This window comes from Electrophorus electricus, chromosome 26 (genome assembly GCF_041902795.1).
Source record: "Electrophorus electricus isolate QZ-2024a chromosome 26, ASM4190279v1, whole genome shotgun sequence".
In the NCBI taxonomy this organism is placed as follows: Eukaryota; Metazoa; Chordata; class Actinopteri; order Gymnotiformes; family Gymnotidae; genus Electrophorus; species Electrophorus electricus.
The window spans coordinates 3,620,130-3,691,883 of record NC_137522.1 but is presented as its reverse complement, the minus strand read 5'-3'; the positions used below and the strand labels follow the sequence as shown (position 1 = coordinate 3,691,883).

Here is a 71,754-nt window from a genome sequence, read left to right as displayed (position 1 = left end):
TGCCCTCATTAAATGGGCCTACATATTATAGTCATATCTGCAACAGTTCAAACCACTGTTTGACACAGGAGGAAAGGGAATGTAATTTAAAATGACTAGTATAATATGACATTTTATCTTGGGAATCACAGGACTCTGCCATGGTATCTAGCAAAGGTTTAAGGGTAGATTCTGTTTATAATTCCCCTTAAATACTTCCCTAATATCCTTATTTCCCATTTAGTTTTGCACACATGCCCTCGATTCATCATTTGATATATACCTCAAATATTGTTGACCCATCAGCTCAATGCTAAAACCACAATTTGTCATTTCAACAGGATATTATCAAGCAGGCAGTGCTCATTGTAACCACTGGCAGGCCTTGGCTTTCAGCACTGAGGGCCAGATAAGGGCCCAGCCCTGCACACATCTTATCAGCACTCTTACTGAGATGGTGGGCAGGGACAGTAGGTAGCTGGTATCTGATAAACTAGTTGAACTGTTGAGAAAACCAAGCAAGGTGGGGGGAGGTCACCACCTAGGTCCGCACAGAGGAAGAACGTCTCGCCAAAAAACACTAGGAACACAAAGCCTTGATTGTGCCATGTCTCAAAAACATAAGCGTCGTGCGAAAGACCAGGGGTCAAATCCAAAGAAAGACACTGCCCCTTCTAATGTCAGGCCAGCTGAAAGACAAGCATGGAGCAAGCAATGGACAAACAAACTAATTCTATATTGATGTATTTTTTTTCATCATAAGCCAATTTTTAAAGCTACTGGGAAAGCATATGCTTTGGGGGCATGCTGGTGTTTATGTACAGTGGTGTTTGTTTATGAACACTGGTGTGCACTGACTTGACTTGTGGCTGTCAGAACAGCTGTGGTTGCTAAGGTCAGCTCACAGTGGGTGAGTGTGTTCATCCAGCTGACAAGAAGGATAGCCAAAAAAATTCAAGTACAGTTTGACTTGTGACACCCACAAGACACAAGACTGGGTGGGCATAAAGGCAGATAGAAGAGGAGTTAAGATTTGTGCCTCAGACCTTGCACAAAGAAGCATGCAGCTGGCCTTGTGCACAAAAGTACTCGATGTGACTTTAGACATCCGGAGTAGCACTGTGGTTTTTCAGGAAACCAGACCTCCACTAAAGTGCAGCGCACAGGCCCCACCCGCCGCCTTCTCTCATTGGCTTGCCTGTCTCCAGGCATGTGTCAGGAGAGAACAGAACAACTGCAAGCCAATCAGGTTGCAGTGTGAATTTCCTTTTTTTTTGTCCCAGACTTCTTTCAAGTCTGAAAGTAAACACTGCTGACATCATAGGCCTTTTAAACTGACAACCACAGTCATTTAAAAGCTATGTGGTTAACAGGTTGTCTGCATGCATTTCTGTTGTGCTTTAACACTGCTTATCAGTAAAACGTCTTGCAGAGCCTGCTTGGGGCACTAAAGCATTTTTATTCATATGCACTGGGATTATTGATGAAAGTAGGTCTAGCAAATATGCCATTTGTACACCACAAATTAAATTACTGTTGATACATAATGTTTGCACACTGTCAGCTACCATGAGCTACAGGAGCACCTCTAGGGGCTATTCTAAGAATAATAATGCTTATTATATCCTAAGACAAACGCTTTGTAAATGGAACAAGGCAACTTTAATTACGCAAACCAAATCTGTTCAAACCTCACTGTGACATGCTTCTCATTAAGATTATCTCTAGCTTCCATCAGATGGTTTTATCCTCAGCCTGCCTTTTTTCCTGTTTAGGATGGAGACAACCACATGATATCAGCTCTCAAGATCAGTTTGGGGTTTACCACTGCACATGCCATGTTCAGCAGAGCACAAGGAACAACACGTGTCTCCTTCTGCTGAAACGTCAATGAACATGACTGTGAAATGAACACAGTGTACAGGTGAACACGAGGACTGACCAGTTCCTCTGATTTAGTGCTGTTACACAGGGCTGTGGAGAGACAGGGAGAAGATATTCGCATTACATCACAGCTGCAGGGGCAGAAGCAGGTCAAATGTATGTCTCTCTGTTTGGGGGGAGGGGTTAGTGTTTGCCACCTCCTACTCCGAAGACAATTTGTAAGCCCCACCCCCCAGTCAAAGGGTTTGTCTAGGAGAAAAGAGAAGCAGACAATAACTAAGCTACTTATTCTGACCAACCAGAGAAAAACAAGGGTCCTTAGCAAGAGTGCTTATATCAGATTGAATATGTTTTTGGGAGGCAGGAAATGGAGTGAAATGCCTAATTTGTGCGTGCGAGAGAAAGTCAGACAAAGTCCTTTGTTGTCAAACTATTTTCCGCAGGAGAACACTCAATAATTGTTTCCTCTGCTCTAGTGCAGATTACACCGAGAGTACTGGAGTACTAGCAGCACCTCTCTAAGTTCTAAAATGACTCTTAGTTCCAGTGGTGTTTGCCCCAGTGATGTGCAGAATTGATGATAATCCAGACACAATGTCGCCCTTGTTTGCTGTCATGCTCTAGTGATGTCAGCCCAGTTGATAACAAACAATGCTGGTCGGCGCCGACATTAATTTCGGATTCATCGTATTACACCTAACCCACATTGGCTGGTTTAAAGTATAATTTATGCTGGTTTTCTAATGCCTCATACAACAGACTCACATTTACATTCTGAATAGGGCAATGTGAATGGCAGTGAGACCGCTGCATTCATATAGGGCAGTACATCAGGTACATCGATACTGTGCCAAACTGAACCTGGAAGGGGATAACACAATGAGCTGCAGACACAAGTTACTCCAGTCGCCAGTGACTGGAGCAGACGATATTTTAAGGTCCATTAGCTGTGGCATGACCTAACTGTGGAACATGAAGGGGGGGAGGCAAGCATCAATTACGAAAATAGCATCTCTGAAAGCATGTTTATACCATCTCTGATCTTGAATTTTAGTAAACAAGGTGACTAAGTTCCTGGACTGTGCTTGGTGATATGTGATAGATCAAATCTAAATACAGTCCACATGCTTGAGTATGTTTGCTGTTCTGTTCACAGCACTGATGGTGTTACACTGACCGCTAGAGCTCCTTTTGAGACAAACAACTTGTCTTGAGCTATGAGTCTTTTTAAAACGCATACGAAACAGTTGTTTTTGTGTTTGGAGCTTGGCCTTACCGTGAAGTGTTGCTCCATTATGTTTCTCAGAAATGGTTGATGAATGCTTTCGCATAGTGGAACTGCTTGGAAGCATGTGTTTGACTCTACGCTCCACTGTTCAACTCAAGCCCCCTGGCTTTAACAGTTCGGACATGGAGAAGTGGAAAAACAACAGAATGCATTAATACCAAATGCTTTCTGTCGGCTACTTGTGCTTGTGAACGTGCATACCTCTGTTCAAAGTGGAGCAGGCAGGGTATATATCGGCTCGAAAGCCAGAGTGGTGTTTTAGGGTAACGTTGAGAAAGCGTGCACTCGGAAGGCTTCCGTTTGTACATTACCATGGTGGGAAATTGAAACCGGAGTCGAGGTTTTCCATGCGTCATTTCCAGTGTCGCAGTAACGCTACACACTGCGCGCAAAAGTTTTCCCGTCCTTCAGATTTCACCATAAAAAAGGGTAGAAAAGTCGCACCAAAGCTGGAGCAGGCGTAGTGGAGAGAGTGAAGACCAGGGCGAGCGAGAAGGCCTAAGCTGTGAGATGCGAGGAGAAAAAAAATGAGAGTGGTTTAAGAGGGGGAGTGGGACCACATGTGGGTGAGTGTGTTGGGCTTGCGAGGGTGGGACTGGCTCACTCCGGTTTGCGCTGCTTCTCAACTGGCGCAATGCCAGGGCCGAGTGAGGAGGTGACGGCGGGGTGGTGGAGACCGCAAGACAATGAGATGGCAGGATGTTGGGACAGCTTACTTGCTCACCTATCATGCACCTATTCTCTAGGAACAAGATCGCCACACTAACAGTTTTTGCACATTTTGGAAGATACAGAGAGGCAATGTATTGTTCTTGAGGAGATCCGACACTGTTCATACTGTTTTCTCCTCTGCCAAAGGGCACAGACACACGATGACTTCCATAGATTGGTTAAATTTATCTGATGAAAACAAATACATATATAGTTGTTCAAGGCCCATGGCATGGGGTAGTATAGCAGACTGTCTATGGAAAAACAAACTAATCTAAATGAAAGATGAACATATTTGCCTTGCGTATGATACTGTTGAATTCAGCACAAAACATATGACCCAAAAAAGCATATGACCAAGTTACATAACAAAGTCATAAGATCTGTCAGTAGGTGGTGAAGGGTTTAGAGAACATAAGAAATGTAGAGAGACATGTCTAGAGAGCACTATTCTTTGTTATATACAAAGCCTAGGCTTTTGTTATTGTGTTAGGCTGCTGAAATGTTTTATATGCAAACTTGTTTGTGCTTCCTAGCTAAGTAATAAACTCCTTTTAAGCACTCTTTATTGGACCCCCCCCCCCCACACACACACACTCACACACACACACACACACACACACACACTCACACACACACACACACACACACACACACACACACACACTCACACACACACACACACACACACAGCTCTCAGAACCTCAGAGCCCCAGAGCAAGGGAAAGAAAATGAAGCTCTCAGCAAGGAAACATGACGCCCCTAATCAGGCAGGGGTCGTCAGGCAGGGGTCGTCAGGCAGGGGTCATCAGGCAGAGTTTATCTGTCCTCTGGAAGCACACAACCTCTGCTGGAATTGGTGTACCCTCTCTGTCTCACTGCCACTGTTGTCTTGCTGTGTTTGCGTTGGCTTTCCACCCTACACTACGTGTGTGCTGTGTGAATAGGGGGCTTGTGGAGGATTGTCTTGGCAAGAGCCCTCGCACAGCTGTTCTGCAGAAGTTCTTCCAAGAAAAATATGGACGGTCGTTCAGGGACTCCGGGGGTGTTCATCCTGAAAACAGCAAACGACGCAGGAAAAAGGGTGGGCCTGGAACGTGGGGAACGTGAGGAACTATCTGTTTTGGGCTGGAACTCTGTTTTGCACTGTGTAAAGGTACAAGTGGAAGAAGATACTGGCGTGAGAGACCCTTGAATGCAGCCTCCCATCAGTTGTTTAAACCTGCAGCTGTGAACAAATCTTCACCATTAACTTAATGAGTGAATTTCAAACTTTGGAGTTTTTAGGGAAAATTCATTGCTTCTTGAATCAGCTGTTTGGAGTGGAAAAAGAGGAATCACAAGCCAAAGCTTGCCTGCAGAGGGAACTAATTTTACTAGATAGACTAATAGTCTCTTTGCTTTTACAACATAAATGCTTCTGCCAGCATTTCAGCTTAGTTGTCGAACTTCCTAACCTTGGTCAGAGGTTATGGAACGCGTGAATCAGACTTGTCAGTCATGGAACATGTGTATCAGACATGTCAGTCATGGAATGTGTGAATCAGACTTGTCAGCCATTCGAACTTGAGCTGCTTATTGGATGAATGGTTGGGAAAGGGGGCAAGGAATGACCTCTGCACCTGGAAGTGCTTTCTTGACTTATGAAGAGAGGTCAGAGGTCATGACATTTGGCCCCTCTGCCAAAGCTCAAGCTCTAAGGGAGCAACAGTGTTGTTCACTTTATGCCCAAGTGAAAACAACAGATGAGGACAGGACAACATTGTAGTCCATTACTCAATGATTTTGAATTAGTCATAAATAAAATGAAATCTGAGACTTGTGTTTTATGAACTCTGGAGAAGCTTTTAAAAGTCAGTTAAAGTGAAGCATACAGTACATACAGACCCTGGAGGTCTAAATAAAAGCGTGCATAACATTGACTAACATCAACAACTTGAAATTTTGACAGACCTGGAGTAAGCCGTGTAGAATATAAAGCTTATAGTCATCAGTGTCCAATCCTGCTCCTGTAACCCTGCGACCCTGCCGAGCTTAAATCCCACCTCTGTCTAAGCCCTCGCCATGTGGGCACATACTTGACCAGGTGGGCAGACGGCAAGGCACAACATTGGGTATGCCTGCCATACAGCATAATGATTCGCCACAGTCTATTTCAGTTCATTTGAGAACTGTTGACAGGTTTTGTGTGGCATGCTGCACAGTCAGGAAAAGCTGGTAAGTGAAGTCTAAGTCATGGGGGAGGGGCCCGTTAAACCTACAGCCTGTGGGAACGGAGAACAATGCATCAGTAGGTTCATTAGAGCGTAGCCCTACTGCGTGATCAAACAGACACTCATTGAATCTAAGAAAAAAAACATTCTGCTGAAAGATGGCTAGATGTCAGTGATCGAAGATGGTCCACTCTTTGACAGGAATCTGTCTGAGGCATGTTCCAGCTTCACACCCTCCCTATCCCTAGGCTTGGCAGGAAAGTGTACAAGTTTGTTTTCCGTGTATGAGTAGGACCCCAGTCTGATATCCCGACACCGTATTGCTTTTTCCTCTTCAACATGTAGGCAGATGGGCAGCCCAGCCCCCTGTTGTGGACTTTAGAGGATTCGACTACAGGATGACATGGGGATCCCTTTCACTTCACAGGAACGTGTACCCAGAGCTACTGCCAGGAGACAGAAATGGTCAGGGTTCTTGAGGAAAGTTCATGTAGTTCCCCGGTCTGAGTCAGAGTACAGGCACAGAGAGAGAGAAAGAATCCGAGAGAGTGAGAGCAAGAGAGAGAGGGAGGGAGGGAGGGGGTGAAAGAGATAGCAAGCTTCTGGAATAGCCCCGCAAGTCAGTATCCGCCGGTCCAGACCGGTTCCTGTTCTCCCAGTGCAGACATGTAAATAGTGGGCTGGAAGGCAGCCAGCATTAGTCACCATTCTGTCTGCAGGGATGGAAGGAGAGCATGCGAGACAAGGCCAAAGCTTAAACTCACACACATAAACAGCATCTCCCAGTCTCAGATCTCTAGGCCAGCTCTCTCCGAGAAGGAAAGAAGAGAACAGCAATGTCCCACTGTTCAGCAAAGGCCTCCATGTTTGCTGAAGAGGAATACACACCCTCCCAGGAATACACATTCTCCCAGGAATACACACCATCCCATTTTTTTTTTTAATTTTTAAATAAAATATTTTAAAATTTATTTTATTTTATTTTATTTTATTTTTTTTTACTGTTTTTTCATCACTATGGCAAATGGCATGGAAACATATCCTGTAACTATAGTGATTTGTGGTAGATTTAGTACATGGTGAATGTTTATACTTGATTAAAAATGTATTATTAATTTGACTTTTTTCAAATTTTACAATACTACATAGGATCTATGAAGTTTTTTCCAGCTTTAATTGTAAGAAGGTGTGATAACATTCTTCAATATCTGCTGTCCTATAACTGTCCTTATATATGATCAGATTTTTTATTGTGAATGAACATGAAAACACTTGAAAATGAATTTCAGATAAAGCAATATTACCACATACTTTTGCAGCACTTATGTCTGTCATTTCTTGTATGTGGAGGAAACACATAGTAAGCATTAGTGTAATTATGTGACTTTCAAAAGAAGTTGCACACTTTATAATGTTTCATCAATTGTGCGAGTCTCGCCCCCAAATCCAACAGCGGCTAATGTCGTCAGGTTTGGTAGGTGGAAGAGGAGTTGACCTCAAAGTTCAAAGTTCAAAGAGATTTTATTGTCATTTCAGCTATATACAAGTACACAACAAAAACGAGACAATGTTCCTCCAGGACCATGGTGCAACACAAAACAACAGTGCAACAGACAACATGCTACACAAGTGCAAACAGTCCAAGGTAAACATAAGTAGGCTTAATAAAACTTAATAAGTGGCAATCGAAAAGCAGTGTCAAAAAGTCCAAAACAGGCAAGTTTCAAAAACAGGCATATCAGACATCTTATCAGAAACAGGCAGATTAAACAGGCTGAGCCCAGGAAAAAGAGGCAAACAGGAGTATCCAATCATAAAATGAAAATCAGTGCAACAGATAAAGCCAGCAAAGCCTGGCTTGGAAACACTATGATAACAACAGAGGGGTTTAAGTACAGAGATAACTAGATACATGTGAAATTGATAGACTGGGGATTGGGAACACACAGGAGAATTATGGGGACTGTAGTCTTCAGGAGGCAGGTGGGAGGCTGCAAATATCCATTTAACAAATACTGTATCCATTTAACAAATACTGTATCCATTTAAAAAATACTGTATTCTTAAATTAGTGTACTGGCAGTTATCCCAGTGACTGCTCTATGCTGTAAGCGTATCTGTAGAAATATCACAATATGGTACATCCTTTGCACATCCATCCACTCGGTGTTGTGCACTGTTGTCCTTTGTGGTGTTTGTATTTCATATTTATTGTTTACACTTATGTTCTTCCTAGAGGAACATTATTTTATTTCATTTATTTTATTATTTTATACCTGTTTATAGCTGAAATTCTGATAAAAAACCTCTTCTCTCCTCTCTGTCCTGCGGGTATGACAGGTATCTGTGCCTTGAACCAACTTCCATGTTTTCCACTATTAAAATGACCTTGTCAGATGTGAATATCATAAGGGAATTTGTATGGGTTAAATCTGTATTATTTACAGATGTTTGGGGATTCTTGTGATGAAAACACAGGTGATGATAGTCATCATTGTATAATGCATGCCAAGTGGCAGTATACCAAATGCCACTCTGTCCATCGTCTGCACTGATACGTGAAGACCTTGTTCATCCCTGTGTTGAGAAAGGCTTCTTGTCAAGGATGGAAACATGTTTAGAATCTGTCTGCCCTCAAGACAGGCCTAGTCTTTGATGAAAAGCAACCCAACTGCTTTTAATCTCCGAGGCATGTATGACGAGAAGGCCAGCACGTGTGAGCCGGTTGAAGAGGCACGCTTGTCCTGCCAGGCTATTCCCGTTCAGTCATCTCAGAGTTCCTTCCCCTTTGCCTGTCCTCTCACATGTTTTGGTCAAATTCGATACATTTTCTATTTTCCTTTGTGGTTTCTTTCATTTGACTGGCATAAAGCAAATGTTCAGGCTATGTATCAGAACATATAAAATTAACGGGTTTGATAGATAACTTTGTTCAATTTTGTTTTTTACATCTGTGGTGTTCAGATTTGACTGGCCATAGAAAATACTGGACTATAAGAAGATACACAATAAGAATTCTCATTCAGTTGCTTACTCTCTCTCTCTCTCTCACTCTCTCTCTCTCTCTCTCTCTCTCTCTCACACACACACACACACACACACGCACAAGTAAAACTTTAACCCTACATCACCATCTAGTTCAGCTAGTTTCATACAGGAACTACACCTTTCAGAGATTGGCTGTTTTTTGGAAAATGTATTTTCTCACACATAAACACAATTCAGTGTTACAAGACTCATTTTTTCATATCCGAACTATATATGGTTCAGATTAAATATAACTACATATAAATATGCTACACTGAACCTGAAGAAATCAAGGAGGAAACCAATGTTAGATTCTGCTAATGAAGATGATGGACTGCCTGAATTATTTTTTGTTTTAATAAAAGAACAGGAATTTAGTCTTTTAACCTGACTGAATTTGTAATGCTTGACATGCAAGTATCTTGGCTAAGCTTGGATATAGCAGTCCAGTTTACCAGTCTTTGATAATCATTCAACGATTTTCTATATTTTTTATGTGGTCTCTGGTCTACAGTACTCCAAATAAATCGAACAAATTTGATTTAAAATCCTATTGTGGTAAATGAGATGTATACTAGTATTTTTGTGATAATGACTTGAAATGTGATTTCTTGGATATGTTTAAAAAAAATTAATATTTAAAAAATGTTTTATGAACATTTTTTGCTAACAGTTTTTTCCCCCCCCACTAATCTTCCCCAACAACACCAAAGACCATTCGTTCAAACCCAACCCAAGGTTAACTCTTCCCAGCAGTTCAGCTCTTCCCAACCCTAGCAGACTGAAGCACAGAACTATTGTCCTTCTTATGTACACATGTAACACAAATGCTTTGGTGTACACGTTAACCTCTGCCTCAGTTTGTTCAAGAGCAATGTTATGCATGCTCTTACTAGTGTTGACTTTTGTAAAGGAACATGCTGTTACAGCCAAGAAGCAGTGATGGAGCTGGGAACTTGCTGATTATACACGAGTTATGCAATCAACATGGCTCATAATTAGACATAGGCTTACATACTATATTCAGTCTCTTTTTAGTCATAGCATTTTGAGAAATGTCCAGATATGGCTGCTGCCTAGTTAGTGGGTTAAATACGCTGTTATCCGTGCAGCTCTCAGTTTATGTTCAGATGTGGGACCAGTCTACAGTCTACAAAAGTCTACATTCCAGTTTAAATTCCTAGAACAGCATGGACTGATTTATTGTAAATAATTTTTATTCTTTACTTCCAATCCAAAGACCTTTATGATTTTAAATTTCAAGAAGTTTCAGGAAGACTTTTTTGTGTATTTACCTTAAATTCTGTGTGTAACACACTCTAATCAGAAAGATGTCATCACCAGCTGAACCTTTGTCAACTCTGTGTTTGTGTGTGTGTGTATGTGTGTGTGTGTGTGTGTGTGTGTGTGTGTGTAGTAGTGAGAAAGAGAATGTGCTACTGGGATATAACAGTAATTTCCTTCCATGTTTTAGAGCTTTCATTGGGATGCAAACAGGTTCTTATCTGGCATGGAGCTATGTCCGCCACACGAACTTGTATCACAACTTCATGAAATACGCTACCCTGCTATTTTATCTATGCACGGTGCGCCCCCCTGTGGTTTTAGCCAGGTATTGTTAATCTAAAATACAAGGCCATTCATTAGCTGCAGCACAACTACTTGTTTAATTGAACAATACAAACACTGCCTCATGCATCTTATTAACATGTAAATTTGTTGTAAATTGGAAGAGAAAAAAAATATATAAACAGAAGGAAGGAACCAAATTTATGTTATTCTGCTTTGTTTTGCCGTGTAATGACATCTTTATTGCTGTACAGATGTGTACAGTAGCTTGTTTACATTCACAACTTATTTATAATTGTTTATTATACCTTGCCTCGTTTTTGTATTTCTTTGCTAAAGTTGTTCACTGAAAAAAATGGTATGCAGCATCATGACAGGATGTAGTGGAAGAGAAATGTGAGCGTCTCTTTAAAGCTTCACCTCCTTCAACCTGTGTCTTCCTTTTCTAGCATCCTTACATATTGCTCCTACATTAGCATGGCTCTCCATGAAGGGATGAGCATGAAATGACCATTTACAAGGCAAAACCAGCCCCCCTCCCCACCCACCCAACAACCTCAGATGGCCCCACTCAGATGGCCAAAGAAATGACATTAAAAAGTTGGTTTTTTTTGGTTTTTTTTACACATTTGTCTCTCATTCAACCCATATTGGGGTTACATCCCTAGAAGTATATCACATAATGCATGGACAAAATGGTGCTGTAGCTCTGAAAGTTGGCTGAGAAATCACAAAGTTACAGGGAGGTCGCAGTGAGACAGCTGTACTTCTTCATAGTACGTGATTCCTTTCTCACTCACCTCACACCTGAAGATGCCACTGTCACTCGTCCCCTTATGAACTGGTACAAAGTAAAATGCCAGAGCAGTGAATGTGCCATCGGACTCTTGGAAGACCTCACAACTAGTGTGTCTACGCAGTGCCGTGGCGTCATTCATCTTCCAGGTGATGTCCTTTACTTTGGTGTGTAATCCTTGGACAATACATGTAAGGATAGCTGCTTTGGACGTCTCCATCTGACCAGCAACCGGTAATAAAATCTGCACATTGGGAGTTCCACTTCTGACACCATTGGCTGTGTGATATAATTTTTTATGATTGTTCATTGATTTATACTCATTTAAGTTCAAACCTGAAAATGTCTGAAAATGCATGTGCAGACATGAAGTGTGTTGCACTAAGAAGCACAAAAATGCCATTATTTCCACAAGAGGTCAAATAATGAATTAAAATGTGTCTTACCATTAACTACAAGTTTAACACCTTGGCTAAACAAAATCCTCTTCTGTTCTGGCTTTCCATGGCTTAAGCTGCAAAACATGTTTTAAGATATCTGGATGCAGAACCTTGTTTAATATGTGGATGGGTATTCTGGTAGTGAAATGCTTCCTTACCTCAGCCAAATGAGACCTGAGATCAGTGCCTGTGTCTTCATTCTCTTTGTACGCTCACAACCCTCCTGCGTTCACTGTGCGTAGCGACGGTTAAGTGGACAGATCCCAAGTGCTTTGGGGTGATCTGATCTTATATGTCTCCCCACCCCTTACACTCATATGAACCGATATGTTTAAAAATAGTTGTATTTGGGATTGTATTTCCCTTTTTTGTGACTGCAGCATCATTTGTGATGCATATTCCCAAATATTGTCAAATTCATTTTTGATAACGTTTCTCCATCAAGAGATGATCTTTAAAAATGTGTACAAACATGTATTTACCAGAATTTTGGAATATGCATCTTAAATCATGCTAATGAGCGTCCACCTCTATTCCCTTGACTTTACTTCATCTCTGTCATTCCAATATAATGTGACCCTGAGTGTGAGATAAAACTATTTATATAAAACATAATAAACAACAACTAAAATAGTCATTATTATGATCATTATTGTATTACATTTTCTGTTTGAACACTCTGGAATTTAATAGCCTCTTTATTCTTTGGAGAGCATTCTAAAGCAGAATGTCCAGTTAAACTATCTGATTCATGTTTTCCAAAGGCAAGTTACAGTTATGCATCAAGAACAAACACTTTTGGCAGTTGTTCAGATGGGAGCTGTAAAACAACAGGAAAGGGCCGTTGGCAATGTCGCTGAGCCAGATGCGTCCATGGCTCGAGTAAACTAGAGTTACTTCTGCAAAGAGTTTAGAGGAAAAACGCTCCTGCTGCCACACTACAAGACATCTGTTCCTTAGGGCAAACTTTCTGTTTGCACGCAAAATAAATCAAAATAAAATGACACAAGAGCAAAGTAAATTAGGTCATATATTAAACAACACATTAATGTTTCCTAAGTGTATATGGGTATTATAATCACTACAGGAAGGTGAAACTTATATTATGCCTTGGTGTTGAAATGATACAAATGAAGATGAGTATAATGACCCCCCCCACAGACACACACACACACACACACACACACACACACACACACACACACACACACACACACACACACCCTTTGACCTTTTTGACCTGAGCATTTTCTTGCCATTTTCTGAACACTTGCGTCTAAGGCATTTTATTGTTTTCATTCAGTTCTGAATATCCACAGTAATAAGTCGCAGTGTCGTTCTTCTCAGCATCGATAATCTGCAGGCGATGGCGAGGTCTGCAGCCACCTCTGACCACATATTTCTTTGAGTTGAAGTTTTTGCCATAGTGCACGTGCGAGGTATAGCAGATGTTGTAGCTCAGAAGCATGAGAGGACCTTCTCCAGGGGTCTGCTTATACCAAGTCACCATGCTCACACTGCTGGTGGTCTTCAGTGGACAAGTAAGAGTAACATTCTGTCCCTGTTTCACTGAGAGGCTTGTGATTGTTGGCCATAAAAAGCCTAGAAGAACAAACACAGTAATGCTTCTGTAGATCCATGGTGAGGTAAAAATATTAGATAGATTGTTTTGAAAATGGATTCTAGACTACAAGAAATTCATAAAAACAGTAATATATAATAGAATTCTAAGTAAATAAAACCACCACCTTTGATCTAGAACCATATACAGTTCTAAATACGGTTAAACACAAAATAAGTAAGAATGCGGATACTCACAGTGCAGGGCGAGGCACAGGTAAAAGAGAAGCTTAGTTCGATATTTCATTTCAGTTTCCAGAGTTCGGTTCCTCACCAGGAGCTCAAAGGCAGCTTCTGCTGTCAGAGTGTCTGTGTGATATCTCTTACGTTGGCTCTGACTTCTGACTGAATTCTCACAGCTGCAGGTGACAGATCAACTGGGATGGGCTCAGGAAGTGAAAGTCTCAAAGCAAGGCCTCCTGTCTCATTTCCACCATCTTTCAAATGGTGGGAATCAGACTCACCCATGGCTCTATTTAGACCTTATTTAAATTTATTCCATCTGATCTTTTCGAGCTGCCGCTGCTGTTATTGTCATTCTTGCTGTTGTTGTAGATGGTGTTGTGTTGCTCACGACACAAGTGCATAGGCAGTTCACTTGAGTGCACAAACAATGCAACACATGGAAATGAAAAGAGGCCGGCCCATAAATGAACTGCAAGAATGCTTTAGCCGCGCTACTGCAGTTCTTCACACAGAGTGGTTCTGGAATGTTCTGGTCTATTTATAGGAGTGTTTGGTGGGAGCAGGTATGAGGAAGAGGTGCTTGGGAGAGGTTGACCAAAGCAGTAGAGACACAGGTGTAATAGTGTGGGCTGTGACATGCTAGCCTTTGCCAAAATTATAACACATGACCCAGCTTCACATTGTAGAAATGTTTCAGGATATTTCAGGGTTTGTTTGTTTTTTAAAATCAAATTAAATACACATTACTTCCACACACACCAATAACTAACTAATATATTCCAAAATCCTGTGCTGTTCTTATAAACACTTCAACACAGACTAGATTTCAGGGAAGATGCGCTACTTTCTGAAATCTAATGGCCTACACTCTTTACAGTCTATATCTAGTAAAACAAAAAATACCACAAAATCTATGGAGGCATGTGCAGTAACTTTTGGTAAAACTACTCGATGGGTAGAATAAATCGAAACCCCTAAGAAGATGGTTAAGTAGCTTATGTTTTTTGTGATATAAAATATTTAAGACTTAATAAAATTCATTAATGTGATTAACAATAACAAGTTATATTATTAAATACAATAAAGGGTTCGCTTTCACAGCTCAAATTTGAACAAATCTCTAAAGATAATGCATGAAATGTATTAAGATAATTGATTGTATCATTCCATTTTTACATTTATTTGGCAGTATGTATCATGCATTAGCCTCATCCAATTTAGAAAAAGTAGGTGAATGCTTCAAATTATACCAAACCACAGGTTTCAACATATCACTGGGGGACTGAGGGTGGGTCACATGATCATGAACATGATCGTGATCCACTTTTTTTCTGAAGAAAGCAGATATGGTAGCTAACCATGTTGCTATAGAGTCAAAGCCTAGGAACACAGCAATAACTGAAATTCCATATGCATGCCAAAATCACACAAATATATTTCAAAATGCTCAGTGTGAATCCAAATATATCGGAGCAATCCAATCCATCATTATTATGTAATCAGCCTCTGCTGACTCACACAGTGCAGGGAGGCAACTGCTGAATTCCTACATTCTCAGGAGAATATGTAACTCAACAATCGCAAGATGGCGCTCAAGGCATTTTACACTGACCACGTGCAAATGAAAGGTGTGATTACAGTGCCAGGAAAGTTCTTAACTGCATGTGTAACTAAACTGGAAAAAATTCTCACAAATTCTAGAAACCCAAACTTCTTTCTCTATGCTTTCCCCCTCAACCTGAGAGGTTCATATTGTTTCTCTGTGTGTTTGGAGATGAAGCAGGCCCCCTGTAGCATGGCACAGAGAAGCAGAAGGCAGAAGTGCACTATTTGTGTGCCTCATCTCCTCTCAAGACCTGGCACTGTGTCAGGAAACACTGACTCGCTGCAGCCCTGTGGCTCTTGTGAAAGTGTTTTAAACAAGACATAGTTGAAGGACCAGGCAGGCAGACCTGCTCTCCGCTCTGCAGCGAGACTCAAGGTCTCTGTCTGTGCAGAGAAGCTGGGCTGCTGGCCAGGACTCTCCCTGAGATTGGGAAATGGAATCTGAACCACTCACACTTGCACAACCACACATGCACATACGCCTAACACCACATTCACCGTTACACTGTTTCTGAGGAAACGAAAGGTGTCTTCAACTTTCACTTTCTTTTCCAAAGGCTAAAGGCAGTTGCATAGGCAATATGTTTGCCTGATAAGACTACAAAACACAGGTTTCCGTGGGAATACATCGCACCAGGAGGACAGCCACACCCCTTTCCTGCCCAGTGGAGGGCAGAGGTTTGAAGAGAGGTCCAGCCTTTAAAAGCCTCCCTCCCCATTTTGGAAGCAGTCGGCTGCTGCCTCACACACACACCCATCTTTGGCTCTGACTACATCACTAACAGAAGTTGGGAGAACACTTTTTTTTTGCTGTTTTATTTCTTTTGCCAACTCGTCTGTCAAGATGGCCAGCTCCAAGTCCTTGCCTATGGTACGCATCCTCATCGGCTTCCTGGCCCTGTGGTTCATCGTCTCGCTCATCCTCATCTTGGTGTGGGCCATCTCTCCGAACATGAAGGGGGAAAGCCAGTGCAATGCCGAGCTGCAGACCCTCAAGGATGAGTTTGACAAGAAAAGGCTGACATGGGACGAGGACCGACGAGCTATGGAGACCATGGTGTGGCAGGGCCGTACCAACCAGAGCCTTCTGCTGAACTGGACACGCCAGCTACAGGAACAAGTGAGACTCCATAACGAGTCCCTGTATTTCTGCTTGGAGGATAATGTGAGTGATACTGGCTCAGGCTTACCATGTTGCTTTATTTACCACAAGGCCGTCTCACTTGTGGACATTATGGCTTCTTTGTGACCCTCTTTTCCACAATGCTCACCTTGGGTAGTTTTAAAAGTTCGTTTCACTCCCAAGCTAACATTGAAATCTGTGGATGCCTTGGTTAATTCACATTCACAAGGTGCTTAAATGGATGTTATTCATGTTATTTGGACATGTTAGTAGATATATTATTACAGTATTTACATACCAAACCAGAGTGGAGAACAGGCAGATGCAGCTGAACCATGTACAAGTTATGTAAAAATCTGAAAATCAAACATCGCAATATTAAAAACAGCTCTCCTTGTTGGAGTGGGTGAGAATTGGAGCTGAGCTCTTCTGGAAAAGTGTAAGCAGCAACAAACATCCTGACCTGAAGAAATGCTTGTCCCATGTCGCTGTGAGTAATAGTATAGGATAAGTTTTTCTTCAGAGGTGTTGTTTTTCAACTTCTGAAGTTGAAAAGGACTGCACTGGTCAGCTCCCAGTCCGCTAACAGATATCCCAGGGTGCTTCTAATAACCAGAGACCCCTCTGGGTTAGGGGTGCGTCTTTGCAGGCTCATGTGAAGTGAGACACTCCCTGGCATGACAGCACCAGCATCCACAGCCAAAACAGTTTGTACCCAACTGTTAACTAACCCATGAACTTTGTGAAGTGGCTCAGTTAATTATTTTTGTGTGTGTGCATGTGTATTTGCAGTCTGTTCTCAAAGCGAATATCACTTCACTGGAGAATGAGACTGAACTACTGAAAGCCAGTGAGGCCAGCCTAACTGAACAAGTCTCTCAGCAGCAAGGTAGGAAAATTCATGTCAGAATTTTCCCTCCTCTCCTACGCTGCCATGAAAGGAACACTCTTCGTGACGATATTCTTAGAGGCTTTGCCCTCATTTAACCATAGCAACAGAACAAAGAAAATAACTGGGCTATATTTGTTGGTAATGCAGTTTTCCTAAAATGCTGTGGTTATAGTGTCCTGAGATATGGTATGTGCGTGGATTTAGCTTTGGAAGAAAACATTTTTTAAGTATCACATCAGTTTGTTCATTCTTTGACCTTATGTGGTCAATAATGTGTACAGTGTTATTTGAGTTTTGAATCAAAGAGTTAACAGATTAAAATGATCATGTCTAAATGAGAAATAAACATCATTAGACAGTTTGTTAAATGTATAAGCTTTAAAAAAATCTTGCTATTCATTCTCTGTCCCTTAAAGTCACAGTACATTATTACAGAGGTGCATACCAAACAGCAAGATCGACATAAAAACGGATTTCCTGCCTTACGTAAACAATGACAGGAAATAATTTGCCTCTGCGCACAAGAGATCTGGCCCTTACAGAATAAAAGACAGCTGTGCAGGTGCTGAGTGAAATCACCTACACACTCATTACCTCAGGGCTACTGTTTTAAATGCGGAGAGCCTGAGTTGCTTTGGAAAATCTCAGCCAGAACAGCATAGATGTACTTTCATGCATGTTCAGAATCAGTGCCAAGCACAAAATAGTGCTGAATAGAAGGAGTTGCTGTCGTTACCTAAAATAGAGTGGTGACATCACAGAGGCCTTTGCCTCAAATGCACTGATAAGCAACATGCCCTGACATTGCCTTATAAGACAAGGGAATTATATTTCCAAAAGGAATGTCTGCTTTTTGTTGTTATGAATGTTTGGCAATTGACTGCTAGCCTTTTGGGAAACATTTTGTGTTGGTGGAGTGCACTGTACATTGAGTTGTGATTTGGTCTCCAATTTCGTTTTAGACTTGATTGAATACCTGCAGCATAATCTGACCCAGACAGCCAGCAAGCTGAAGGCCTGCATAGGTTTGCATGCAGCTGCTCAGATTCTTCAACAAACTGCGGAGACGGAAACCGTGGCCTGCCACACCAACCAGCAGTACTTACAAAAGCAGCTGTGAGTGATATTTCACATGCCATTTGCCTCATAAATTCACTTCAGTTTTCAATACTGGAGTAGGAAGTATATATGATATATGAAGTCATTTGTCAGACAAAATGTAAAAAAACATATACTGCAAGAGGATTCTCCTTTATCACAATCCCTAAAGCTCTGAGTGTTCCGTTTAACTGTAGGTCAAAGTGCAAACAAATGAGTCATACCACTAAGCCAAAAGATGAAGGACCCACTGGAGCCAGTAGTAGCATTGCGCTACTCATCGTCCTCGGCATTGTTTCATTTTTGATACCTTGTAAGTACCCAGCTGATATTAACAGACATATCCCACCACTCTACATCTAATTTTGCCCCAATAAAAAATATGTTTCTGAGGCATTAACTGTTTGATATTCTAACTGAAATATCTAACTTTTACATGACCTCTCTGCTGATGTAATTTCTGTTTTGTTTTCAGAGTGGGAATGAAGAGATGGCAAAGTGATTGGGTACATATTTCAGTACAACACTGTTTCAAGACACCAGTAAAGGTGTACATGTAACCTGGACTTGAAACACATTTTTCTATGGAAATGCACTGCTGTAAAAAATATGGGAATGTTCTGCTTTCCATATAAGGACACCCCCATACATGATGTATTTACATTTAAAAGGGAAACGATGAACGAGCTTGACCTTATTCATCTAATTCAAACCAAATGGCAAAACCAAAGGCTATTCCTTGTTTCAGCAGTATGAAAACCAATTAAGAAAGTGTTATTTAACCCAATTCCTGTGATGCACCACATGATTACATTTTTTCTCTGTTCCACCTCCCAGCATCCTTGGACCAAACCATTAAGTACATCAAATACCTGGAAGGCTCCAGGTATGCTGGGAGCTGGGTTACAGCAAAAATGTGAACTAGCTAATGGGTCCTGAAAATTGAGCTTTAAAAAAGTATGAATCCATTCTATATTAAGGTTTTTATGTTAAAAAAAAAAAAAAAAAAGGAATTATACCATGCCTGTTAGCCTACAGTTTAGGCTATTTATTAATGCTGGACTTACCAGAATAATGACAATTGGTGAGGCATGGATTTTGCTAACTGTTGTGAAACTGTAAAATTGGACCACAGTGATGTGGTGTCTAGACCTACCCTACCTGCCAATACATGAGACATTCCAACATAAAAGAAAAAGTAGCCTAAATCGCGCACTGTTGACACTAGTCTATCAAAAACTGATATTTCCAGAAAAAGGGTCCAGCAGAATCCTGCTGATTTTAAGCCCTGGGTCCTGAATGATTAAGTCTATATTAACTGGCAAAATTACAGGAGAAGCCAAAGGAATTAGCTGACTACAATTGGGCAGGTATATTGGCAGATATGTGTCTATTTGAAACATTTTATTTTAGATGTGTGTTTAAACCTTTTTAAATAAAATTGTCATTATTTTAATTATTTGAGTTTGTCCTCACATCTATTTAAATATGAATGCATTTCTCCTTCTAATATAGCCTAACACTCCATAAAAGCAATTACTATTTTTATTGACATCAAAATTATTCATTTACATAGACCTAGCCTAAAAGCTTGCCTTTTATATTTTTCTACAAATGTATAGACACTTGTTCTACCCAGGCATGGTTCAGACAGGAAATGTTATACTAAGGTTTGGCTATCTTAATCAGTGCAGATAGGCTAAACATATTTTAATCTGCTTCTTAAAGATGACTTTAGGTTTTTGAATTCATTTAGCCCTATGAGTAAAAACTAATTCGAGGCAAACATAATCCATAATCCTGTATCACGATGGTGACAAAAGGTATAATAAGATATATTGAAAGTATAGCCCACGTGTAAAAAAAAGGCCCGCTTTGAACAACCACATTACCCAGAATCCAGCACGCTCGGAAATTGCGATATTAAAGACGGCCCTCCTCTCCTAAATAAAGTCGCGCTTCGTGGATCCACCATGTCGGCGCCCATGGAGGTTGTGTTGTCCGCCGATTCCGCAGGACTGATGTGGAACTGTGCGGTTTTCGATCTCCACACTGGCTCAAATGTGTTGTCGTATCGAGGAGGAAATTCGTCGGCCCGGTCTTTAACCGTGCTCAACGGCGAGTACATTTTAGGAGCACAACTCGGCAAGAACTTCATAAACGTGTGGGAGATACAAAGAAAGGTATGGAGACTGGTAACTACAACAAGAAAGTGGATATATAACATCCATTAAGCAGCAGCGATTATTACTAGAATAGAGCCATCAAATTGTTAATTTACTACAAATCTTTTTATTTACAAGCTAACTAGCCAGCTAAAAAATCCTAATTATGCAATGCAAACATGCAATGACAGTATGCTCTGAAACTAATTGGACAATTGTTTTACTTTAATTTATAAACATGGATCACAGAGTACTCTCTTAAATGAGTTCAATTAATTTGTTCTATGCATATAAGGCCAATTTTAAGTTGTTAATTGCAAAGTTGGCTGTATATACCAGATTCCCCTGCTGACTGACTGCACTTTGTGGTAAGTTAATCTTTCATTGGCCCCATTCATGAATGGCCTGGTTTTGTTTTGGCTTGTCAACTGTCTTTTTAAGTCCTTAATAAAAAGGACAATTTCAAACACGGCACAGTTGGGCCCAGAACAAGGCAAATGACCATCAGTCCGTTAAATTGTGAATATGTAGACTTGACTGCAGGTAACATGACAGCTTGGTTTAAGCTGTGTAAGAGAGTTTGCAGAGTCTGGCACTTTTGGTTGTTATTGTTTTTTTCCTCTTTTCTACAACTCTTGAAATGGAACAAAAGGAATTGTGTTAAAGTAGTGACTGTCCATACTCATTTAAAATATTTCAGGGTAGGCCCTCTATAACATTAATAATTTGTTATAGCCTTTCACATTTGGTGAAAAGCACAAAATGTATTTTTAAAACTCAAATTTTCTGTGGTATAAGTGCTACATTTTCTTTTACATCCAAACTGGCTGTATTTAGTAACATTTGAGATTTTATTTTCTTGATTTTGTTTTCTTTTTGCTTCATCCTGGGTAACTAGAACGTGTGCAGTATTGGATAAAGTCACAACCCATTGCTAAATTTTTGTGTCTCAAAAGAGATTTAGAAATGGACATAGAAAACCTTTACTAGAATATCAGGAAACAGAAAGCTTGTATAAGAAAATGGAGAAATGCATCCTGTATCCATGGTTCAAAGAACTCTTTCATCTGCTAAAACATAGTGTGAGTAGCATTGTGGTCTAATGCCTGTTGGCCACCATTAGAACTGCTGCACACTGCCAAGCATCACAGACCTCAGGGTCACAGTGCATGCAAAGGACGGGTAAATAATCACTGAATATGATTTCATTTGCAACCATAGTGTTCATCTCTCCACATGTTTGATGCTCAATTCAGGAATTTGGGTGAAAAGAACCTTTTTAATTCTTAAATGGGTAAAAAAAAATACCTTTTTGTACCTGAAACCTTTCTCTGACCAGTGATTCACTGTGGAAGCATCATGTTTTTTCGTTTGCTGGGTGACACCCGATTCGTTGGCAGGACACTGGATACTAGATAACAAATGGACAAAACGTCTCTCTGCGTCTTTCTGAGAGGACATGCTGGCAAGAGCCTGCCACTTCCGACTTTCCGTCTTTGCTATAAATGTTTGCAGTTAACCTGTCAATGGTCTGCTGTTTCCTTGCTTGTTCACTGCTGTAAACTGCCAAAAAACCAGTAATGACATCCTCTGTTCACTTTTGTGTTCCTGCTCCATGTACCATTGCAGGACCAGCTGCAGCAGAAGATTGTGTGTCCTGGGATCGTGAACTGCCTGGTGGCCTCCCCCGATGGCCTCTACGTTCTGGCAGGCATTGCTGAGGCTGTGTACCTGTGGGAGGTGAGCAACCAGCCAAGATGCTGTTCACCACTTTTTTGGCATTAAGCCACTTTGACAGCTGTGGTCTTTGCATCGAGACTTAAAAATCTATGAAGTCAAATGCGTCAATACCCCAGGCCCGGGTGGTTGAGCCCACCCTCTGGGGGAGTGGCCTGTGTGGTTTCAATGAAGCACAGTATGAAGAATTACCAGCAGTGATGGAGCTCAGTTCGACGGCAACTAAAAATATTCATCACCCGAGTATTCATCCAGGTTGTCTGACGTTCTGAGGTTTAGAGGAATAAAATGAATGAAATTCACAAGCTGCCCCCATGTTGTTAATTCTCAAATACTAGTGCTGGTACTAGTGCTAGTTGGTGTCAGCTGACATTTCCTCGCTGTGTGTGTGTGTGCATGCTGCAGATATCAACAGGAAACCTGCTGGCTGTTTTGAGTCGGCACTACCAAGATCTGAGCTGCCTGCGCTTCACGGATGACAGCAGCCATTTTGTTTCGGGAGGAAAGGACAATCGGGCACTCATATGGAACCTTGCCAGGTAGTGTTTAAATCTCTATTCCCTCAGTACATGTACACGACATTACATATTTGAATGCTACTTAATGGGTTCACGATGGCAAAACTCAGTATGAGCCAGTTCCCCCACAAAAAAGTGGGTTTTTGTGCTTTGTCATCCACGTCCGTCCGTCCGTCCGTCCGTCCGGTCGTATTCCTCTTGGCCTTATTCTGGTATGCTAACACTGCTGAGATTACAGCAGTCCTTTGCTGTGCTTCTGTCTTAGGCAGCTGTGGTGCTTTTGGTTTTCGTGCTATTGATCAGATCTGTTAGAGTCTGTGAAATCTGTTGGGTTTATTCTTTGTAATCTGTTCTGTTTATTCTCTGTAATCTTTCATCTTTAGTTAATTCTTTCCTTGTAGGCCCTTTTATGTGAGAGTCCTTCATACTGATGTTGGGATTGGATGAGCTAGGCTGTGAAACGCGGCCAAGTTCCACAGTCCTCATGCAAAGAAGGCTCCAGTATCGGAGCTTTATTACTAGTTATAAGCACTTCAAAGGAAGGAGGAGTTATTGTTTAGATCTCACACTTCATGACTTTTAGTGCATACTTACAATAGTTAGTTTGTCTTTTACAGTTTATGTAAAACACTTTACTTGAAATGCTATTTACAATATTTTCAATTGTGGCCACAGTATTTGTGGGAAAGTTACGGTTTTGTTTCGTTTCATTTAGAGTATTGCCATCAGTATTGTCTGCAGACTTTAGATTGTTAACTTGTTTCTGTTTTAAAAACATGTTTGGAAGGAAATCGGTCAGCAATGTTAAGATCCTGAAATCCAAGCTCTCTTTATTATAATTACGAGTGTGTGTAAAAATGTATAGCTGAAGAGAAAAGGGTGTTTGCCCTTAAGGTCACAGTAATGACTGCAGTAGTTATTTACCCCTTCTGGACACTGCATACCGCCACTGGGTCGTACTGTGGAACTGATGCTCCAGAATGTCCTTGAGGCTGTTTGCTGGATCCTGGTAATTTAAGCATGTTGTACTTTCACAGTATGCCCAGAAGGTGGCAGTGTATGTCTTTTCAAAACATGACAGCCAGCATGTCTTCTTTGTGTGTTTTTTACATTTTAACTGCATAATAATGAGTATTTAAAAAAAGAATTTTAATTTCAGAAGAAAAGGTTTCATTGCAGCCTGTTGCAGCACGTAGGCTTACTTGCCTGAGCCGTGTGGTAATTTTAAGGTAGGGTTTCCTATCTGCCTTTGAGGCACATGATAGAGTGGTGACTGTAAGCATGTTCTGTAATCTCGGGTCACTGCACGGTTGAGTGGCAGAGTGGTGCACGTATGCAGGCTGTCGGATCAGCTAGTAGCAGGCGCCTCTGATTCAGTTTTAATGTGATTGATACCAGAAGTTCAGGGGATTTACTTGCACTAGGCATTGCAAAGTGCCTGACTCTAATGGAACCTCGGGGAAAGCCTGATGGGTTTCAGCGCAGGAGTTTCCATGAGCGGAAGGTTAAAGGAGAAGGCCGGTGGTATAGCGAGGTGTGAACTTCCCTTGAATTTCGAATGAATGCATACATCACACTGCTGTTCCATAGCGTGGGATGATAAGATTTCCTACTTATAGATGATGGACCATGGGCAATATATGAAGAATAGAAAGTGTGTAGTCTTGCAATAAGAGAAATAAAATAATTCAGCATCACTCATCCGGTGGCTTTTTGAAGGAAGTTGACGGACATCTTTTATCCCGTAGCTGTAAATGGCAGCAGTCTCAGCCAGGCAGCGGCAAAGAATCAAAACTCCGTGACATTCTCAAAGCGTGACAAGGTCTTGGTGTTAAAATCCAGATGGTAGTAGGGTGGACTAGCACAGAAATACAACAGCTACCAATATTTCCTTCCAGTTCAGTGGTGCTGGAAATATTGTAGGTTTTTTCCTCTCTCTCTCTCTCTCTCTCTCATTTATTTTATTAAGCACACAACCATTCAGTTGGGATCATACAACTGAACATCAGAACAAATTTGTTTTTGTCTGATGCATTTCTGTTTGTCTGTGGGGAAAAAACACCAACCCCAGCTCTGTGAATGTGAAGAAGCTTTCGTTTCTTCAGAGACTCAGCCCCCCTACGCCATTGGTTGCGGCGTCAGGAAGTTTGAAGCAAGTTCGTTCGCTCTGCTTCCCTGCTTGCCATGACCTTGCTGCTTAAGTGACAATGTTAAGTGCAATGTAGCATGAAGAATTAAGCGACACGGGGTATGAGGAGAATTTAAACCACGGACACTGCTGGCAGTGGATAATGGCCTGCTCACCTGTGAAGGCCCGGACAAGCTGGCTGGAGGCAAATGGATTGCGTTGGCGCCTCCCTCCAAGAAAAGCTGGCTTGCGTATAGCCATGCTCAGGGATGTTCTGAACATATTTAACACTGTCGCCCACGCAAGTGAGCCAGAACTGAGCTTCCGTGTATTTTAACATCGAGATGAGCGCTCATTAGTCAAGTGTTGAGCGGAGTGCAGATTGCAGTCCATTGTCTAATGAACCATGGGTGACTCTCTGCACTGCTGGAACAGCTCCGATACTTTTTAGTTGGTATGAGTGAACGGGGAGCACTTAAGTCACACAGACCGGTTAAACGGGAGTGGGGTTGGAGGGCCGTGGAGGCTTCGTTTTCCCCCCCCTGCTCTCGCATCAGACACGGTGACTTTCCTCACAGTTGTTCCAGCAGCAGACAGCTTGGCTTGGCCAGAGGTGTAGCCTCGCATTGTGAGCTTGACAGAATAAGGGCTCGGGTCTTTCTCATCTCGCTTATCTGCACGTCTGTCTGTAGCCGATCTCACCTCCTCCCCACGCCTCTATCGTCCCTGGCTCACTTCTCTGTCTCTGCTGCCTAGATATGGTCTGGTTCTGCTGTCTTGTTGTTGTGTGTGTCCCCCCCCCCCCCCCCCCCCGTTTAATGTCAATGGATCTTGTGTTCAAACTGAATCAAGACAAAAGCTTCAGTTATGTCTGTGACTTCTGGCTCTTCCTTGTGTCCTGAGAGCTCAACTAACTGACGCGCACCTTGTACACACATCACAGCTCTATTAATTGGTTTGTGCGGAGCTGATGCATAAAATAAGACCGAGAAGTATTTCGGTCAAATAATAATAAATAGCGGAATAATATCAATATTAACTTACTAGTATATAATATATACATAATAACTAATAACTAGTATATAATATATATATTGGTATGTTCCTGTTGTATGTGTTGGTATAATATTTTATAGTGATACATCAGGTCATAAAAATAATACGTTGCATACAAACTAAATCAGTTCCTATTTTCTAATTCTGGAAGAGAGTAGATATGCCTTCTCTTCTGTTCAGCCTGATGGATTGGATTGGGGGATTATAGGATCACTTCAGTGCCCGTCAACTCTGTTGGGCTCGTAGGACTGTAGTGGTTGACATGGCGACGTCTTTGTGTTTCAGTGTGGTGCAGCTGGATTCGTCCCGTGTGCCCGAGCCACGACACGTGCTGTCCTGTCACTCCCTGCCCATCACCGACATCCACTGCGGCCTGATGGGACCTCAGGCCAGAGTGGCCACTGCCTCTTTGGACCAGACAGTTAAGGTAAAGGCCCTCGCATCCCGGTGTAGTCACGCTTTGTCTCCCGTAAATGTCCGGTTTCAAACCCTTACCCTAAACCGCACGAGAAACGGAAAAGAGAATAAAGGTTGTATTGGAGCAAGATTAGGCTGTGATATTACTCTTGCGTGCATGTGGCTCATCTTTTGTGACTGTTCTTCCGAATCTAAAAAAACCCCAACTTTATTTACCGGATATGTGTATATTCAGAGTGTTGAACTGAGCATTCATTATTAATCTGTGCTTATACATATGTATTCATTTTTATAGATATATTTATTTGTTGTGGGACCATCATCCAATCAAGCCCAAGCAAATTGTGGTGTGAAGTATTTTCAGTCAAAGATATTGTGCCGTACTCCAGAAACTGCTCATGGGGCATGTACCTGTTTGGGAAAAGAACCGGGAGAGGTTTACAGCTTACAGGAGACGTTACCTTGCTGAGAGCCGGATGTGAGGACCTCTTCTTGTTGTGTGAAGACCTTTTGTCATTTCTTGGTACTCGCACTTTAACGAGTGCTCGTCGGGCCGTTATAGGCCTCTGTGCTTTTGAAGTGGTTCAATAGGTTAATTTCCTTTACAACGAGAGCAAAGGCATCGGCATCCTCCTCCGGGTTTTTATTTTTATTTTTTTTTATGTAATTTGTAAAATCCACCTTGCCGTTTAATAAATATGACTTGGCAGTCCCTGTTCCTGACCAAAACGAAACTGGAAAATCCGTAAATAAGGTCCTGCGCTGCACAAAGTGGTTAACCGGGGCGCAATGCAGGTGTTTTGGGCTCTGTACTCCAGCGCATTTGTCCTGGACAGAAACGAGGACCATGAACTTAAATTGTGTACCATCAGTGTGTGGGTGTCTTGTTTTTGCCAATCATCACTTGCTATGAGACCCGTACTACATGCATATAAATCCAGAGGCTGCTGTGATTGGCTGAGGATATTGGTGTTCTCTCACTGGTCGGTATGAAGGCCTCACTTAAACTCCGGTGTTGGATTAAGGTGCCGGCCCCTGGGGAGTGATCTGAAGGAAGGCCTGGCTGCAGTGCGCATGCCTCTGGTTTGATGTAGCCTTTTTCTGAAGGTCTAATCCGTTGTGCGTGCTGTCTAGGAGCTGGATGCTTAGATGTTTAGCCGTTTCTATGACAGGCTGAAATGCTTAAATAACGTCAGTATGGGGGTTGTTTTTTGTTTTGTTTACCCGAGTTGGTGGAAACCAGCTCTGTTTCTGGGCTAGTACACTGAGCTGCTTTATATATCTGTTTATTTTCTTATTTTTTACCCCCCTCTGTCAAGCAAATTGATGCAGAATATTTCATGATGCTAGTTTTTAAAACATTATATATTTATTTTTGAGACTTCTTGCCCTTACTCAAGTGCAAGCTGCGTTTCCAAAATCCGAATGTGTCTGCTGTAATGATTTGCTGAACGAGGCTCTAAGCTCCTTTACTCAAGCTTACCCATGCAGCCCTGGCAGATCTCATGACACGTTGCACGTGTTGTTTGGACATTGCTCCCTTGTCATTGACATTCCTCTGATAGGATTAGGTGAAGCTATCAGACCTGTTAACCAAACAGTGGGCTCAACATATCTTGGGGACAGCAGTGGGTATGACCCGGTCGGATGGAGTGTCGAGAATGACGACATGTAGCTGTGGCGGAGCGTCATGCGGTGTGGCAAGGACTGCACCGTTACCCAGAGCCCCCTGCGGTATGGCAGTGACCCCAGGAGCAGTCACCAGGCTGGGATTACGTGCTGCAGTTTCAAAGGGGGCACAGAGCTGACCATGGGGTATGGCACTCTTCCTCAGAAAGTCTAACCTTCAGGGCGTAGCAGAGAAGCGCCTGGCCCCATCATCGGGAGTTTTCTGGTTGGAGCCCCAATGGCGCCATAGCTATCTGTGGCTGGGAGTCCAAGGGAGCAAAATGGAACTGCACTGTGTGTGGGTGGGATGGCATGACTCCACCCCCGTGTCACTCACTGGCACTAGCCAATCGTGAATGTTTGTGCTTGCACTAATGGGCAGTTAGCACTGTCCTCGGCAGTTTTAAAAGATGTGGAGGAAGAATATGGTTGTGGCACCTCCAGGGCTCCAAGTTTTGCTTTTTGAATAAAGTGGCCTACTCGCGTCTTAAATCACATGGTGGAGAGAGTGAATGGCACGTTTCATTAGGTCAACCATCAATCCTGTGTGGTAACACGAGTGTCGCTTTTATCGCACCTACAGTACGCAGAAGCACTTAGCAATGCTACATGAAGTGAAAACCATACAGCAACACTCACGGTGTGTGTGCGCATATCTCGCCCGACCCGACAAGATTTCTGGTGCTGTCTTGGCAGAATAGCAGGGCTTGAGAACTGGATGGGGATAAACAGGCTAAACCAGAAAATAACTCAATTTAAAGGCTGTCTTTAGGCTGTCCAAAATGGACTTTCTTCGGCTAATTTGGGCTGATGTATAGCTGGTATACAGAGTCTGTCTTTTAATGTACAAGTGAATTCGACCTGTGTTTCTACGAGGCCTAGTTAGCAGCCATGTGCAGACTGCTTTAGAGCCAGATTTTAATGGAGTGTGTGTTTTTGAAGTACATTCTGCCAGGTCCCTGATGTGCGTGGTCTCCTCACTTGCATGTTAAACAGTGCAGAAGTTCAGATGGCCTCTATGAAATGAGCTGACTCCCTTCACTCCTTGCTTTTCCTCCTGCTCTGCTTCTGTTGACTTTCTAAAAAATATTTTGAGAGTCTTTTCCACCTCTTTTCCAGTTTTCCCTACTCTGCCCTCGCATCTGTGCTAAATGTTGGCGATAAAGGCCGTGAAACGATGTCTGTAGCTCGATCGTACACTAAACATGAGGGTGAAGCCAACCTTTCAGTGAGGTACAGCAGGAAGAAAACGTTCCCGGCTCAGTGTTTCCTGTCGCAAAGTGGTACGACAAACCACATCACCGTAACTTGTGTAATCCATAACTTTATTTAATGCCAATTGAGCATGTTGTAAGTATACTGCCTTTCGACATGATCCAGTTGGGGAAATCCCTGGTCACAAGCGAGGGACGGCACTCCCACTGGTCTGGGGAGGGGAGGCAGTCGGCGTGCTGCTCTGGCTTCGTCTTCCCGCAGACGAGCACGATTGCTCTTGATCGAGAAGCGACTCTAGACATCTGCTCCTTGCTCACCATTCCTTTTGAACTTAGTCCCTGGTTATGAATTTTACATGAATTATCATTAAACTTGAAAGTGTGGTGCTGCTTAGTTCTTTAAAACTGTGGTGGTGATGGCTATTGTAAATGCGGTCTCTCTGCTTTGTGACTTCTCGATTCTGGTTGGCAGGTTACAAATGTGAGTAACATTTGAAACAATATTTGAATTGGTTATACTGTAGTATCCTTTGAGCACGAACAGTGGACATTTTAATGAATGTGGTTTCTTTTTTGCTTTGCCTTGGCCGGCACAGCTTGTTTTGTCTCCGGTGGTACACAGACTGATGTTGCCAGGATCTCCCATCCATCAACTGGGTCATTTTTGGCTTTGCTTCCTTCTTGGTGCTGCCCGTTTTGTCATTAGCCTGATGCCTGGTGTCCGTGGTGACTGGTTGCCTAGCTGCCTGCCCCTGCAGGAGAACAGTCCTGCCCACCGCAGTCAGGGAACAGAGCTGCTGCTTATGTGAGGGACGGAGGTCACCTCGGTCAGACCACTGCTGGGCTTAATAGTCAGGGTACAGATGGCTGTCTGTAGCACCAGACTCACCAGACGCAACCACTTTAAATCTCTTCCCTAAACGCATTTTGCGCTTTTTTTTTTTTTTAATGTTTTTTTTTAGGAAAAGAAACTTGAACTCTAAATAAAAACACAGATTTAAAAACCCTCCTATACTTCTCTTAAAAGTGCTGCGTGTGTGTGCGTGTGCGTGTGTGCGGCGCATGTGCTTGCGGGCGCGTGTGTGTGTGGCCTGTGCGGAACATGGGTGTGCGCACCCTTCCCAAGGACGAGCCGCTTCAATTCTTCTCAGCTTCAGCACTTTTGCTTTATGACGGGGTCGTCACACTGATTCTGCCCAATTATTGGTCCAATCTCAGCTTTATTTTATGGTCAGTTTGTCTCCTTTATGATGGCACATCCATCTCCTGCTCTGTAGAGGGAAGCCAGGGTGGGCAATGCCGTATCGCTGTCCGCTCCCTACAGCTCGCTTCTAAAAAAAACTATTCACCAAGGACACACTGCTCCCAGATGCTGATCTCAGAGTCCCAACCTTTGCCCTTAGTCAGACGCGCCCTTCCGAATGCAAATGGGTAACAGAGGGCAACCGTCCTACCAGGACAATCGTTTTTAACTGTGTTCACTTATTGAACTTACTATATTATACACATGTCTAAAAAGGTTACATTTCTTTCAAATAACAACGATGAGGTAACTGCAAGCCATTCCTTGGCTGCAAAAAGGTTGTCTGCAAGTTGGATTAATGGAGGATGAATGGCCTCACCTGGACCTCTGCGAGAGAAGTCCCCTTCCTCATGTAGGGTTTTAAAACTCCTTGCTCAGCAGTTTCTTCTAAGGCTATATTGTATTGGCTCAAGGCATCAACTTTTTGGCAAATGTATTATCGCCCCTAAATAATTTGTTCTGGCAAGTCATTAATTTGAAAGCTGGAGCAGAACTGTCAGATGCTGAGCAGACGGATTTTTATGGTCCTCACCGTTACAGTCCAGTGCTCTTAGTGCTGTGAGAGGGGAGGAATGTGGGGTTTCCTCCCTGGTATATATGTGGAAGTTGGGATGGTTTGTTGTTTTGGGTGGATTTATATTTCTTTTCTACCACTGACAAACTCAATCACTACACCAGCGTTGCGCTCTTTGCCACAATCAGCTTTGCCAATAAAATGAAAAAATGGCAGCAGGTCATTTTATTTATTGTATAAGTACATCAAATGTTAAAGTAGAAAAGATGGTATCATGCACCTGAAAACATCACCATGCCTTTCCTTGTGTGTGTGTTCTTACAGCTATGGGAAATTTCCTCTGGAGAGATGCTTCTGTCAGTCCTCTTTGATGTCAGCATTATGTCGGTGACCCTTGACCCCTGCGAATACTTCCTGTTCTGTGGAGGAAGTGATGGAAGTATCTTTCAGGTGTCCCTATGCAGCACGGTAAGATGGGTTTCCTCATTACTTCAGCATTCTCCATGAGCCGGGATACCATCAGCACGTTATATTTAAATATATAAATATATAACTGAAGCCCTGTAGCACTGCTGGTGGGATAACGAGAACCAGCAAGATGAAGTCTCTTAAATCTCACCTAAAGCTGTGTGGGTTGTTGTGCTACCAGGGATCGTGGTGGGGTTCGTCTCCACCTCCATCCTCCGAGCGCAGCCAACCTCCTCGGCTTAATCGCCGCTTCGCCGCGTTTCGCTGCACGCGCATATATCCTGTCAGGACAACCGTCCTCAAATCCACGTTCCTCGTTCGGCTTTCTCGTGGACTCATCTTCCTCGCCATAGTCTTGGCTGCTGTCTGGTTTGTTACAGGAAACCAGCAGTACTTAAGCTGATGGCTCCTCTAGATCGACCCCCTGGCGGCACGTGATGGACTGGGCTGTGGGGTGGGTGGGGCAGGCCTGTAGAAGAGCTCGGTGGAAGTTGGGTTTTGTTTTGTTTACCTCCCAGTCAGGTGTGATGAGATTCATGTCAGATTAGAGTTTGGGCAAAACGGCCCACAGTACAACGGTGTGGCACAGAGTACAATGGTGTGGCCTCGACCTGCGTCACTTTTTCAGAGAAAGATCATATTAAAGATCTTCTCAGATGAGAAGATCCATTTGGATTTGAGGAGCAGTGCTGTCTGCTGTAGGTTACGTTATAGTGTGGTCATCTCCGCTTGCACTAGCCAAAGTCGACCTGATTTGTTGCCTTGATACCGCAAGGTCATTACAAATGCAGGATCCCTCATTCATACCTGTTAGTTTGAATGTTCTCTCTGTCTCTGTGAGTGAGTGAGCGAGTGAGTGAGTGATGCAGCATAATGTAATATGACCTGAATGTGGAAAAAGTTTCAGCCCTGACCTTCTACAAACCCAGCAGTCCTCACACAGTGGGAGGGGCATTGCAGTGTGGGTGGTCCTACCATGTGTGAATGCCTGGAAACAGCAGTCAAGATTAGCCCTGTCAGCTCATGAGTGGTGCAACAGAAAAGCGTCATCACTGGGAAGTCGCAAGTTTGATCCCCAGTGATGCCACAGTCATCTGTGGCCGGGAGCCCAAGAGAGCAAAATTGTTTGTGCTTGAGCCACAGCTTGAAAAGATGCAGTGATTGGCCTCGTTTGCCTTATAGGAAGCATGCGACAGCCCTCACCCTCCCTGACTGGCAGCTGTCATGTGATGGTGAGACGTTACAAGATGAGCGCACATGAACGCCACCACAATGTAGCAAAGTAGTGGGAAACTCTGATTTTTCGATAAGGCCTGACTTTCTGAGTTGGGGACATGTTAGTAACAAAATGTCTTGGTGGCTGCCCATATGGATGCTGCTCCTACAATAGACATTGTGTTAAGCTTATTAGCTGTAATTTTGCATGTTAACTATACAGTTCAAGCTTGTGTACATGTGCGCAACTTGCAATTATGTTGATGAGGAATGGCAACAAAGCTAATCAGAAGAACAGTGTTGCCTTGTTCACAGATTATTTTAAATTCTTTTGTGTTTATGTATATACAGCATCCAAAACAAAGTAGAAGTATACGTTTTCTCATGGTGCGCAGTTTCCCTTGAACAAAAACCACTTGAATCGTCATAATTACGACCTCAGAACTAGTAAGCAGTATTTCCCAGGAGGACTTGAAGGCAGCATTACCTGTTGGGTGGGAATTGGACTGAATGGGACAAAATTTGGGAGATGTGTGGGGGGGGAAAATCCAAAAACAGAAATAAATAAATAAATGCGGTCATAAGCTATTATAGTGGCCAAGAGTATTTGTTTAGGACAGATCATTTGGTAGATAGCTGGTTTGATACTTAATACTGTTGGTGCTAACAATTCAGTTAATTTGGGACAATAGTGCACCATTTATCAAAAGCTGGAGAAAAAAATTTAGCTGGGTGTGTTATTTTTAAAATTTAAATTGGTGTTGAATTAAGTGTGTGTTATACCCATCATGCTCCATCCATTTATCATTGGAGGAGCATTAATCAGAGTAGCATTGGGTTGTTGGTGGCATGCAGAGGGTTTTCTGACTCTGGTAACAGGACCTAGTTTCTCATTCCACAGTGGTGCTCTCTGGAATCAAAGCCAGGCTTATTAGATGGCAGAATTTACTGACTTGTTTATTATCCACATCTCTTAAGCTTGCCTTTAAAGGTTTTGCAAAACCTCTCCGATTAATTCACATCCCTTTTACGCGTCCTTAGAGGCTCAATTATTTACGTATACCTTCTTTGAGGAGAGTAATGAGAGTTGAAAATAGTTCCTTGTGTTTGCATACTTTTTTTTGTTTTCTTTTCTTGCTTCTGGGAAATCATTCTGTAATACTGGACCTCGGTTCCTTCAAAACCCCAAAATTCTGCAATAAGCAACTCTGGCACGCTTGTATGTGGCTTTAGCCGGCCTGCTGTTTTAATGGGTGTCCTATTGCTTCAGGAATTACTGGGAGTCAATGAAACTGCTTCCTTCATCTTGCCTATTACCTGATCATATGATCACAGCTGCATCTGTACTGTATAGCGGTAGATTTGTGGGTCCTGCTCCTTGTCTATGATCTGCCTCTTATTTGACTTCTTTAAGTGTTATCGCCTTGTACTTAAATGCAGTTTCACCTTCACCTGTCTCTTCTGCTGAGACTCAGAACAGCTGACTGTTCCCAGAGCTGCCCCTCCCCAATAGCCAACGGTGGAGTTGCATCATTGATGAAGATGTATTTTTTTTTTTTTTTTTTTTTTTTTTTTTCCCTTCCTTCATTGCTATTCTGCCAATGACCGCATGAACCCCCCCTCAACTGCCTGCTGGGGTGTCCGCTCCGGAGCTGAGCCCCTAAGCAGGACACTGCTATGATGTGTGCGCTCTACACTGCCTGGCCGGACGCCCGGGCCTTGGGATGTTCAGTCAAAGAATGACCTGCATAGAATTTCAGGCATATGAAGATGGTCTGAGAGATTGAAAGCTCTTGGTCCCAGCCTGGGGGCAGCAGTAGAGGAGTGGATTTAATCCTGTCAAAGACCTCCTGCAATAGAAAGACATCCAATTTTTGTAGCTAATGGCTTGGGCAGCCTTGATTTTGTCTTTTAGTGCATCATTTTAACCTGTTAACAACCCCCCCCCCCCCCCCCCCCCGGCCTGCCTGCCCACCCGCCCTGTTGGGATTGGATTAATTATAGTTGCCTCCTCCCGCTTACTCGCTCGCCTTTCACACAGGTCCTCTTTGGTGTATACTCTATCCTATGCTTTGGAATTAAAACACTTTCCCGCTCTGATTCCCTTTCCCTAATTTATGCATGTTTCTTTCCCTTGCCAGTCCCAAGTCTGTGTGCTGAAAGGAGTTGTAAGCTTGAATATATGAATATGAAATAGGTGTGTTTTGACTGCATGCAGCCAATATTCCCATCTCCTCTCGTCATGTTTAACTGAGTGATGTAATGATCTAAGGCAGTGGCAGATGTCCAGGTAAAGAACCAGAGGAACTCCGAACTACCCATGTGTCTATTGTGATTAAATTGATCCATTTAAGATACGATTATGTCCCAGAACGATTAATTTAACTTGGATGCTCAAAGGAAGAACACGTTAGAAACAATACCTTACTGGTGAGCCTGTTCTTGGAGCCTTTAACCTTTTGCCTTATAATAAAGATCACCTTTTCCGTTCTTTCTCACTACTTTGCTTCCTTTCCTTATTGGCAGGCCGTAAGTCGGGATAAGACTTTCCAGTCAGATGGAGAAGGGAACCAGGTCTTCAAAGGCCACAGGTAAGGTGGGAAGAGTCGGGGGGGCGGTGTGCCGGGCTTCAAGCGCCCGGCACGGGGGAGGCTGCCGTGCCCCCCCCACTCCTGCTGTGGCTTTGGTCCAGATCCTGGCTGCCGGCGCGTAACTAAGCGTTTGATGCAGGTGTGGCTAGCACAGTCAGGAACTCTAATCGCAGCCCTCCGCATGGCGCATGGCACCACCAATGGCGGCATGTGCCGCAGGCCTTTGGGCAACACACAAAAGATGCACAGAGGCAGCCTCCAGACAGCAGCAGCTGCTTCAGAGCAGCTTCAGAGTCCACAGTACGGTGCAGGAGCGATTTGAGGCTTGAAATGTTTGGTATTCCTGCTGCAGTATCACATTGTTTACATGTGCGAGCAGTTTTTATTTAGTCTGCTGCGTGAGAGCAGAGCCAGAGAGCATTGATGAAATTTTGCAATCAAGCATGTGCATTAGGGCCGTCGCGGAGCTGAGTGCAGTCGTGCGATGAAGGGAAGGAGGATGGTTCTGCAGCGGTCACAGGGGGGTGGCGTGCTCGCCCGTGCCAGGCGTGCTGTGGGCCGCATGTCCTCGTCCGGGCTGTAAATCTCTGCCGTGTGCTGTACAGGAACTTGGTGACGTGCCTGTCTGTATCCATGGATGGAACACTTCTACTGTCGGGCTCCCACGACGAGACGGTCCGGCTGTGGGACGTCCAGAGCAAACAGTGCATCCGCTGCATCCACCACAAAGGTGAGTGCTGGGCCCCACCCACTCCTCCCACCCTTCCATGATGTCCACGCAGCACTCCTGAGCCTGTGAGCGGCTAATGTTGCAGGGTACAGCGCTGTCTCGCTTCCTGGGCTCGCCAGCAAGTGGAGTCTTGGGGCTGCTTTTGCTGGGCAGAATGACACTGAGAAGAAAGGTGGTGGACCCTTGCGAGGCATCAATGCAATGGGATTTTTCAGGATTTCTAAACGGAAGGCTCCTAAAATGTCATCCTTGATGTAACCCACATTGGTTATTTCCGGAGGTTTGGGTTACTTGATTGCGACAAAGTCATAATGATGGTGTCATGCATGGTTGATTTTAAGGGCCATATCTTTATTGAACATGGCCCCATACCCAAACAGTTCTTAGTCTTAAGATCATCTTCATTGGTAGAGTGAGTTTTCAATGTCATAGTCACTCTACCATTTAATAATTACCTTTGTGGTAAGATGCTTTTGGGAACCCAGCCCAGTTCTGTAGCATTTGACCCAAAATTGCCTGACTTCTACATATTGGGACAGGTCAATCCCACATGTGAAAGTTAAGCGCTATAGGGTCACACAGTTTCTGCAGAAATTACCTGGACTGTTTATACCAATCAGTAAACATTCAACAGTGTAATCATGTCATCTGTTAAATAAAATGGTGGTGGTTGTGATCACACTTTAGATCACATTGGCAGATGATTGTAAATGGTTGCCAAATGCTTTTTTTCTTTGGTTTTTTACATTTAAAGCCACTAAGAGCAGCAGTCGCAAGGGGCACCTTTGCCTTGCAGGCCCTCCTGTTAGCCTGATTCTGGTCACCCTTCAGCCTTGGAATGATTAAGAGCAGAGACTCTGACGGCACCGCGTGGATGGCAGATGTCTCCCTGCTGTGTTTGGTCTGCAATAAGACACCCCCCCCCCACCCCCAAGTTTGACAGGTGCCAAACAGACGCTGTAAAACACCCCTACAGTGCAGTTTTCCTGTTCATATCTTTTGATTGGAGAAAATGAGGAAATTAAGGCATCGTGCCAGTGGTAAAGTTGTTGTTTTTTTTGTTTGTTTTTTTTGTATATGGCCTTTTTTAATGGCCCACAGTGGTAGCCTCCTTCACAGAGGAATCAGTTAGCCAATCAGTCATTTAAAATTAATGAGCCTTAAAGACAGTACCAGAAATGCTATGTACAAGCCAAGTAGAGAGATGCTGTAAATTGAACTGTTTGTAATGTATTAAAGACTAGAAAAGTAAACAGCTTTGTGGCATTAAGGACTAGTGAGTGATGCTAAAGTAGTGGCTTTGCTGTATGTCATGCATTCCTGGCTCATGGCTTGAACAGCGCATTTGGCAGTGAGTCTTTTATGAGATTCCTGCTGGGATTTAAACCTTCAAGAACTTTATGGGTTTGTATTAATAACCTGCACTGTCATTCAGCTACCTAAATCTCAACAGTCCCACTGTATACTACACTGCTGGTTCTCTCGTAAATATTGACGATGTCCATAAACGTTCTGTACATACGGAGAGAGTTATTACTACTACAATTATTGGTTCTCAGATGCTACTTTTTGTTTAGCCCAATTATTTAAAGACCCCAAGCAGTATGTTGTCTTCCTGAACGCCAAAAACTCTGAAGCACCCGACATGCTAAGCAGGTAGTAATTAAGCCGGAGAGGAAGTGCCACAGGTACCCCGTCCCGGCCCCGTGCTCGGTCTCAGTGGGCAGGCTGGGGTTACTGATGACATTCTTGTGGCACTTGATCATGAAGGCAATTTAAACCCAGTTTCACACTTCTTCCCCAGACACCACCAGTCCCCTTGATCCCACCTCCCATCCCCTTCTAGCAAGATTCATTAAGGCATGCACAGCTGGGCACGTGGGCGGCGACGCAGCGTGTCCGACTCCAATGAGCACGCCAACAGCTGAGTTTTCAGCACGTCTCAATTCACGTCGTTAATGAGAACAGGAGTTGTCAGGGTGCCATCAGTTGGAAAGCTGTTTTTTTTTGTTTTTTTTTTCTCCTCCCCTCGTTTTTAGCTTGTTGAAATATGGAGCAGTGTTTAGATTCAGTTTTGAAATGTGCTCTTGTACAACTGTCTTACAGTGCTGTCACAGATGAAGTGATGGGAAAGCAGCTAGCGTGTGAGATTTGCCCGACTTGCACCCTGCAGTCATAAGGCAGTTTTGTATCACTGTATTGGAAACCATGACTTGTACCTTTTCTCTCCTGAATAGAGAGTTTCCGTTTTGTTTTGGAACAAGGGTGAAAAGGCCCTTTTGCATTCTTTAAGAGAATGTTCTGGAAAGGGGTCAGGGTCTTTTCAACTGGCCTCCTTTTTAAAAGGCAAAGTGTACATTTTTATTTATTTATTGCAGCTATAACACAGCTGTTGGCTGCAGTGAGAAACTAAAAAAGTAAACGTTGCAGAATGAATCTTCCCTGTTGGCTTGGCTGATACTGGGAGCAGCTCGCTGGCCTGCGTGTTTCTCATCATTGGCCTTTCTCCTGCGCATGCTTTTGTTTTTGATGCAGTACCTTATTTGTAAATTAGTCATAACACAAAACCTTCCAGAAATACCACACAATGTACCATAACTGCAAATATCAATCCAGTTACGCTGAAGTCATGATGGTCATCTACCCCCTTGGTGAGACAGGAAAAAAAAAAAAAAAAGACCACAGTGGCTGTCAGCAGCATTTATGGACACTGCAGAAGCTGACTCGATGACGGTAGTGGAGAATGCCTGCATCGTTGACCACCACACACACACACACACACACACACACACACACTTTAATTACAGCTGCCTGCCATCTTAGGTACAGCCTGTCTAATTCTTGCACCTGGACTGACTTTCTGCAGCAGCCAGGGCTGGAGGAGACGGTGGCAGAGGCTCAGGTATAGCCTGGAGCTTAATGGAGATGTCAGAGCAGTTCTCCTCTCATCCTCTCCTCAGATTGGAGCTGCTGTATCTGATGCCAGGAACTTTAAATTGGGAGCAGTCTTAAAGAACTCTGCGTGGTACGTCTGGGCTCAGCCGTATTCGTGCCCATGGCCTGCGCTGAGTACTGGCAGCACTGGCATTCTGCGTTTTAAATATTCTCCAGTATGTTCATGTTTTTGGACTGTTTGTGATTCAGACAAACAAAAGTGGTGGCTAAGAGTGCTACACTGCATCCTTTTTTTTTTTTTTTTTTTTTTGTTACTGTAGGATAAAATTGCTTGACCTATATATCTTGGTCTTTAATTATTTTGTTTCTGTCAGAGAATACCCATGGCATATGATTTGAAGCTAATGGCAAACAAATGTGCCTGGACCACAGCAATTTGGGTTGTATTGAGAATGGGTCCAATTTTGATTTAGTTTTTCCAGCTCGCGTCTTATTCCACATGGAAACCGGATCAAGTCCAAAAAATCATTGAACAGCTGGGATATGCGGAACTTCATTTCAGCATGTCTCCTACAGCTACCTGAAGCATTTCATTGTGTCCTTAAAGAAATCTCCCCTAAATGAACGCCATATTGTTGTGCAGCGGTAGCTGCGTAACCGGAATGGAAATGCGTTTGGAAATGCGTCGCGCTGATCGGCGCGGGATTGCAGCTGAATGGCCTTCGGACATCTGGAGTTCTGCACGAGCCGGCGGGAGCTTTTCGCATCGCCGTAGGAGTTGGACACGTGGGGAGCTTTTTTACTTACCCCTCCCCTTCTTAGAGTAATTTGTGGCAAGGGGGCTCTGTCTGCAGTGTGTTGGCAGAGCCTAGCGGCGGGCCCGATTCCGTTCCCTGGCGGATCCCGCCGTCATTCCGTAACGCCGTGTTTCTGCAACATTGATCGGCAACGCACGCAATTTGAGTGTGCGTTGGGCTTGGAGTGGCCCAAGCCATTAGTGTGATTCCAGTGGTAGGAGCCATCTTGCACCGGATCGATCGCCGTAATTGAGTGAGAGAGAGTTAGCCGGCACTGATCGCCCACAACGAGGGATAAATAATACACCAGGCCACTCGCGTCCAACGCAAAACCGCGACTTCCGCATCTGAAATGTTTAGCCATTATTGAACCCAGGTGTGTTTTTAGCCCCTCGTCTACCGACGCTAACGTGCATCCTTGGAACAAGAGGGGACGTAATCAGTCATACTGAGGTCATATTGAAAATCCTTACCTCGTAATAGATGGGCTGCTGCCCTTCTCCTTGCTTTTAATTATTGACGAGGTCCTCAACTTTTTTTTTTATCTGCGATTATGTTTATTCACTGTTGAATGAAACGGCAACCTGTTTGCTTAGCTAGCCAAAGCTCAGACATGGACTTGGTTCATTTTGACTCTCATCTCTCACGCTCTGAACACCAGATTGTTGTTAAGATTTCCTGCGAAGCAAATGCATTATTCAGTTCCCCTGTCAGCTGGAAGACTTAACAGAAGTTTGGTCGTATTTTGGTTCTTCAGATATTAAATCTCATCCCAGTGTTTGTTGTAACACGAAGCAGACATTCGGACCACTGTATGCAGAGACTGATGGGGTTTTTTTTTGGGGGGGGGGGGGGGGGGGGGTTATGAATAGTTCAGCTTTATTATTAAACATTTAGTGGTGCATTTATGTTCACTTTTTTATATTAAAAAATGATGAATCAGCCAAATCCAAACTGCTGAATGTCATAAAATGCTATGGCATACATATGCACACCCAAGGGCTTTGATTCTCAGTCCTTAATTATCTAGAGCATGTAGTTGCTCTTTTTTTATATAGTTGTTTTCATGAATAGGCATTCTGCATTGTTGAAATGGCTAGTAGCTAAAACAACCTTAGAATATCTTTTAAAAAATATTAATAAGGTCACATTTATTATTTAAAAAGTTGCATTGATCTTAGTTGTTAATTTGCCATTTGAGGAATAAATAATGCATGGGTACAGTGTAATTTTTATTTTTTAAATATACTTTTTTTTTCTTCCATTTTTTTTTTTCTTCCATTTTAAGAAAAAAATGGATATTTCAGACTGTCACTGAAGGGAACACATGACTGCTTGGTTGAAATGGAGTAGATGACCTCCAAAAGTGTGTCCTCCCTAGAAGTTGTCTTAAGTAGATTATACGCTCACCATCCGACTTTATTAAAAACGTTTATTTAGTAGAAACGCCCTGTGTAGTCCTAACCCAGGGCCCATCTGTAGCCATGTGCAGATAGTCTTGGCCGTTCTCCAGGTCTTCCTCAGTGATCATTTTCTGACTACAGGACTACTGTTACTTGGATCACATTAGTCAAGACTGTGATCAAGGTAGGCTGATACATTGTGTCTGTCTGTAATTGTACATGTGTACCTAATGAACTGCCCAGTGAATGTAGTAAGTTTAGGTGTTTCTAATAACTGTGTGTGTGCCTGCCTACGCACTGAAAGCTTCCTTTTTTAGGTTCCTGTTTCATGCAATTTCAGTGTGTAGCTACGCTGAGCTTTCTATTCTTGTTTTGACTGTATTTTTACTGTACTCTGACCTGAATTGCTCTGTGATGCTTTAGTCACTGTGCACCTAACCCATGAAATGATATCTAACCTCCAACGCTTTGCAGTGATTGTTACCTGGTGCATGCACCTTGACGTGGTGCAACAGTTTGTGTACCTCGATGACCCATAGAGCTTTGCCAGCCAGAGCGTGGTGCTCCCGGCAGGGTAGGCCAAGCTAGCACATGCACCCCTTCCTCTAGGCACGAGGTTGTGCGATTAGCCTAACAACATATCCATGTAAAAAAGAAACATGTTGAAGAAACCTAGGAAAATGCACCACAAAGCACAGCCAGAGGTGAAAGTAGTGCTCCATAAAGGAGACTAATGAAGTCAGCAGATCTTGCAAAGCAGACAACCCTACTCAAACTGATTAAAAGAGAATTTATGCTAATTGAGAACACCTTTTAGCTTGGGTCCCTGTAACATTAGGACACTCCTAGAGCCTAATAGATGTGCATCAGTAGCCACAGAAATGACCCAACTACAAACTAGATAATGGGAATCTGTGAACTACATTAGAAAATGTTCGGTAAGCCTGGGTTTCAAACAGGAGAAACCTGCTCTTTTCTGGAAAGGAGAATAAGGATGCACATGAAAATGGAGCGTGACTCTTATTAACCCAAGACGCCTCGCAAAGTTTCTTGAAATAAGAACCAGTATTGGAATGTGTAATAAAAGCAAAGTTCCTATCCAGATTCAAAAATATAAATATTATGCTATGCCCTTACGACTCTCGCTCCAAAAGCCCAGACTTGCAACCACCTCTGACACGTTATACAAAATCCACAAAAGGAGAGATACTGATACTCGTAGGAGAAAAACAACACAGGCAGAGAGATGGGAATAACATGGACTTGGTGACATGAAGGAAAATGGGTAACCTTTTGCCTTTTTTTTTTTTCCTTCTTCTTCCCCATGTGTGTGCGCGCATTCAACGATCTGGTTTTAGGCACACAAAAAGTGCCACAAAAGTCTCAGGAGGGTGGATCTTAGACAAAACAGAAAACCAAATGACCATATCCCAAAAATGAAGACGCGCACTCCAAGACATAAGAGCAGACGTTGGGTTGGCTAGTTGTGCCTGAGCTAATAATAAAAAATAGGAACATTTTAAGGTCAAGTAAGAACTAAATTTGACATCAATGAATTGAATGTACACACTAGAATGTAAACACTAGAATCTATATTAACAGAAGATAATACAGACAAGACATGGGAAAGCATTAAGGAAATCATTATAACATTGTGAAGAAATATTAGAAGCCGCAACCCCCCCCCCCAAAAAAAAAAGATTGGATTAGTGAAGCGCAAAACCAGCAACAAACCAGCCCCAAACTGGGAAGCACAAATGGACACAAAATCTCATAATGCAGCTGCAAACAACATTGCAAAAATGCTTAGCGAAGATAAATGAAAATTTTAGAACAAGATGGCAGAATAATTAGCCAGAAACGGACTCGAGTAATTATACAAAACAATTGGCAGAAAAACTAATTCCAGTGTACTAATATGAGAGAAACAAACTAATATGAGAGAAACTTCCCTCTTCAGTAGATGACCAACTCAAGATGGAAAGAATATTTCCCAGAAGTGTAAAATGGACTTGCACCAAAAAATCCACCTAGCCTAACTGCAGAAGAAATATTACATATTACTAACGGAGGAAATGACAAAAGATTTCTCATGCACTTAAATTGAGGCTGGCCTAGATAACGTTCCACTGGAAATACTCAAGGAAGGAGGCCCAGACATTATAGAACAACTTCATACATTTTTTTAACAAAATTTGGACGTCAGGCTTTTCTTCATTCTGTAGGGGCGTTTTCTATCAAGATACCAAGAAATGCTGATGTCACATTGTGAAAAATAGTGAGGAATCACTCTTCTTTCTGTCCCGAGTAAAATCGGACAGAATAAAAGAAGCATGAGAACATAGATTATGAAAGGAAGAGGCAGGCTTTAGATAAGGATCTCATGTGGACTAGATCACAATGCTACAGAATGTCATTGAACAAACTATTGAATGGCAGTCCCATTTCTGTGTAGACTTTGAGAAGGCCTTCAACAGCATAGACAGAGAAGCAATTTGGAGTACTCTGACACATTATGAGGCATCAAAAAAGATGATCAATATCATCAAAAATCTCTACCAAGAGTTCATATTGGTTCAAATAGTTCATAATGTTAGGCTTTCTGAAGAATTCGAAATCACAGCTAGAACCAATCAACGTCTGTTCTCTCCTCCTTTTCCACCTTGTGTTAGACAGTCACAAAGGAAGCATATTGTCTCTTCAAGGAAAGGAATCCAATGGACCCTGACACAACTGGAGGACCTGGATTTGCTGGTGCCTTGACCATATTGTCCTGCAGTCTACAGGACATGCAAGACAAGATCAGTGTCTTGAAGGAGACTGGGAAGAGAATTGATCTTTAAAATAAACAACCAGAAAACTGAATGATTGAATGATTAAAGATCAGATGGTGGTATAAAGATGGTGATATTACAGAGACAGTCAATTTTTCTGAATGGTCAGTGAAAAGGCAGGAACAAGTAAAAATATTGAAGATAGCACAACATTCCTTTTGTCCATCTAAAACTTAAATGAAAAATCCACATGCATGCACTGCCTGGCCAAAAAAAAGGGTCACCGCCTGGATTTAACTAAGCAAATAGGTAAGAGCCTCTCATTGGATAATTACTGCATGTGTGATTGTTTCAGCTGGCAACAAGTTATTTAACCCTAACTGATGCAGTGAGTAGCTTCTCATTTGTTAAAACAACCATGTTGAAAGACACATCCTGTGGTCGTGGAAAAGATGTTAATCTGTTTCAGAAGGGTCAAATTATTGGCATGCATCAAGCAGAGAAAACATCTAAGGAGATTGCTGAAACTACTAAAATTGGGTTAAGAACTGCCCAACATATTATTAAAAAGTGGGGCAGTGGGGAAACACCAACTTCGAGGAAGGAATGTGGTCAGAAAAAAATCTTGAATGATTGTGATCGGCGATCACTTAAACGTGTGGTGAAATCAAATCATAGAAAAACAGTAGAACTCAGGGATATGTTTAATAGTGAAAGTAAGAGCATTTCCACACGCACAATGTGAAGGGGACTCAAAGGGATTGGGGCTAAACAGCTGTGTAGCCTTAAGAAAATCACTTGTCGGTGAGGCTAACCGGCAAAAACGGCTTCAATTTGCTAGGCAGCATAAAGATTGTACTCTGGAGCAATGGAAGAAGGTGATGTGGTCTGATGAGTCCAGATTTACCCTGTCCCAGAGTGATGGGAACATCAGGGCATCAGGGCGCATAAGAAGAGAGGCGGCTGAAGTGATGCACCCATCATGCCTAGTGCCTGCTATACAAGCCTGTGGGGTGCTATGATTTGGCATTATGTGCCCAAAGAATGAGGTCAGCTGACTACCTGAACATACCGAACGACCAGGTTATTCCATCAATGGATTTTTTTCTTCCCTGATGGCACGGGCATATTCCAAGACGACAATGCCAGGATTCATTGGGCTCAAATTGTGAAAGAGTGATTCAGGGAGAATGAGGCATCATTTTCACACATGGATTGGCCACCACAGAGTCCAGACCATTGAGAATCTTTGGGATGTGCTGGAGAAGACTTTGCACGGTGGTCCAAATCTCCCATCATCAATACAAGATCTTGGGGGAAATATTTAATGCAACTCTGGACAGAAATAAATGTTGTGACATTGCTGAAGCTTGTGGAAATGATGCCACAGCGAATGTGTGCCATAATCAAAGCTAAACACGGTCCAACGAAATATTAGTGTGACTTTTTTTTTTTGCATATACCATATGCATATACCAAGACCAAAAAATAGATATTTATTTAACTCAAAGGTAAAATTGGTCTTGCTGTATGGATCATAGACATGGTGTGTGTGTGTGTGTGTGTGTGTGTGTGTGTGTGTGTGTGTGTGTGTGTGTGTGTGTGTGTGTGTGTGTGTGTGTGTGTGTGTGTGTGTGTGTGTGTGTGTGTGTGTGTGTGTGTGTGTGTGTGTGTGTGTGTGTGTGGATATCATGTTTGAAAGAGTGGGAAAATTCCAAACTATGGGAGATGTTTGGACAAAGGACAGTCAAATACCAAATCCTAGAAAGACAGTGGCGATGGATAGGCTGTATGCTAAGGAAAATTAAAGCCAGGTAACCCTTACAGTGGAATCCCTATGGCAAGAGGTGCTGAGGGCGACCTAAGCAGACATGGAGATGCTGCATTAAGGAAGATTCCGTTCGATTGGGAAAGGGCAAAGGGAGGAGCTGAAGAAGATGGCTCGTGATGTCACCAAGACCTTATGTTCCACAAGGAAAAGAAAGTAACGATGACTTTGCACTGGAATACAAGCCGTCAAACTGACTCTCTGCCCACGTTTTCATGCTTTTGGATCTGCTCCCTAGATAATAGATCATCGCAATTGAGCAGCACAAGCCTCTCAAGAAAACCTTCATCGTTGCAAATAGCTCCTCTCAGCCAATCATCTCCAAGTTCCCTCACATTAAATCAATGCCCTCATGCTCTTATTCTTTAGTTTGTACCTTCCTTTGGCGTGAAATAGGTCTGGCATGAAGCTCTCTATGCTGAGGAAGGATTAGAGTGCACGGCCCAGACCAAAGCTTCGTCGATCACCAAGCCTGATGGGGGGGGGGGGGGAATATTTGAAGTGCTTGCCCACTGCAGGGCCGATTATCCCACATGCCAAATTCTGTCTCTAGACTTGATGCCTGTTTGGGCCCCCCAGTCCCTTTTAAAGAAGGCAATCCAACGTACCGTGCTTGCATCGTTTCAAGGCAAGTCCGTTTTCAGGCTGCCGGTGCACTTCATTTTTATAAAGCACAATCCTGCATATTTATCACGATCCAAGCAGTTGAGTTTGATGATAATGCTACTAGGCCTTCACATGTACCCTCTTAATTTCTACTCTTTGCAGCATGTTCTCAGGTTTCTTTCTTTTTTTTTTTTTAGCAATTGTGCGGCAATCTAGGCCTTGTGACCTGTAATTGAGTTTAGACCTTCTAAATTACAGGGGGGCAGCCTCCACTTCCTGTATACCTTCTAACCCAGTCCATTAGTCTTCTCCCTCACACATCTCTTCCACTCGCTGCTAAAATCCCTTGGACTAAGCTTGCAATGTTGGAGCTCATCAATGATCAGGAGTGCACTTGGCTATGAGTGCATGCGAGATTTCAGTTCACAGGTTTGCAAGTCTTTTGACAGGGAATCAGTATGTCTTGCTGCATTGATGGCTGAAGTGGAACCTTTTAAAGGATGTGCTCAGAGAGGATGGCCTGGCGTCAAATAAGCCTTAAAGGAAATCACTCGTCCCTGAAATTTATGCTAGGGAAGCAGCTTTGTACATTTTTGAAAGAACATCATATTGACAGTAGTAGCAACACTAACATCAGCGAGACATTTCTAATGTGCAGTTTGGCAGGAAATGGCATATTAAAAATGGGTTGTGTCCTCAAGTAGATGAATCCTAAGCATGAAAATATGCCTTTTGGCTAGAAATTGTTTTAAAAATGGGTGCATCCTCACCAAGCACCTAAAGTTAATTATGACGGAACTGGAGAGGTGGTCAGTTAAAAGGATTGCATTACTGCTTTAAAGTGTCACGTATATTGTGTCCTTACTGTGTCAGCTGTACTATTATTCTATACGTTTGCAGTCCATCATAGTTGTTAGGCTATTTTCATTCTAAAAAATGTCACCTCATTACAACTGTAGTTGAAATCCCCTGTGTGTGGTGTGTTTTTCAGATTGGTGGTATTTGGGTTGTTTGTGGTGTGTGTGTGTGTGTGTGTGTGTTTGTGTGTTTTTTTTTTTTTGTTTGTGTTTTTTTTTGTTTTTTTTAATACACTTTTCCAACCATGACTGAAGAATTACATCATCTAGAGTTTCTCTCAACTGATGTAAGTGAAAGTGCTTCTTTCCTTCTTTTGGTAACACGGCTGATGTAGCAGAGCTTGGCTGTGTGTTTGTTTTTTGTTTTTTTTGGTGGCTTTCATTTGCCTCTGGCATGAGTTGCTCTGTGTTGAAATTCTTGCGTTTCCTTGGAGGTGTGAAAGAGCGGCCTTTAGATAAGCCCTAGTAGTTTTTGGGGGAATGATGTCATTTTCATGCCATAAGCTATTTTATAAACCAATCTGTTCGAACCAAGAATTTGTAGTTTCAATCTGGTGCATCAAAGGGTGGTGGTGGTGGTGGTGGTAAAGAAGATTTGTCTTAGGAAAGGACTGTGTAAAATAAATGAAATGCTAATAGAATGACTTCTGGAAAGTTGTTGTGGTGGTGGTGGTAGCAATTTTAGAGATGATTGTGTTAGGAGAGGACTGTGGAATAAATTAATGCTAATAGAATGACTTCTGGAAACCATTGCTGCTGTGCAGATCAAAAAATTGATGTTTAAGATGGATTCACGGTTTTTCTCTCCAGAACTGTACAATAGGAATTTTTCCAAAGGTACCTTCCAAACTTCACTACTGTTCACCTGTTTATCTTAAACAGAATCAGTTTGGCCAGATTGGACACACTTACAGTTCATAAGTGAAATCTAATTTGCATTCCATCTCTTCTGACTGAGGGATTTTCCCCTTTCACGGTAAAATGAGCCACCAATGTTGTGTGGACTCTTAAAGTGTTTTACTGACCATGTAAGGTAGGCTTATGATTTAATTAGATTTTCAGGTGCTGGCACTGTACATGGGTACAATACATACTGAAAACATTCCAAATATATCACAGGACATAAGTCTTTTAAAGTTATGAAAGTGTAAGAAATGCCATTGTGTGTGGTTTTTAATATTGCTTGATGCAGTGTTTGCGGAGCATAAGACAACAGTAATATCGTATTGTTGGTTGGTACAATCCGAGGAATTTTTACATCAGTTGTCAGTCATTGACACGGACCACAGCTTGAAGAAAGAATCAGTTTTGTCATCCTTTTATTGTGGACAAGGGAATTAACTGCAATATGTAGTACAGGGGTTGATAACTGACCCAAACAAAAGCACACTAAGTAGATTTTACAAAACGGATTAATATATTTCTGTAATATATTATGGATTACCTTTGACAGTACATCTGAACTGATGGTCTTTTTGCATGATTTATCTTGTGTGTTAAACGCAAGGATTTTGGCCAAAATCCTAAATGGATAAATGCCAATGCTACACAACAGTGCAGAGCCATATGTGGGGTCATGGGGTTTTCATCTGCCATCAAGAACTAGATATGAGTAGCAGCCAATACTTGATGTGCTTTGAGATTTGATTTTGTGCTTTTTTTTTTTTTTTAAATTGGACCACTTGGGTGCATACATGCATAATTTATGAACTGTGAGTTATCTTTTGAATGTTATACTGTGACTTTTTCTGAACCATTGGCATGGCTTGAGCACACTCTGTGATGGATGCTCCGCATGTGAACCAGTTTTGCTTTTTTGATGCTTCATGCCTTAAGAAATCAACTCGGCACAGTCTGCCGGTCATGTGCAGATATGCAGGGCTCATGAAGGACCTCTTTCTGAAATGTACTATTTCTCTGGAAACCTTGCATACTACACCGAAATGTTTACTACATAATATATGTGTATGTGGTCAGAGAGTTGTAAATGACAAGTACAGTATAAAATTGTCTCAGTGATGAAGTGATTTATTACCAAAGTCTCACTGACTTAACTGACATTGCTACAGACTAATGCAGAGACAAGCACAGGGTTTCGGGCACCTGCTGAAGGTGCGGTGTAACTTTGGCGGGTCGCAGCTGTTTCATTCAGTCTGCGTGAGTGTGTGCAGAAAATCGCTTTCGATGCCTGTTTTAGAACTTGGCCATGAAATCTCTTTAAAGAAACTGTCTGTGCCAGAATCTCAATGGAATTTCGTTGATTAATCTCCTCTGATCTCTGTGCTCTGTGTACCGAGAGAGCAGGATATATTGTCCTGTCCCTTTGAGGAGGTGGGGGGGGGGGAGCCTTTTCCAACAGCCAATATCAGAGAAAGATGTTTTTATCTAGTTGGACAGATGGGCAATTTCAATTATATTGGTCTCATATGTTTAAGGCAGGCTGTAATGGGAAAATATAAAAGGGGGGCAGACTTTAGTTCAGTAGTCAAAAATCATTTGAGCATTTGTAAGTGTTCTAAAATTTGAAGGGCATCGCTTTGTGTTCGTCCTTTCCTGGTATATCCTCTTAATTGTGGGCCATAACTCCCTGTTGCAATGGGTTTTTTTTCCTCCTCTCACCCATCTCCAACTTTCTCCTGTGTTTATTCTCTTTCTCTTTATCCATATAGGAATGGAAACAAAACAACATCTAGCACTATTTTTACAATTCAATCTCTTTGCCAGTATGGTCTCTGCAGAGATGCAGACACAGATAAGCATGTTTTGTTTGGTTCTGTTTTGGGGAAAAACTCAGTGTTGTCTTTTTGTAAGTAGAAAACAAGCAGACGTCCATCAGCAGAGCACCACCCAGCAGCTCTTATGAGCTCCTTCGCCTCGCCCTTGACACACCCACTATCACGGGCTAGTGTTTAGTGATGGGAATGGGGGGAGGGAGACATGGGAATCCAGTTCAATTGCGTTGAAAAGTACCACATGGGACTAAATGTGTTTTCTCTTTTGTTGCTGGCAGGTCAGGTAACCAACGCTGTCATCGTCCCGGCTCCTGCCAACATGTTCCTCCCGGACAGTCGACCAGGCATCACTCTCCCGCGCTTCAGCCGCCACCTGAACCCATCGGAGCAGGGCGAGGGTGTTGCAACCGGCGGTGCTTGCCTCAGGCTGGGCACTCGCGGCCAGGTATAGTCACCCGATCACTTGCCGCCTGCTCAGTGAAGCACTGCTGCAGGCGTTTTGACAGAGAACTCAATAATCTTGCTGAGCAGCTTAGCAGCAGCAGTTTATAGATGGGATGAGGGAAGTTTCCTCGCCACTTCTCTCTCAAGGCTGTAGAGATCGAGGCTAGCTCACAAACCATAGTCTCGTTTGGGAGGATTTTTAATGGCGCTGTTTCTGGTTTTGGGGAGTAGTCATTACGAGCGGCTCATTTGCGCAGTGACCATTTTGGTGCGTGCGCGTGCGCACTGCATACGCTGGTGTTTTCCCTGCACTGCCAGGACATGAAAGTAAGATAAATGTTGCAGTATTGTTAAGAAGCAGCTGTTTGTGACCCATCCGTAATCCCTGCAATGTCAAAATCAATTATGTGTTCATAAATAAAGTGGTTAGGCAGGGTCTGCTGACTGTCTACCACCTGCTGGATGTTTCTTTCCTTTAACTCTCCCTTTAACTCTTCCAGCCAGTTTTGCTTTCAGTATTTACACTGTTTATGTCCCATCTCTCCTGGGCTTGCTTTCTTCAGTTTAAGGATTTACGTACTATTGCTGTCTTCGTTTGTTTTTGTTTGCGCCCTTCTTCTGTCTCTGTCACTTTTACTTTAAGGCTAATATCTCAGATCCTGGGAATATGCTGTCAACTTTCCAAAATGAGCTTGTTTTTTGTTTTTTTACACACTTCTGTTTGGCCATAGGGAGCCTAAAACAAATGATTAGCTAAGTGAATTGGTACTATTACCAGTGCAGGCACAGCAGGCCAGACACTGCACCAAACATCACCCTCTGTCATCAGAGTGCCACAGAGCGTGCAAATGCAGCCCCACTAAAAATCCAAATTAATTTCCTTCGTAATTGTCTCCATTATTTGTTTCTGTGTGAGCCGCGTGACTGCCCGCCGCACTTCGACTCCTGGGAAGGAGCAGTGTGGAAAGCCCATTAGTGGCCCGGTTGAGCGCCTCCAGACGGGGTCAGGGAGAAGGAGGAGAACCTCCGGGAGGAAAAATGCTCGTGACTGACTAGGGGTACAAGCAAATAACGGTGCTTAAGGATAGGAAAGTTGTTACCTTTTTCAAGATGGGAGTGACCGAGTGAGGTTGTCGAACTGCACGTTCAGGGTGCAGTGTTCGCACACTTTGTTCGATTATTTGAACGCAAACCTTTGCTGTCCAGATAACTTGCCATCATCAGGGCTAATGAGCAGCATACTCCACTCCTGTGAGGAGCTCACCATGCTGGAACTGGCTGTGCGGGGCCTGGCATGCTAGACCGCTGAGCGCCGTGTGTGCAGGCCTCCGTTGCGATGCGTCCTCTGTTGGCACATGCTTTATTGACCGTGCTGTTAAATGAGTGCCGACTCCCACGCAGGGAACATGAAGGTTTAAAGCTGCAAATCCTGGTGCGTGTGGGTGGACACCTCGCAGATCGCACTCGGGCAATTGCAGTGCCTCCACAGGCCTATTAAAAAGGCCTTATTGGTAATGGCATTGTCAGTCCTTATAATCATCCAGAAGCTTTTATAGGAATCGTAATCAGTTTGCTTGCTCGCTGTCGGCTCCGAGGCACCAGCCCTGTTCCACAGCTGAACCTGCTCACTACATGCTTAGCCCACTGACAGGGTTCATCCAACCTCAATGCATGTATGCATGTTCAGCGCAGAGTGACTCACTCATTTAAGTTCTTTGTGTTGTGGAGTTTCGGTGTATTTTAATGAGAAATGGCCGTTGATTGATTAACGTGCAGGTATTTTTGCCCTGTTTTGCCCCTGTTTTGTTGCGATTATTCTCAGGACTCTGATGAGACCTACTTGGAGAAGAGGGATCGTCTCCATTCTCTCATGTGTGCCGTCACGGACAAGGTGAGCCAGAACAGCAAAGTCACACTTGAGGCAGCCTCGCCTCAGAGCTGCAGTGCGCTACTCAGTGTTCCATAATCGTCCCCCCCTCTCATCCTTTATTTGTTTTTGCTGACCACCTCCCAGTACAATTGCGGTCACCCTGACCCTGAGTACCCAGGGGGTCTAAGACTTTTCCAACATGGGTGACCCTGGATGTGTTGAGACTCAAATCCAATACTGTGTACTGTGCCATCTGCATTGATTTATATTCTTACAGTGCTTTACCAAGCATCCTTGGGCATATAGTGAATAACACTTGGATATTCAGTTAGAGGAAATGTATGCAAATCAGGAACTCCAGCCCCGAGGCTCTTCCCTGCTTATTTGTGATTGTTTCAAACAGATGCTCTGACAGCTGTTGCCAAGAGAATATAGAAGACACTGAAAAATGGAGCATAGTATTTCTTGTACTGCACCATGAAAATTCATTTTCCAAATGCACATGCGTCTCCCGACGCCTTTTCGGATGACGATTTTCAAATTCAACCTGCTTACTATATGAGGATTATAGGGTGATAAAATGGAACCCCTAAGGTCAAAAAGCTTAATGCTTTAAATTGACTGTCTTTAATGTTACTATTACAAAACTTGAAATGCTAATTATTCTGTTTGACCTCTGCATGCATAAGTCTAGCGTGTAGACGATTCATACCAGCCCCCTTTCGCTGACCTGCAGACACGTTCTCTGGCATGCTGAAAAACATGCTGCTGACTCCAGAAACGCTTCACTGCTCGGGCCCTGCTGGGCTCATGGTGGGCTCTTTTTCCACGGATGGCCAGACCACCCCACTGTCCAAAGCCTGGAAGTGCTGCTAAGTGGATTAGTAGCACTCAGCCTCGAGGGGAGCGAATCCTGTAGCCCAAAATCGCTGTGTTTATTTGGAGGAAATGGGTAAATAAATTACTCAAAATAAAAAAAAAGTTAACAGCAAGAGAGAGAGGGTTTTCCAAACACTTCCCCCTCCCTCTCTTCCTTAATCTGCAGGAAATGTGCGCGGTTGTCATCCACCATGTGCCTGCGCTGCGGAATTCTTCACAATGGGAGACGTCGGTATCTCCCCAGACAGATTAGGGATGTTTTAAAATGGGATTTGATGACCTCATCAAGAATGTATGGTGCTCGAGTTGGTGGACCCAGTACCCCCCCCCCCCCCATGTTCCCCACCCCTGTGGGAAAAGTACTCTTTATTTTCACATTAGCCCACTTTGCTTTGAACTACAAACGACCTCTCCAACATGACGCCAGGCATGATTCATGCTTGAAGAATGCAAATCCTTACTCACTTCTGCTCCTTCACAGTACTAGTGTGGTACTGATTGGTACTGATGGAATTTGAAAGAAATAATTCTTTGGAAATGATGGAAGACTTAAGTCGTGCGGAATCTAGCCTTAAGATATCTCAAATTAACTTTCTCACTTCCTCCCCCCCCTTCTCTCTCATGCTCAGAGTGTGTTCGGTGATGGAGAGAATTCTAAGGTGCGTGTATCAGAATTGGAGGAAGAGGTGAGGACCCTGAAAAAGATCAACAAAGACCTGTACGAGTTCTCCACACAGCTCCTTACCAAGCCTAATTAGAAGAATCGTCATGAGGTGGTCTGTTATACCAGAGACGAGCTGTACCTTGATAAACAGTGAATCTCTGTGGATGTTACATGGACTGTAATTATTCTTTCACACACAGTATGAAAATCACTACTTGGTGATGAAGCAGTGGTGTTTTTTTAAATACTCAAACTGCATCTGCTTTTGTATAGTGCAGGGTTGTTTTGTTTTGATTTGTTTTGTAGTCATTGGTTTAATATGCTACTACCGTAGTATCACAATCACTCTAAGCATCCCACCTCTGTACCTTTTTTTAGAAAAGCTTCCCAACAATGACCTCTTGACCTGTGCCATACTGAGGTACTTGGCTGACTGTTTGCACCTAAAACATTCTTTTCTTTTCTTTACATTTCTTTTTTTACATTAGTGTTAAGAGTATAATCTCAATTTTGTTAATGGGGAGAGTTCTGTTAAAATGTACAGTATAATTGTTCACATTGAAACACAGCAAAAAAAACAAACAAAAAAAACCCCATAGTGGCACAGAATCAGTTAATGGTACCAGAATAATCATTTGGCCATTTATGTGCTTCCAGTCTTCATTCTAAAGGGTGCCGTTTGCACCAAATTAATCTATAGTTTTAATCCTCATTTTAATCTGTAATTTCCCACCAGGATCAATAAAGTTTTATCTTTCTATCCATCTACCTCTTTTGTTCCCAGACCTTCTCCAATGTCCATCATGCTCCATTTGTTGAAGTTCTCTTTGAGAATAAGCACCATTGCTTCAAATGAAAAGAATAGAGTTGAACCATCTGGCTTTTCACCTGTAATTGTTTGTGCTGGGTCTTCCACCAAGCAGGCCTTTGATCTCAGCCTTGATTGGGTCCAGGTTTGCTGCAGTTTACCGCACTGGACCTAATGAGTGAACATCTTCCTTTGCATTGCAGTGTGTTTGCCAGAAAATGGATGGTCCTGGCAAGTGGTGCTGAGCCATTCTTCCTGTTCCACTTGCCGCTGAGGTGCCCTATCCATGACCTGTGCCGGCATCCTTCCGGAGTCTGGTGTCTCCTCCGGAAGCAATGCAAGGGACACCTGAATCTCATTTGAAAAAAGCATCAGCAACAGTGAAATAAAATTAGGGCCTTTCAAATGGAAAGAAAAATCATTGGCATTCAGCAGGGGTTCTGTTCCGAACACTCGATCTTTATCTTCTTAACTCTCTTAGGCCCCGCGAAGGAGATCTGAAATGTCTGAATCTCGTTGCAGAGAGAGGAGAGTGCTGATAAGAGCAAGCGCCTCCTCTCGTGTTCAGTTCCAACAGCTCCCGTGCTCTCGCACAGGCCGTGTGATTAGTCTTTGGTGCACGTTGTGCTCCGGGTCATCTCCTCAGATCTGTGGGGCAACACTGAGCATGTGCAACATGAGGAGGAAGTTAGAGGAAGGCAGGAGCTAGTGTTTAATCTGCTGGGTAGAAGGAAAAAAAAATTCCTCTATGTATTCTGTACTGTTTTCATTAAATAATTAAAACATTTGTTCTGAAGCCGTTGAGCTAAAACTTTTATCTGGATACTCCAACGAGGAGAGAAGGGAGCTACGCTGTGCGAGCTGGCCATGTACTGATGGCTTATGGCGGTCTACGGAAATTCAAATGCCAGAAAGAAATGTGGAGTGCTGATTACAGTAACGCAGCAGTGCAGAGTTCTTCTGTCCTGCTGATTTGTCTGAACCCTCTAGCTACAACTCCCAATCACAGAATACCACAGGAAGTGTAGCTGTCTGATGGAGGGTTTGGGGAAGTGACCAAATCAAGATGCTTCCTGAGAACATGGATAACTGATCACATAGAAAGCCAGGGCTGGTATTGCAGGGGAGAGAACTGTTTAGGAAAATGGCGTGAATATTTGCACATCTGCACTGTGGTTTATTTAAACGCTTTACAGGGGTTGAAGATTTTGTTTGTTTTTTTATCCTTTTGGCCCTGTATCTTCTGTTTTACTGCATATAACAAACTGATCAGATGGAGCAAACGAACTCAGCTGGGTGTCGGAGCCACTGTGCATCACTTCAGTTATTTAAGCCGTATGTGAAGGGAAGTGGTGGTATGTAATTGATTGGTTCATCTTTTATACAATTGTTTCAAATAAAATAATATGGTCTTATGATGGATGCCATGAGATTTGTCTAACCAAACAAAATTTTGTTCTAAATTGTCCTCGAGCATGCTTATCGAAAATCAGTACACCTTTACCCACTACTCTTTGTGGAGTTAAACTGCAAATATCTCTATCACAACCCCCCCCCCCCCAAAAAAAAAAGCACAAAAGGAGTAAATGTGTTGCAGCTAAAGCGCTTAATGAAGCTGAGACTCGGCCTTGCCTTGGCCAGTGCCAAGATGATCTGCTTTTATTTACTTTCGTTTAGTCCTGAAGATTGCAGTGACAGTAGTGGAAATTAATTTGCTTTTAGCAGTCGGGGGAGGAGGGGAATGTATCCAGGTGAGATCATATTGAAAAGGGGGTAAGAAATCGACTGCAATTGACAAACCGTTCTGCCAGAACCCCCTTCACTGCTCTTGCGTGGAACTTGCGTGCTCTATATCTGCCGTTAGCCCGATCCAAAATGAGGGAGGTGTGTTTCGTAACATGTAAACATAAGGCAAGGGGCTTCCTCAGTCTCACAATTGTCTTTTGTCACCACGTATATCATATATATACATCTTTTGGTATCACATACGGGCATTACATGTCCATGAATCCAAAGGGCTTTTAAGATTTTAGCTGCCTGTAGCTGAGCTCTGGGCTTTGGTTTCAACATAGCTTTTGTGAAGTTAAGAGCGTTGTTGTATAAAGCCTTTATAAAGCACTTCATTCAAAAGTAAGTAGGTCAAAGTCCTCATCAAAAGCCTAAGAAAATGTGATGGACATGTAATTTTTGATCCCAAATTCCTTAAGGGCCTTGAGAAAAAGTTCTGCTCCAGCAGTACAGAGTGTTTTTATGTAGTACGGCAGACCCTCATAAGCAGCAGGGAGATTGTTCCACCCAACGCAAGTCCCTTCTGTTTTACACTTGGTTAAGAAAAGCACTGAAGTATGATTGTGTAATGAACGGATTTTTTCCTCGCTGTCTCCGATGGCCTCTCTCACTCGGATGAGAGCAGAACACCTCTGCTTTGGAATTTCTCCATCCTTTCTCCTGCTGCTTCTTAAATGAGCAGTTGTTTTGGCTTATTTTCCATGGGGTGTTATGCATTAAACCATATCATAGCATATCTCAGGACTCCACTGAATCTGAAAATGGTTTGCTACCTTAATCTGATCTTATAAAAATAAAAGATTTATATTTGCACTCAAGTAAACTTTCCTAGTGTGTATCCTAGATACACGTACCAGCCATTTTTCTAGAAACCTCTCCCTACCACTGCACTCACAGTCCACTTTATTAGGCTAATCAGTGTTGGATGTGGATTTGTAAGTGTATTATTAGTACTATTAAAAACTAGTGCCATGCAGACTTTGTTAGTGGGTCACTGCTCACACGACATGCCACATACTGAAGTCATGTTGTCATAAACTGACTCTTGATGAACAATTGGAGGATATAAAATTATGAATGGCTATAGATGGAGATCATCTTAGATGATACAACTACAAGATTTCTGAAATAAATCAATCAGTAAGTGTATCTAATAAAATGGATTGTGAGAGTAGGCAAGAAGGGCAAAAGACAGGAAGAGGATGTTCTCAGAGGCCCAGGACCTGATCATGAGGTGCACTCAGAAAATCAGGGCTAGAGGGGTCTGAAGTACACTGGAGGTCCTGCAGCACTTCTGATCAGTGAGCCAACTGAATCTCCTCCCTGATCCCCTTACAAAGCAGCCTTCTGAATTCAGCAGAGAGCAATCTCCAAATGGACTTGCATAAAAAAGTACGGCTGTAAATTTGCAGTCTTCACTCTGCTGCCACAGATCAATCAGTGCAGTGTCTTCAGCAATACTAATTTTAGAGCACAGACTCAATGTTTTGTTCATTAATTGGCAGTTACTGGTGATTTCCTCTATCAACCAGTGTGTTTATAAAAAAAAAAAAATACAGCCCACCCAGAAGATATAGTGATGACACTGGTTGATATTCTAAATTTGCAGAGTTCTGAGAGAGACAGATTTAACAGCAAGATGGAACTGATAAACGTGCTATCTGAACTTAACTGTGTCGATACAAAAGTAGGATAAAGGGCATACATTATGGAGCAAGGATATCTAAGTATACCCCAAAAGAGAATGAAGTATATTCCAGAGCAGTGAAAATGAGACGAGGACAACCCACCATGGTATTTTGTGCGAGACATTTACATCACATTTGAAGCGGCGGGGGACTAAACTAAACATAATGGGGGAAAAGACAAATTCTATGCAATTTTTGCAAAGATTTACTTCCAAATAATGTGCATCCAGACTGCAGAGAACACAGACGCCATTGGGGTTTGCCCATGGCCGTCGGCTAGGACCAGCATCTGCTGACATGCTCCTGGTTTTTCGAACACAACAGGACTGCACCTGTCCTGTTCAATCCCCCCTAATGAGGCAGAGGGTAGGGGAGGTGAGCTCCACCAAGGCCCACTTTGCACTGCTCTGGTACCAGGCCTTAACCACAAGAGCCCAGCTCCCGAGATTACAGCTGATGGGTTTGTTCATATGAGAAAGGACAGAATCAGAAAATATAGAGAAATTGGTTGGATCCAGTTGTGAATTTTAAAACCAACTCTTGAGCTGCTACTACAATAAATGCCGTATACTGATCAGTAATTTACATAGCATAACTCGGTTTGGAGTGTAGTTATTCTCAAATATCAGGAAATCAGTAGAAATTCAAGAACATAGGAAAAGCTGAAGTAAAAGGAAGCAATGAATTAACAGAAATCTTTATGCATCAGTGACAACACTGTTTATCCCTTTCTCACCCTTTTGAACATCACAGACTTCTGGCAAACTTTCTATCATTTTGACTGGCAGTTCTTACTTTTGGGATCCTAAATGACAAAGCAGCAGCACCGTGAATGCCAGGAAATGTCAACAGCTCTCTAGCTCCTTTCTGTGTAGTGGCTAGTTGAGAGCCGGTGGAGCCATTTCTGCTTTAATATGGCTTCAGCAGAGTTTGAATGGTCTGATGACTTCGAATACAAGCAGCGCAGACAAAAGTGCCATCCTTTTGTGTACAGATATTTTGCAATCAGAGTGAGTTCAAGAAATAAAGGCTGCTTGGGATTAGATTGTAATTGTATAGCAGGATTTAAAACTTCTGCGAGCATGTTCCGTGACACCACAGATGGGGAATTGAAGCACCTCTCATTCCTTAAGATGGAACTGTTCTGTAATAATGTACAACTGGAATTGGAGACTTGGAAGCTCATGGAATGCTGAAGGTGTAACAGTCAGTTTGTGCTTCGTGGAATATTCATGGCTAGCTTGCCTGACTTGCGAAGCTCTTCAGTGCTTGAGGTGGTTTGATCATTTGGCAGATGGTTTATTAGGAGTGCAGGCTACTGACAGATGCACACAATCGTGAATGAAATTTTGTGGCATGTGAGGAAGGATGAATTAAATAGCACTAGCCTGACAGGACTGGGAGGGAACTGGACACAGCTGTGGAATAAAAATGACCAATTTCCTTTAGAAAATAATTATAAAGAGAAAAAATCCAGTCTGTCCCAAACATGTGAAGTTTGGGAGAAATATCTCTTTAAACCCCTCCATCCCAGCTTACATTCTCCCTTTCTCTGTATTGAGGTTTTTTTTCTACACCATCACACTTCTCCATGTTTCTTCCACCTCACTGTTGGATCTTCGGAATGGATGGTGCTTTCTCCATTTTGCAGTTTATCAGTGTTTGTCCAACCCAGATTTGATTAATTGCTTGGCTCTGGTCATTTGGTCACAGTGGAATTTTGGGATTTCTGCCTTTCTATAATTGGTATAATAGTTGTTCCATGCAGAGGTGCAGTGAGTTACCTGACAGCAGCAGAACACTCGAATGCACTCGCTCTTACATTTCACACTTATATGGTGGTGCAGACTGCTAGGGAAACTTAAAACAGCACTGTGACGTTTACCAGCAGAGTACTGTGCTGTGTTCTGAAAGGAACTGACGGGACAAGATGTGGCCCTACTAGCTTTGAAAGAGAAGTGAGTTGTCCCAGGAAAGTCTACTTTCACAAAATGATTGGCCACATTTAGATCCCAAAGTGGTCCTAAAAGAGTAAGTTCAGTCACAGTGACTACTGACTTAACGGTCTTGAAACAGGTTTATAAGAAGTAAGTTCCAACTTACAGTGGATTTCAGATCAAATTTAAAATCTACAAGGATACTCATTAGTATTCAAGCATGGAAGGCATTTAGGCCTATATATTTGTTATGACTGCATTATTTATGTCAACCTGTAAGGTTTACCTGACCTTAAATGTTTTGTTTTTTTTAAATATCATTCAGCTGATTTTTTGAGATACTACTGATAATCATATTGGCTTCTTGCAACCTTTTTACTATTCACTTTTTTTATTATTATTACCGTTTTCACAGATTAACTGCTGTTGTATTGCTGTTAGGAAAGGTTTTTTTAATCTCTTGTTAACATATACATTTCACAAGCACTGAAAGTACAGAAGACTGTACTTGTCTTTCGAGGACTGCAGTACGTGTATGAGACTCCTTGGTCACTTTTCCCTTTTCAGTCGTCAACGTCGATCGTAAAGGTGACAGAACCCAAACACCGAGGTCGAATCGGTTAAATGAGCATTGTCAGGGGCAAATTACGAACTCGGAGTGAGTGGCTCTGGATCTTTTGGCTCTGCTGGTGTTTGGCATTAACAAGCAGCTTGAAGGTAGTTCGCATCAATTGACGCTGCGCGCTAATCAATAATGTCTCCTGAAAATTGGCTCGAGGGAGGGGGAGCTCAAAAGAAGCAGGCGCGCGCTGACGGGGCTTCCTTAATGAGCTCGAGCTTATGGTCTCCCCCTTCGACAGCACGAGGTGCGAGACGTACATTACGCATTCAATACAGGTGGGACTGATCGGACAAACATGATTTAATGGCTGCGTGGTCGTGCAATGTCACTTTGAAGAGTTACCGATGGTTTGGGAGATGGAGTTTCACAAGCAGCGCTTTTGGGGTGCGAATTCACTTTGCAGAAGTGCTGCACGATTCTGTCAGGTGCGGTCCCATACTGTGGGCGTAAGGCTTCGTTCAGATGTGGAGCCGTAATTTGGCACCATGTGTTACTAAGTGCAGCTTGCTTATGCCAGTTTAGCAGCAAGGTCAGCGTGTTGACTCCTAACCAAGCCATTCTCCTACTGAAGCCGCCACGAGCTATTTTTCGTTGTTTTTGCTTTATTTATAAATTCCAGGATTTTGATTCTTTAAAATAATCCACTGCATTTGGCACTCTTTTTTTTAATTTTTTTTAATTTTTATTTTTATTTTAAAGGCGATTAATCAAGACATTAATGGGTATTATAACTTGGGTTATTTGTTTTTTGTCTCACCTCATTATTGCCCCTTTACACTGCTTCTTAAGCGGTAGATATCGTTTTAATTCCGGTACAGTTGAACAGTTATTTGGCCAACTATCAAAAATGTCTATTAGAAATGGAATAAAAAATGCTTACAAAAAGAAAAAAAAAGCATTGCTTGCCCGGATTGTTGAGGGATCATTTGTTTCATGCTGTTCTCCCTTTTGCCCTCGATGGCTTAGTGTTAACACAATGACAGTAGAGCGGCTTCTCCTCCTTCCCATTGCGCGCCCCCTCCCCTCTTGAGCAGTATCACACATTCGCTCTGTAACTCCATAGATCACTGCTCATGCCATTCCTAGCCAAAAAGGAATAAAGGACATTAAAGCAAAACAAAAGAGGACAGAAAAATAGGACAAGCAATGCTATCTTCTGACGATGCCTCATTCCGTCTGAGAGCGAAGCAGGATGAATTTAATCTTCTCCAGATTCTTGGCATACTTTTACTTCGGATTCCAAGTGGTTCTCCATTCCCTCATCGACCCGGGTCACTTTCATCCCCAGCCGTGCCACATCCTCGCTCAGATAGGACACACGGTGCGCCTGGGTGTCCTCCTGCCTCCCCGCCAGCCCATCAGGGTGCAGGCTGCCCTGCACCGCGCCCTCGGCGGTATCGCCGACACTGGAAACAACTTTCTTCCCTACAACTTGAGCTTGGAAGTGGTGCCTTACGAGCCCCCGAACGGAGACCCCGAGTCGCTGTTCAGGTGTCTTTGTCAGTCCATAGTGGTCCGGGGGGTTTCTGCTGTCCTCGCGTTCCCCCAAACCCAGGAAGAAATACTCCAAGTGGAATTTATGTCATCCTTTTTGGAAATTCCTTTCATAAGTATTATTGAACACGGAGAACCACTCAAAACTCAGGTAAACGTTTACAAGTCCTCATATTAAGTGACTGCCACGTTTTACATCCATTTTGTCAGCTGAAATACGTAGAGATTAAACTTTGACGCGTTATGGTCGCAAAGGTTTGCTAAAAATAGAGCATTTATTCACGTGATCTGAAACAATTGGGTTTGCCACCTGAATCCTTCTAAACCTTACAGGCTACAAGATTTGATTCGGAAATCTGTTGGTAGGCTGAAACACAGGCTGCGCATCCAGTGGTATCCAACTGTTGCCAAGCGCGTCTTTCACTCCGCTACTCTTATCGGCAGTACTGTAATTGGCTAATTAATGAGATGACTGTATATTCATATTATATGATGTCCTCTTGAGACACTAATTTGAATTTTATGCTGATTTAATGCAATGACACGTTACTTTTCTTTGCGGATACAAAGACTACTGGTTTAGCGATGTGTTAATGAACTTCTAAAGAAAGGGCATGTGCGGTTTTTTTACCGTGAAATATGATAATGTTTTAGATCTTCTGAGTCCTCGAGGTTGGACTATAATCCATCTTTAAATTATTTATGTTTGGTGCCATATTTTTTTGCAAAAGAAAAATATTTATTCCAGAATTTACCAGACTGACCAGATGCAATCAAGTCTGTGCATTTGACATTTATGTAGTGTAAACCTTGTATGGGCTTTGCTTAATATTAATTAATATCACATTAATATCATTTTTAAAGATGATCTGACCTTAGTTCTTGAAATAACTCATATACATTGATTTGTCTGTTGGTCAGTTTTAAGCTTCTCCACTGCAATGACCTTTAGTTGTTCTTGCCTATTATTGACCCAACAGACCACAGGTCTTAATATCAGTTTTGACCGCTTTCCCAGTCTGCTTAAGTGGGCTTTGGGTTTTGCACCCGTCATGGCTGCCCCTGTGTGCTGCAGTACCTGGAAGCAGTGCCATAGAAAACCACTTACATCACAAGGTACTTTAAGAAATTAAAAGGGGGCGAAAATCGCACACTGTAAATCTTACAGCCAGAAAGGGAATGCACACACATTTGTCTTCTTTAATATCCACTCATTAAAATCACTTTGGACAGTTTCTTAATTCAATGTGAAAATATCACACCGCTTAACAGAAATACTCTGCACCTTATTAAGTTTTATCATATTAATCCATATCACTTCAACCACTTTGGATTTCAATGCAAATTGTGCCAAGATCATTGTGTGTTATATCAACAGCTCTGGAATAGACTACTGTTTGAAAATACAGAATCCCTCTGATTCTGAGTTTCTGAATGGGTCTTGGAGTGTGTGGTACTTGAAAATCTGTCATGGGGCTGCTCCAGTGAAGATCATTGACTGACAACACCTTTACGGGCTGTAAACCTCTTCAGCAATCTGCTAATCAGTATGAAAGCTTCGCTCACTCCCGCTGTAGCCTGTTACGCAGACAACAGTGAGTGAGTAATTGGAAGTGTGGGAAAATACTGCAGAGGAGCTGACGTGGATAGAGAAGCTCTAGTGCTTAGAACCCAGCATCCTGCCTCAGTGCATTTACAGGTCTGAAGACAGCCTTTCAGTGTTTTCATCCTACACCACATTTGTTGTTAAACGTCTTATTGGCCAACGATGTTTGCAACACTTGCACACAATGAATGTGTTTGAGGATATATGCAGTGTGTTTGTGGATATATACAATATATAATATTTCTATATTTCAAGTTGCTTTCAGCAGGCACTTTGTATTAAGAAACTGATGTGGCTGTCTGGGCACCCATCAAATTCTTGGTTTTAAATTTTGAATTTCTATTAACAGACAGGCTACCCAAGTACACTGTGAAGGTCACAGTTTGAAATGAGCATCCATTTGATATGACCAATACTGATTTCAAAGAATGTTTAAATGCTGTTAAAAGAGGTTATTTGAAAAAAGGCTACTCATGTCTTCACAGGTAAATCACATCCCTTAAGACATAGTGTAAGCCATCCGTTTACTGCCATCAATGACCATGTACTTTTGAAATGTTAAAGGAGGCAAAAACATTAGAGATATGCAAATACTAGTCTGGTTTGGAATTTTGTAATGTGAACATTTTAATAATACATAAATAGGGAAAATGTCATCAGACTCAAGTGAGAAACCTGTTGGACAAATGTGAATGATAATGAGATGATAATCATATTTCCATGATATTCATATGATAATCATATTTGACAATCTGATGCTAATCATATCTGCACATGAGACAGTACTAATCTGAGAGCACCAAATGAGACATCACTAATCAAACAAAACATCACCAAAAGAGGAATTGATTTTCTGGAAATTCAACATTCACTTATTAAATTGGTCTATAAAGCCTGTATTCTAAAATATTTGAATATGTATAAATACATAACACATTCCTTTCTTTGTTTTGTAGCAAAAATGCAAAATTCATCCAGAAACATTAAAGCATATATGGGGCATGACAGTAAAAAAACAAAAACACACCAAAATAATCCCTGTGTTTCCTGAAACAATGCCCTGGAATGTGCAAATCACCAGACACAGCAACATTAAGGTCCAACTATAAATCATAATGGGACAGAGCTCTATAGATCTCAACATGGTACTACTGGGCTTTGCTGTACTGTAGGATCATGCTACTGTTTTGCTGCAAAGGGAAGAAAAGCTGCTAGCTCATAATTTGCCTATTCAAAATGTTGTAGCAGTGGATTTTATGAGTAGTCCGTGCGTAGGGTGCCGTGGGCTATGGTCGCAGAGGTACAGATCAGATACAGATGAGGTGGGTCTCTGAATAATATATTATGCCTCTAATTATGACCAAGTGGAATTAAATTTATGAGTGAGGCCGACATATTAAAGAGTTAAAAGATAAAGCAGCAACATGCCAAATGAAGCCGATTCCCAGCAGATTTTGGCCTATCAAAATCCTGCTTTGAATTTTGACTGGAACCTCTGGATTACCATAATCCGGAATTTATTTATTTATTTATTTATTTTTTGAGTGCCCCTGCAGTGGCACATGCCGCATGTTTGTGTTTGTGTTTTTTTCCTGCTCCCAAAACATGGGCTAATTAACAAACCCCTCAAGAGTTTCAAATGCAAAGGAACCACAAAGCATTGCAGTGCTGGGGTATTCCAGGACCTGTAGTGGGAAATGCCGCTCTAATCTCTCATAAACCTGTATTTGTATTGCAGAGTAACAGTTTACCAATAGGAGGGTTAATACTTCTTTTTTTTTTGGTCAGATGGACCATTTATGGCACATAAAGGAAAGCAGCAAGGTGCAGAATAAAAATCAATGAATTTAATCAACACTATGAAAGCCAGTTATCTCTCAGTATTGCCTGGCATGGTGAGCACATTCTTAGGATAATGATTTATTTTCTGAGAATGTCAGTGTAGTTTTCCATGATCGTGTAAAAGGTGTGGTCAAGCATCTCTACTTCTAGAACAAACTTATAGGGCTGTAAAATATATTTACATTTTGGAATTTTTTAATACCAAAAAAGTCAAAATTGAGAACAGGGTCTCAAAGGTATACAGGAATGAAGGAACCAGTAAGAAAAGATGGTGGGATATGTTGAGAGAAGATGGGTTTGTTCACAGCTATTCTGACTGAGGGAGCTTTAATATTACTTTTATAAGCATTCGTCTATGTTACAACACCCCTTGGAATTCCCTGTGGCTGTTGGTTTGGGTGGGAGAGAATATTTAACTGAGATGACAGTAACTAGCAAAAATTTTTGAAACAAAATAGTTTATTAAGTCATTTGTTTTTGATCTTATTTCTTTGGACTACATGAAATCAGAAATATCTAACACTGAAATTCATTAACAGGAAAGTAAACTTATTTCCTTTGATGTTTTATATTATTATTGTTTTTCTGATATTGCTTAGTTTGATTTGTGGGAAGATGTACCAAGATTTATACTCTGCATCGAAAACTTTTATATAGTGACACATGATGATGCTGAACTTCAATTACTATAGTGTTTTAAAAACAAATCTTGATATATTGAATATCACATTTCAGGGAAAATGCTCACAACATCATCTTACATCGCCCCGGCCTACATGCAAGCACTGTCATACTGTTATGGTGTCTGACTGCTCAGTAATCTAATTGCTCTACCTTTACAAATGCCTCCTAAGCTTTGTGGATAACGCTGGCCTTCAGGTCGAGCTGGACTGAGCCTTCCCCAATCTCCCAAGCTCCAACCTCAGGTGAGGAAAGTGCGCTGTTAAAGCCAGTGTGAAATGACTGCAAACAATAGAGGGGTTATTTGTTATGGGCACAGACATGACCAGGCAGGCACAAACGACACCGGTGAGCTATGAAAACTGACCTTGACATGCTCACATGTTCCACATTTTCCCACATGCTTCTCCATGCTACAATCTCGCACCACTGCACAGAGAGCTGTCCATCCGACTCTGTGACGGCGGCTTATTGAGCGGAGGCTGGTTGGGGGTGACCAACAAACCCATAATAAGTATAAAATTGAAGAAGCCCCAGAAAGTGAGGTTGGAGAAACCAGTGGAAGATAAGTTGTAATGGTGTACAGGTGTGTGGGAGTGATAGTCCAAATTGCCTCCCAGGCTGGAGGTTTCACAGAGAGATATCTGTCCCTGATGCATGCGAGTGACAGAGCGCTTACTGTGTGCATCCTGGCCTCGCTGGAATTGTACTTGGTGCACAATAGCCGCACCAATGACTCAGTTTGATGTTAGCAGTGATGGAACTATCTTCCATGAAAACATATGCTGCTTACATAGCTTGACTTTAGCTAATGGAGATGAAACACACAAAAGCTACCATGGGAGAACAAAGTAAGCGTCACTCATGGACTGTACTTTGCAGCACTACGTCTTGTCTAATATTCTAAATTGATATACCTTTTTCAGGGAAGTTGCTGTGGGCCTAGAACCACTAACTGTCTCAGTGGGACACCGTAAAAAAAAAAAAAAACAAACAAAAAAAACCATTAGTGATTTTCTTGCAAAAAAATATTTCTTCTTTGTGGTTCTGCCATATTCTTGGCATTAGAGTAGTGATTAGCCATTAGCCAAACACACACTGACATCAGCAAGTTGTCTATATTGATCTGACCTCTCACCCACTAAATTCTAAAGGATGTCTCGTCTCTTTAGTTATGAATGAGCATTTAAAGTTTAAAGATTTCCGCTCTCTCCAATGAAGGGTCTCGGATCCCTCCCAAGATCAAGGTTCCCGTTTGTCGTTTTATTGATCCCAGATGTAGAATTTAATTAGCATAGCTTTTATATGCCTTCATTGGTAAGACGCTGGGAAATTCTTAGTTGGATTGCACACTGAGTGTGTCCAGGAAAGCCATTAAAATTTAAGAGGTAAAGTAGGTAAGAGGAATTTTTCATTAAGACTTTCACAGATTAAGTAACATGTCCATACACTATTATCTATAACACAGATTTCTGCTAAGTGGTTCTAGCCTTTACTCATTTACTCCCAATACGTGTGCATAATTTTAAAACTTAGCCTTAGACTTTTTTTTCTTTTTTTTTTCCATTTCCTGGAGATGGGTTATGCAACTGTACTTGTACTGTTCGTCTTTTCTGTGTAATGGAGATTTTGCTTTAGGAATGTAAGTGATGTGATGAAGCAGAGTTTTCCTTCGCATGCATCCAAATGCGTTTCACTTAGTTCCAGGAGGAAAGTCTACCAAATATTACTGCGAAACGTGGCATGGCTGTATAGGCTGATCAGGGTACTGGTGATCCACATCGTTCCCAAGGATAGCTGTAAAGCAACATATGGAATCATGAACTTGGCCTCTTAAATTTGATAGTGTCTAAGGAGTACACAGATTAAAACTAAATTGAAGCTGAACTAGAAAAGTGATTATCTGAAAATCGAAAATGATGTCCTGCCTTTTTTTTTTAATTACAGCTCTTCATGGTTATTTATTTGAGAACATTTTGAGCTAAGAAATTAAATGTAATAGTACCACTTAATGTATATAATTTATGCAAGACATGTTTCAGATCTTTAAATAAACTACACTGGTAACAAATACTTGGGGGTTTAGCATTTGAGGCTGCAGCAGGCACAGTTAGCTGGCCAAGGGTAGACCTGGGAGCTGCCAATGCCACACTCCTCAGAATGCATGGGGCACTCCACTCAAGGTCCAAAGGCTGAGCACCGGCAGGCTTGCGAAGGGACAGGGGCTTACAAATTGTAAGATCCAGCATGAGGCACAAAATATTCACGAACCGAGAATGAGCAGATGAGGAAGCGTCTCTTGGCAGCCCCAACTGATAGAAACAGGAGCTGGAGGAGTGTCTTCCACAAACCTCAGGAATGGACATCAGCCTCAGTCCAGAAGAGTGGTGTCCTAGGAACAGCAAAAATATTGCATCGTATCCTCAAACTCCCTGGCTTCTGATAGAAGGCCTGAGTGTGAGGAAAAAGACATGACCACAAACTAACATGACCACAAAGGGTGAGACAGGAATGGTATATCTAAAGGGAGAGGGTTTTTTTTTGCGGTATTAGAAGAAAACGTTGCATTGTGTTGCATAAGATATTGTATGGATTGGGACAGTGTTTTATCACACGCAATGAAACAAGCAAGTCCCAGCAAGGCCAGGCAACCCCTTTCACACTGTAGTGAGTAGGGGTGCAGGGTGTATGCGTGCACCATCGTGCGGTGACCTCAGCCTGGGTTTTCTGAATCATAATGCATGTGCGTTGACCCGTCATTATATTCCAAAGCCATCTACCCTGCTTTGCGGTTAATAAAACTAGTTGAAGGGGGTAGGTGAGCTGACAAAAAAAAAAAACTCATGAAACTGGATGGAGAGAGTTGGCATCCTGCTTTAGAGCTAATGCTTCCCCGCTGTCAGACTTCTGGCAGGCAGCATCCACAGTTGATTCTAGAAGGACTGTGCGCATGCCAGTGACGCAGGACTGCCAGGAGACCCCGATATTAGCCATCCTCCTGTTACCGCGTGCTCCTCCTGTTCAGGTCACAACCGCCATTTTTGGATCGCTTGCTCTTCTTTCTGCTCTCTTCATCCCGGAGCTCAGGGCTAAATGGGCAGACTGGACTTTTCAGTTCTTTTAATCTGCCACATTGCACTTAGGCAAAGGACTCTCAAAGGGCAGCACAACGCCACCTCTTCTAACAGTGGTTGTGTAGCAAGTCCATCTGCTTGGAATTCTTCTTTTTGTAATTTTTCTTTCTTTTTTTTGCTCTGCTGTCATTGCACTATGAAGATGTTAACGTACATCTTCTTGCTCAGGTCAGGATTACTGCTTTAAGATGTTCGCCGTGTACTGTTGCATCAGAGAAAGGGTGGAATTGTGGGTCGTTGGGTGTTCAATTGAAGGTTAATAGGGATCGCCCCCTTCCAGACAGGCCGGCAAACTGTCTCTAATGCCAGCTATCCATGGAGAAGTTCCAGAAGCATATCACACAAGAACACATTCCCTTAGATAGGATATATATACATGCTTTAATATATCCATGCCTGAACAGATCCTTGAATTATACATGAGGAGATATTATAACTCGTGATTACACACACACGCGCTTAGTCAGGGAGACCACTTGTTGGAAAGAAACACTACATTTGCATAATAGAAGATGACTGATCTTACAGTTGAGGTAATAAAATGATATTGTAAGCAGAAAAATGTGCAAGGTCTAAAACAAACAGAATTTATGTGGTAAAAAGGCCTCTCTAGACCACAGTGTAAAGCCTCAGAAGACCTCTGTGTCAGGCCTTTAGAGGTCTCAGTCTAAGGCCAGGACATCTCGGGTTGCTGCTGGAAGAAATAATATTATCGCGATGGGCACCGGTGGTTTGAATGAGATCACTTTTTAAAAAAACAAAACAACTCACGGTTGGATATAATGATAGCAGACTTGATATTGCCTTTTGATTTATTTGGACATAATGGTGAAAACCCTTAAGAGTACTATGTAAAAAAAAGAAAGTGCTTGTGTAACTGTCCTTGAAGAAAGTGTATAGAGATCGAGCCCTCCTGGGACTGTTAGACATTCTCCAGACTATGCCTCATTTGTTATATTGACCTGCAAATAAACACGGGTCTGCTATTCTCTTCAATTAATGCTTGAGTCTGCATCTTTATTTTCCTATTTGAGTGTACTTAATCATATTATTGGAACCACACAGTTTAGCATACCTGATCTCATTCTCTGAACCAGCATGTTCAAAGTTCCAAAAAAAGCTTTTTCTTGTGTTCTCCCCAAACTCTTTTTTTAATTCTGACATGTAGACTGCAGGCTTTCCCACCATAAATTCTACCCTAATGTATATTTGCTCTCTTTAGAATGGAGTTGCATGGAGTAACATGTTGTTGCCAGGTTCATGTTTGTAGAGTGTTTGAATTTAGCCAATGCTAACTGTGACACCAATGTTGTCACCACCCGAAGTCCTGATTAAAATGTCTCACCAACTTTCCGCTCACGCGTTCATTTGTGCACTTGTGCATATGTTGTTCTTATGTTTAAGACAAATATCAAATCAGTTATTGAGCTGACTTGGATTCTTTCGTTCTGCTCTGACGTCTCATAAGGGCCCTATCGGCAGTGTCCTGACCGTGTCTCTCTTTTGTCTAATAACGTGACAGGAGCTAAAGCCTTTTCCTGCGTTTATCAAACCAAACTCAGTACAGTCACAGTGTGAGCTCAGTGGCTTGCTGTATTTCATTTTACAAGCAGGAAGACAACCTGAACAAAACTTGTAGTCACTTTCCATTGTTTTCTTAGCATTTTTGCTATGGAAAACATCCCTTTAAAAATAGGACCGTAATAACAAATCATCCCTTGCAACGAAAAACAATACATTTACTGTCCATTAACAGGTTTCTCATATTCTACAAAGTGGAAATAATATTATAAAGTATTATTGCACTTTTTATTTTTAAATGCCCAAATGAATGAAGTAAGGTGATTCTAAATAATGCATATTTAGCGTTATTTAACGTAAAAGTTTTATGAAATCAAAAACTAAAATAACTGATTACACAAGAAGGGGAAGTGGCTGATTTGAGGTTTTTCATTGCAAGCGCTAAAATGTTAGTGACTTGTATTGCTTTCCAACATATCCAACAGGTTTAATGTCCAGGTTTACCATTTCATCATCAGGAGCGAGGTGCGTATGACCGTAACCAGGGTGTATTTTTTAATGAAACGCACAAAGAAAAAATAAGGGAATAAAAGAAAAGACATCAGTTTTGCAAGCAGGACAAATAATAACATGCTGGGAACACAGTCCGTAATGGCAGATTTGGGACCAGCAATACGAAGCACTGGACTCGTGCACGTGTGGGAGTTAAATATGGAGAAAGTATTGAGG

General features: G+C 42.4%; 2 protein-coding genes and 1 long non-coding RNA gene across 5 annotated transcripts; 2 read left to right on the top strand and 1 right to left on the bottom strand.

Moving 5' to 3' along the window:
• Window positions 1-1,887: 1,887 nt before the first annotated feature.
• On the bottom strand, window positions 1,888-3,791 carry LOC113575433 (uncharacterized). Its single transcript, XR_003410415.3, has 3 exons — window positions 3,463-3,791; window positions 3,140-3,257; window positions 1,888-1,953 (listed from the first exon to the last, which is right to left on the bottom strand). It is a non-coding gene; the product is annotated as an uncharacterized LOC113575433 (long non-coding RNA).
• A 12,025-nt stretch (window positions 3,792-15,816) lies between these two features.
• si:ch211-1a19.3 (uncharacterized) lies at window positions 15,817-19,887 on the top strand. Of its 2 annotated transcripts, none has more exons than XM_027006936.3 (5): window positions 15,817-16,438; window positions 17,234-17,330; window positions 18,296-18,449; window positions 18,629-18,744; window positions 18,907-19,887. In XM_027006936.3, coding segments are annotated over exons 1-5 (645 nt in total). In that variant the 5' UTR covers window positions 15,817-16,162; the 3' UTR covers window positions 18,909-19,887. The 2 variants fall into 2 exon arrangements, with proteins under 2 accessions (XP_026862737.2, XP_026862736.2); XM_027006935.3 differs by having other exon boundaries at window positions 15,833-16,483.
• Window positions 19,888-20,372: 485 nt separating this feature from the next.
• On the top strand, window positions 20,373-54,664 carry wdr18 (WD repeat domain 18). Of its 2 annotated transcripts, XM_035523305.2 has the most exons (10): window positions 20,373-20,614; window positions 22,226-22,336; window positions 22,739-22,872; window positions 26,321-26,462; window positions 31,476-31,619; window positions 35,361-35,425; window positions 36,031-36,155; window positions 50,326-50,492; window positions 52,314-52,382; window positions 53,870-54,664. In XM_035523305.2, the coding sequence occupies exons 1-10, from the start codon at window positions 20,405-20,407 to the stop codon at window positions 53,996-53,998; spliced, it is 1,296 nt and encodes a 431-aa protein (XP_035379198.1). In that variant the 5' UTR covers window positions 20,373-20,404; the 3' UTR covers window positions 53,999-54,664. The 2 variants fall into 2 exon arrangements, 1 of the variants encoding a protein (XP_035379198.1); XR_014120111.1 differs by lacking the exon at window positions 35,361-35,425 and having other exon boundaries at window positions 53,870-53,949.
• Window positions 54,665-71,754: the final 17,090 nt, after the last annotated feature.

What these genes read in the sequence shown, in the direction of transcription:
- si:ch211-1a19.3 (XM_027006935.3), top strand. Translation starts at nt 16,163, where the DNA reads ATGGCCAGCTCCAAGTCCTTGCCTATGGTACGCATCCTCATCGGCTTC. An exon ending in ACAAGTCTCTCAGCAGCAAG is followed by an intron (nt 17,331 to 18,295) that starts GTAGGAAAATTC and finishes ATTTCGTTTTAG; the next exon opens with ACTTGATTGAATACCTGCAG. An exon ending in CAGTACTTACAAAAGCAGCT is followed by an intron (nt 18,450 to 18,628) that starts GTGAGTGATATT and finishes GTTTAACTGTAG; the next exon opens with GTCAAAGTGCAAACAAATGA.
- wdr18 (XM_035523305.2), top strand. Translation starts at nt 20,405, where the DNA reads ATGTCGGCGCCCATGGAGGTTGTGTTGTCCGCCGATTCCGCAGGACTG. An exon ending in TGTGGGAGATACAAAGAAAG is followed by an intron (nt 20,615 to 22,225) that starts GTATGGAGACTG and finishes GTACCATTGCAG; the next exon opens with GACCAGCTGCAGCAGAAGAT. An exon ending in CTTTGGACCAGACAGTTAAG is followed by an intron (nt 26,463 to 31,475) that starts GTAAAGGCCCTC and finishes GTGTTCTTACAG; the next exon opens with CTATGGGAAATTTCCTCTGG.